Source organism: Bactrocera tryoni, unplaced genomic scaffold, assembly GCF_016617805.1.
Source record: "Bactrocera tryoni isolate S06 unplaced genomic scaffold, CSIRO_BtryS06_freeze2 scaffold_25, whole genome shotgun sequence".
Taxonomy (NCBI): domain Eukaryota; kingdom Metazoa; phylum Arthropoda; class Insecta; order Diptera; family Tephritidae; genus Bactrocera; species Bactrocera tryoni.
The window spans coordinates 25,292,931-25,365,019 of record NW_024395977.1 but is presented as its reverse complement, the minus strand read 5'-3'; the positions used below and the strand labels follow the sequence as shown (position 1 = coordinate 25,365,019).

General features: G+C 35.9%; 1 long non-coding RNA gene across 2 annotated transcripts; it reads right to left on the bottom strand.

The window, feature by feature from the left end:
• Positions 1-35,797: 35,797 nt before the first annotated feature.
• On the bottom strand, positions 35,798-70,705 carry LOC120780486. 2 transcript variants are annotated; one of them, XR_005705880.1, is made up of 3 exons: positions 70,501-70,705; positions 36,622-36,759; positions 35,798-36,566 (listed from the first exon to the last, which is right to left on the bottom strand). It is a non-coding gene; the product is annotated as an uncharacterized LOC120780486 (long non-coding RNA). The 2 variants fall into 2 exon arrangements; XR_005705879.1 differs by having other exon boundaries at positions 35,798-36,759.
• Positions 70,706-72,089: the final 1,384 nt, after the last annotated feature.

Genomic DNA, 72,089 nt, shown 5'->3' with positions numbered 1-72,089 from the left:
CTTATCTAAAATCTTTGAGAATGTACTCATTAATAGGCTCAAACCAATAATCGCTCATAAAAACCTAATACCAACACATCAATTTGGCTTCCGTGACCATCATTCAACAATTGACCAGGTACATCGAATCGTTAAATTCGTAGAAAATACAATCGATAAAAAGAACGTTTGTACGGCGGCCTTTTTGGACGTGTCTCAAGCTTTTGACAAAGTTTGGCATACGGGTCTACTGCTCAAATTAAAATACATGCTACCCAAACAATTTTGTGAAATAATGTCTTCGTACTTAAAAGATAGATACTTCCGTATTAAACAAGAGGATGCATATTCAAACTTGCAACTGATAGAAGCCGCTGTTCCCCAGGGAAGCGTGTTGGGGCCAATGCTTTATTTGCTCTTTACCAGTGACCTCCCATCTGATTCTAGTTATATGACAGCGACATTTGCGGATGACACAGCTTTGTTAGCAGCTGGAGAGTCAACTTCAGTATCTAGTCGACGAGTGCAGACAGCAGTCAACGCAATTACTAAGTGGGCATCTAAGTGGCGCATCAAATTAAACGACACCAAATCGATTCATGTCGACTTTACTTTGAAAAAGCTGGCATATTGTCCAATTTACATAAATAACATTCCTATACAACACCATAACAGTTCTAAGTACCTAGGTATCACCTTAGATGCTAAGCTACGCTGGAAAGAGCATGTAAAAAAAAGGAGCGAGCTTGATATGAAATTTGGCAAACTTTACCACCTAGTTGGCAGGAAATCCAAGCTATCAATACGAAACAAACTGTTATTATATAATACAATCCTAAAGCCAGTTTGGGCCTACGGAGCCCAACTATGGGGTTGCTCAAGTCAAAGCTGTATTGCCAGCATTCAGCGCTTTCAAAGTAAGGTACTAAGGACTTTAGTTAATGCTCCTTGGTACATTAGATCTGCTGACCTGCACCGTGATCTAGGCGTGAATTCAGTGGTAAATGAAATCTCCAAATTAGCAAAGTCTCACGAACTGAGGCTTAGACAGCACGTTAATGAGGAAGCCTCCAGACTCATCAAAACTGCTGGGCGAGAAATCCGGTTGAAACGCAAGAAGCCTTCCGACCTAGTAAGACAACAGTAACAGCAAATGTATTTCTTAACATTTAGCTTTTAAATATCTCTTCTAATTATCTAGACCAGAATTGTTGTTAGTATTTTAGTTTTATATACTATGTACAATGTAAAATAATAACAAGAAAGCAAGTGAGTGAATTTTATGTGATTTTTTTTAACTAATTTGCAAATAATTACTTCGTTTGTTTTTATAGCATTGGAAATCAGAATGAATTAGAAATAGCAGCAGCAGCTATATCATCAGAAGCAGCAAATATAAATTGTTAAGTAAGTATGTGAAAAAAGTGTGTGTAAGTTAGTTTTGATCACTTTCTATAACTCCTTCTGCGGTAGCGACGGTGTTGTCGACTACCCAAAGTTACTTTGAAATGTGTTAGTTGTTTTTGATACACTTTCTACAACTCCTTCTGCGGTAGCGACGGTGTTGTCGACTACCCAGAGTTACTTTGAAATGTATTAACACGTTGAGTTTCGTTCTAAAACTGGTTATTTAATAATTCGTAAGCTTACTGCTAGCTTACTATTCTTACCATCGCTGCTGCCGTTAGCGTCGGTCTCTAATTGCTTGAATAAGCATTTCCCACGCCCATGTGCCTTGCTCATGCAACGAGCTGAACATCGAATTACAACGGCTGACCAAACATTTAATTTGATAGCGCATGAAGTGAACGATGCAGACTGCATGAATTGCAATTTTTGGCAGCATGGGAACTTCAGTACGTTAACTATTGTTAACTTGTACTTTGAAATTGGACTGCGAAGTCCGTATTTTGGTATGTATTTTATGCGTTTAAGGCGGCCTGCACAAAACAATATAATATGTGAAAACAAATGATTGTTATATATTTTAAATGATCAAATAATATTAATCTTTTCTTTCAGATATTATTATCATTTTATACAATTAATATTTCTTTTTCTTTTCGATATTACAAATTCAATGTAATTATTATTTCTTTTCAGGTATTAATAACCTTCATTTTATTATTATCTTTTTTAGATATTTGTCTTTTATTTTTAGGTATCAATAATGTTTTTCTTTAATAAATCTTTTTTCAAATATTAATTACTTCTTTGAATTAAATGTATTTTTATTTATATAAATTATAATAAATTTTATGAAATAATGTCAAAAATAAAATAAAATAAAAATTTTAAAGATTAAAAAGTTTTGTTTGAAATTTTAAAAGTAGGAATCAAAAAATGCAAGCCTGCTTCAGCTGTTTAAAAAGAGAAAATGCAACCTTGCATCAGCCGTCGATTGGGGATATGAGAGCAGGACAGATATACTTTTTTATATGACACTGCTGAATGAGCGCAACAGAGATGTATGATCACATGTATACGTACGTGGGAGAGAAAAATGGGTAGAATCTTCACGCAGCCTATGGCGAAATACCCACATTTTTACTACCTACTGTTCCACTGGTTTTTTAACCGCTCATGGTTGGCAGGGTTATTTATGCTACATGATATGAGGTTGTTTTTGTGTGTGTGTTTAATGTTATCTGATCTGTAAATTTATAACTTTTATTTATTATTGGATGCGTATTGCATGTAAATGAATATGTTTGCTTAAATACATTTGTATGTATGTTCAATACATTTGAAAATAGATATTTATTTTTAATAGTATTTCGGCTTAGATCTACTAAATAAGTATGCACGTTCAATGATATTTGAACACAAATGTTATTTTTCTTAAAATTAAATGTATCAATTATTTAAGTAACCAACTTAAACGGGAGCGTATGTGGATAGCGCGCCAGATCGCTGTTGTCGAATTACTAACTGTAGAGCGCGAGTTAATTCATATACTTATGAATGGTTAAAAAAATATATGTTTTCTTTTGCAGAATATGATCTTCATTCTAGAAATTCACATACTTACTGAACATGATTTCGTATTATGCTATAGGTTATATATTATTCGTTAAGCTGATAACATATTCATGTTTTGTGGCTTAGGTCTAAAGTCTAATTTTATTATTTATTGGAAACAAGCTCATCATGCGGCCTATGCATGTCGTGCATTCGGGTGTGGTGAGGTATGAATTCAAAGTTTTGTGTTTGATACACTTGTTTATTTGATTAGGAAAGAGAAGGCTTTATCAGCGTTTCTCATATACTTGTGTATAAGTGTCGTTGATACCGTTATTGACTCTCCTCTCTCTTATAAAAAAATGCCCTCATTTTTATAATGTAAAGTTGGCTGTGAGTTGTTGAAGTTCGTGTAGTTTCTTTCTTTCTTGAGTAACTTGTCGTAGTTTGATTATTTTGAGTAGTGTCCAAATTATCAATTGTCATTGTCATTGAGATAGTTTCGTTATCAATTTCATATTTTCCATCTAATATTATATTACCATAATCTAATATTGTGATATTTGCAATTGTTTCTTCAATAGTTTTACAATTTGCTTTTTCTTTTAGCACTAATTTCGAAATACATTCATTAGCCTTGTTTGTTTTTCATATAAAATTATTTAGTGATTGTTTACATTCTTTTACTCTTGAATAAATGTTTATATTACATTGAGCTATATATTTGTCTAATAAATATTAGCCATGTAGATAGCTTAACGATGTTATTTTAAATAATTTACATTTTTGCTTTATTAAAGGATATTTATAAATGATTGCATATGTATCCTTAACTCTAATTACATTTATTGTAGAGTATTCCATTACATTTAAAACTGAAATATCTAACTTTTCGTTTTTTATTATTTTTTTATTATATCATTTAAATTTAAAGATTTAGACAAGTAATTTCCTGTCTTTACAGAGTTAAAAGTTTTAAATAGAGTTTCTAATTCCTTCAAAGTTTCTGATATGATCAGGCTTTGAGAAATTGATTGAGGACGAACCTTTGAGATGAATTGTTCAAAGTGTGAGTTAGTGACTCGTTGTTTATTATTTTCTATTATTTCATTTGAATGTATTTTTATTTCAATAAGATCGTCATGATCTGGAGTCCCAGTTATAAATTTAATTATAGTCCCTAAAATGTTTATTGATCTCTTTTGTATTGAGTGTGAAATAGTTTGTTCAATTAAATTTGAGATTCTACTCTCATTTAAGATATCCCGCTGTGTCCTGCCAAATGATCTATATTCTATCTGCTTATATTTTTCCATTATTGTTCTTAAATTAAATAATTGGTATAAATATTCGGTATCTTCATATAGGTATGCGTCGTCAGTTTCGGTGAATTTAAATTTTTTTTTAGATTGCTCACTGTGTATGCTTTTATGTTTATTATTAAATTCAATAGGAGTGTTACGAATGTTATCTTTATGTAAGACATGTTGTCTTCCTCCTCTCTCTAATAAAACTGTGTCCTCACGGTTTTCTATAACTATGTCTTTTAAGTATTTTTGTTCAGTTTTTGTACTTCGTTTTAACAGTGCCGAAATTATTATTTTTTGGTTCATAAACTTTTTATGTTCTTTTTTTATTATGATAATCTAAAATTTTGTCTTTGTTGTTTTCAGTCAATTGTTTTATATCCGGATAATTCTTCCTATTGAAAAATACTTCCACTGGTTTTTGTTTTGTTACCGAGTGTATTGTCCTATTATACTCGTATGATGCGTTAAATATTTCCGTTACTGGATCGGTGTTATTTTATTTAGCTAATGTTGCTGCGATTTCTATCAGTGTGCTATGCAAGCGTTCAACTGAACAGCTTGATGCAGGGATAATGGGATGCCCAACTTATTCCAGCGTGAGAGCGCCTCAAAATAAGCGTTTTTTATAACATTTTCCATTGTGGCCACATCGAACAAAATAAGAATTTTTGGGCATTTAAATTAAAACGCGCAACGTTTATTACGATTGCAAATTATTATATATTGGACTTTTAATATATGGCGAAACCACTTAAATCCTTTTTTATGATTTTATGATATATTAAAACAACTGACTTTCGATCTTTCAATACTTAATAAGGTGAATTAAGCCTGTTAGTTGTCAATTAATGAATGTTTTTAATCATTTGTAATAGAAAATGATTTCTATTATGCATCAAATTACAAAACGTTTCATGAAATATATTTAAATTTCGCATTTTCTTTGATTTTCATTGTTTTAAATTTTTAATAGCGATCTTGAACAGCGGCAACAAATTCCTCCGTTTACATATTTTTTTGGTAAGATTTCAATCTGGCCATCGCTCGTTTCCAATTGCTAAACGTCAAAACCTCCCCAATCCAGTCAACTGTCAAAGTTTAGGTGGTTTTGACGTTTAGCAATTGTTCTCTCACCTCCAGTGAGAGAGGAGTTGGGCATCCCATTATCCCTGGTTTGATGTCGAATGAGTTGTTGGCGTACGATTATGTGTTATATGTAGTCGTCAGTATAGTGCCAGAGATAAAGAGATGTTTAGCTCCTCTCTCACTGGAAGTGAGAGAACAATTGCTAAACGTCGAAACCACCTAAACTTTGACAGTTGATCGAGTTCAGGAGGTTTTGACGTTTAGCAATTGGAAACGAGCGATGGCCAGATTGAAATATTACCAAAAAATATGTAAACGGAGGGATTTGTTGCATCGTTCAAGACCACTTATAAAAAATGTGAAACAATGAAAATTAAATAAATTTGTGAAATTTAAAGGTATTTGATGCAACGTTTTGTAATTTGAAGCATCGTAGTTTTATTTTCAATGGAAAATGATTAAAAACATTTAATGATTGAGAGCTAACAATTTTAAATCCTATTATTGGGTATTGAAAGGACTAAAGTCAGTTGTTATAATATTCTTTAAAAAGATGTAAATAGTTTATCCATATAATAAATAACCACTATTTAGTCATTTTTATTCGTACTAAATGTTTCGTATTGGGTTGATAAATGCCCAAAAATTGTAATTTTGTTCAATCTGGCCATAATGGAAAATGTTATAAAAAACGCTAATTTTGAGGCGCTCTCACACTGGAATAAGTTTAACATCCCTTTATTCCTGATAGTGCAGTGGTCGGCATTTCTTAGCACAATTGTGCAAACTAACTTCACACGTACGTTTACGCTGTATCGTTCAGTCGTTGCCGAGCCAGCAACGAATTAACATCACGCGAAACTATTAGCACAACCAGTGAAAAACGTAAAATCGTGGCCCGAGTCAGCTGGCACGACCTATCTTATGGGCGTGCAATGTAACTGAACAGTGAAAAACGTTACTCCCTTCTCTCTTTGACGAGGAATGACGTGAGAATTCACGGCATTTGGATTTTTGCCGTATCAACTTTTATAATTCAATCTGTTCAATATGTTTGAAATTTTCATAAAATAACTCAAAATCAGAGTCGAATGCTATTATTTATAAATATGTAAACTATTTTTAATAGTTTGTTTTCAGGTTTGATATTTTATATTGTAAAAAATTGTAATTGAAAACAAAGATATGCTCAAAACTAAATATGCATATTGGGCAATGGCAGCATTGTTCAAATGAAAACAAACAAAGGTGGCTGATTTCTGTGTTTTTAACACGTTTTTCACTGTTCACACATTTTGCCGATGAGGAAGGAAAAGGAAGGAAGGCAGTAGCGTTTTTCACTGGTTCTGCTATATAGCGCAAAACCAAATATGCCCTGCGAGAAATATTTTATGATTCTAAATGCCTTTGGTGCCATGCAATGCCTTTTATGTTCCAAGTCTTTTAAAGATAATAGGGAATATATCCTTAAAAGACATTATACTATTAATTATTTATAAAATTTGCATAATTTTATTTCCAATTTCTCACTGGGCTACTTTTTTTTCGTGCTCACCAACACAGTGACAGATCCTCTCATGCCGACCACTGTTATAGTGACATACATACAAGTTATCGATGTGAATATACTCTCATTGTCGGTTTGTAGGTTTCTACAATATGGGTATGTAAGTATGAGAATTTCTTCTAGTTTGTCTACGGTGTTGAGTTTGTCTGCTATTTCTCTCATTAATAAATATTTTGAGTACCTACACATACTAGTTATATATGATCTATTTCCTATGTGGAATATATCCATACTTATAGATTCTCCTGGTAAATTTGTTGCTGGTGTTCTCCCTATCAGTTGTTTTGTTGGTCTGCGTTCGTATTTTTGTTCATAACAATTTGTACAGTTTCGTGCAAAGTTTTTGATTTGTTTCGCCATATCGGGCCAAAAATATTGTGGTCTAATTTCTATCGCGTTGTTTGTGTATTTGTTATAATTTCCAATTGCTTGTTTTTGTCTGTTATGTCTTCAACTAGATTTTGCGCTATAACGAGCTTGTAGTTTAGAAAATGTTTACTTAGTGGTGATTTTATTGTGAATAGCTCTTGTTCATCAATTTTAATCGCGTTATTGAAGTAAGGTGTAAAAATTTCTTTTAAGGTTTCTGTTAAATAGTCAGTGTTTTGATATTCAATATTGTGTCTGTGATACTTTGGAAAAGTGGTTTGTGTTTCTTTTTTATTTCGTTTAGTTTTGTTTAATATGATTTGATTCTTAAATTAATTTATCGTTTGTTTTGCGTATGTATAGTTTTCTTTTGGTGAACTATGTGTCGAGTGCATCGATTCTATTGTTGAAGTGTTAGTTTTTTGTCTTGATAGTGCATCTGCTACTACGTTTTGATTTCCTGCATTGTATACTATTTTTGCTCCAGATTCTTGTACACAATTTTCCATCTTTTTACGTTTTTATTTGGATTTTTGTCCGAGATAGGAAATATTAATGCTTGGTGATCAGTGTGTATAGTTAAATCTGCTAAACCGTAAATATAATTCCTAAGTTTTCCTATAGCCCATACTATTGCTAATAATTCTTTTTCCGTTATACAATAATTTTCTTCTGTTTTTGTTAATGTTCTTGATATAAAAAATATAGGCTTCTTTTTCTGAGCATCTGCAGTTAAATCAAAAGGTTTTGAGAAATCTGGTTGTAATAGTTCAACTGGTTCTTTTAATTTTGTTTTAATTATTTGTATAGCTTTTATAGCTTCTTTATCTAATTTAATTTCTTTCTTAGCTCACATTTTTTTACTTGTTATTTCATTTTCTTTTCGTAGATGTTAGTGGTTTTGTTATTTTGCTATATTCTTGTATAAATTTCCTATAATATCCCGCTATACCTAAAAATGACCTTAATTCTTTCAGGGTTTGAGGTATCGGATGCTTGTCTAATGTTTCCGCTTTCTTTGGATCTACCGTTATCCTATTATGTGTTATTATATGTCCTAAATATTCGACTTGATTTTTAAAGAAGAGTGATTTTTCATCAGAAATTTTCATATTTGCTTTATGTAATGCGTTTACTATTATTTGGATGTGTTTAATATGTTCTTCATATGTCGAGGGATATATTAACATGACGTCGATATATACAAACGCAAATTTATTTATGTATTCCCGGAGAATATCTTCAACACATCTTTGAAATATTGAGGGTGCATTTCTTAATCCGAAGGGCATTCGTATGTATTCATATTTTGCTCCATTTATGGAAAATACTGTTTTTTCCCTATCTTTTTTTTATCATAACTTGGTGAAATCCTTCTTCTAGATCTATCGGTGAAAAATATTTAGCTCTACCTAACGCTTGTAATGTCATATTTATATCCGGAATAGGATATCTATCTGTTATAGTTTTTGAATTTAATTATTGAAAATCTATCACTAATCTTTTCTTGGGTTTTCCATTTTCATCAATACCCTTTTTTGGTACTGTCCAAACTGGTGAATTATAATGACTTCTACTAAGTTGTATTACATAATTCTTTAATAATTTTTTTATTTCTGAATTGACGAAATCGTTACCTGCATACGGATATTGGTATTGTTTCGTCCAAACAGGTTCATTACTTTCTGTCCTAATGGTTGCTTCTATCGTTGTGGTAAATGGTAACTTTTCTGTTTTATTATGTCTCCTAACTATTTCTCTAATCTCCTCTTCATAATCTTTATTATCATTTGTGTAATTTATTTTTTGATTTCTGTTTTTATTTGTATATTTTAATTGTAGTGACGTGAATCCACAAAATCCTATTATCATATCAAAGTCTTTAATATCTTCTAGTTCAAAGAATGGTAAATCATGGCTTAACAGATGTATTATTTGTTTATTAGTCTATATGGAATATCCATGCATTGATTTTGTCCATACAGGATCTATTGATATACTCTTACCTATTCTGCATTTTTTTGATATGTAGTTGTTTGTAGCGCCTGAGTTGATCATGATATTTTCATCTTTTTGTGTTGGACCATCTTTGAGTATAAGGCAAGGTAGTCCATCCTTTAGCCTAAAAAAAGTACTCGATGTATCGTCAGCTTCTTCCATGTGTCTGAAGGTTTGTTCTGGCTGAGGTACAGGTTGTTGGTGTGTGTTGATCCTTTGTATCTTTGATTTCGTTTGTAGCCACTGAAGGATATAGGTCCTCTTTGAGGTTCGTCAAAATCCATGCGGTCTTGTGGAGGTTGGTATGAATTAAATATTCTTTGAGGTTGTGCATAATTGTAATTGTTCCTCATTTGTTGCCTTGGTTGAAATTAATTTTGCCTGAAGTTGTTATTATGAGGTTGATTATATTGATTTCTTGACCATTGGTTTAAATTATTATTTTGCCATTGTGGTGGATTAAAATTAAAAGGATTTGTCTTTTGTGATATTATTCTATATTGATTAGTTTGTCTTTGCCAAAAGTTATTTAAATTTTGTTTTTGGATTTCGATAGGTCGTCTTAAATTTTTATTTTCACTACTTTGTTGTAATCGTATTTCGATTTGTTTAGCGCTTGTATAAGTTTGCATTAAACTTTGATATTGATTAGATGCTAAGTTTTTGCTTTAATAAATTGTGTTATAGATTCTTGTTCAATATATTTGTTATTTATTTTTGTTTTTGGAAGGTCTACTGTATTTTTAAATAGCTCCCTGTGCAGTGTCAATGTGTATTGGAAATAAGGGTCCAAGTCTTCTGTTGGTTGTTGTGCCAAGTTCTTCATGTGTTCTTGTATTTCACACAGTATTCTGGTATTGCATCGTGGCTTCTTGGTATATTGTTGGAGTGGAAGTTTCGCCAGTATTAGGATTTGCAGTTTGGAACATCCGTAATATTAACTCTTCGTCCTTTCTCCTTTCTTCGGCCAATTTCGAGAACTGATTCTGAATGTAGGACATTATGTAGTTTTCAGGAGTGATATGGACTGTAGCTGAAGGATTTATGTCCTCATTTGGCATTGTCCGGTTTGCTCTTTGACTAATTTTCTGAGTGTCTGTCTTCGTTAAGGAAGATTTAAAGATTTTGGCTTTCTTTACTAAAGATTTCAGCTTAAGGACTTAGATGCCCTTCTTTATGCGCTTCGAAGATTCTTAAGGATGCCGATGTCCTGTTATGCGATCTCCTCCTTCCCAGCAAAGAGCGGTTGAGCCCCCAGTTAATTCATATACTTATGAATGGTTAAAAAAATATATGTTTTCTTTTGCAGAATATGATCTTTATTCTAGAAATTCACATACTTAAAGAACATGTTTTGTATTATGCTATGGGTTATATATTATTCGTTAAGCTGATAAAATATTCATGTTTTGTGGCTTAAGTCTAAAGTCTAATTTTATTATTCATTGTAAACAAGTGCTTATCATGCAGCCTATGCATGTCTTGCGTTCGGGTGTGGTGTGGTATGAGTTCAAAGTTTTGTGTTTGATACTCTTGTTTATTTGATTAGGACAGAACTGGCTTTATCAGCGTTTCTCATATACTTGTGTATAAGTGTCGTTGATATTGGTACTAACTCGTGGGACGGGTGATCAAGTTTAATGTGTCGTGAGTATCCTTTTTGTTGCTTAGTACACCTTGCTGAGTGTGGTGGTTGAACTGCGGTGCGCCAGATTTTCCCCATAAGAGTAGTATGGTAGGGGTACGATTAGCTCATTTAAACACAAAGTTTTAATAAATTACTTTTTTAAAAATTTTATTCATGGGTTTCTATGTTCGCCTTTGTTATTCTTATTATTTCGAAACCGTATCGAGCTCTCTCATGGTCATTAAATCTGAAGTACATACACACAAACGCATATAAAAATATAAATTAGTTAACAATGCGGTTCTTAATAATTGAATTAAGAAAATAATAAACTGAAATCACAATAAATATTAAAAATTAAACAAAAATGAAAGAATTTAGATTCGAAAGTAAAGCTCTTAAAGTGAGATATAAAAAATGAAAAAAATATTGGTTGACAAATAAGTAACCATAATAGTGAAAAATTTAAAAAGTGAAATGTGAAGAATTGATTAAGCTATATTCAATTAATTTCATTTTTTATTGGTTCTGTTGACACAAAATATCTCCAGAGACAGACGCATTCGCTGTCATTACGAAAGGAATGGCCAATGTGACAATAAATGAAAGATTATCTTACTACCCAATAAGCTTTTTTCAAAAATCAGTCGTTATATCTGCACCATATGAACAACGTCATACGTCCTATGTACAAGTGTACAAGAGGACGTAAGCTCATATCTTCAGAGAAGTTCAAAAAATTGAGTATTACATATAGAAATAATTTTGTATGAACAAGAATACTTTGCGCAAATTGCTTAGGTATATGCTTAAAGATTGAATAAAATAATTCAATTGATTCTATGCTTCATTACAACACATATCCCAGCTCACCCCAAAGCAGGCTTAACCTTCTAACAGGCAAGACCGCCCTAAGGCGACTTTTAATAAACTGTCACCAACATTTCTTAGTATCAACAAATGTATTGTGACGTTTCACTTTGTTGTTATCATCAGTTGAATTCAGAAATTCAGTGTTAAAGTTCAATTAATTCAATCGCCGATTTTAAAATTTTCGAAGTGAAAGTAAAAAGTGTTTTGTCTAAATATTCATGCCAAAGAATTTTTTTGAGAATAAATAAGTTAATTTATTTTAAGTTTATATTTTTTTTATTAAAAAATAGAAAGTATTTCTAGTTTTAAAAACACAAACACGAAGACCGCCTCAGGGCGGCTTTGCCAGTTAACGCGAAATTTTTATTACGTATTTCTTTGATCGCAAATATATATATTTTTTTCAAGAAATGGAGCACAGAAATGGTAGGAAATGTAATCTAAGTAAACTTAATGATAAAGAGTTTCTCCAGTTAATGGAATCAGTTGAAATAGACGAGGATGATAGTGATTTTAACAGTGACGATCAATTGGACGACCGCAATTATATGCCTGATGAAATCTCTCCGGAAAATGAACATGCTTTTTTACGTGCATTCGGAAAATGAATCAAGCAACTGATTTTTTATACAAATCACCGATATGTCTTTGAATATAAATTCAATGGATGATATACCTGTAAGATTATCAGGTATTACTGAAATACCTGAAGCATCTTTTTCCGCAACGGGCATCTAAAGGTAACGATGTATAGAAATTGTCGAAGTGGAGAAATTTATGAGTAAAATCAGATATTGTTTGTGATAGTCGTAAAATTGGTACATGTATTTTCCGCAACGGCCATCTACAGCTTGGGCACGATACGAGCGAATCGATATTAACACTGTTTTGTGGAAAGACAAAAAGACAGTCCGATTGGTATCAACTTACGTAGGCATTCAGGTATTTAAAAGAGAAAATGAAAACGAGCAATCGGCCAAAGTTGCACGCTCGAACGAAAATAAATGCAGCATAATGAAGTAGGATGCCCCCAAATTATACGGGAATATAATAGCCATATGAGGGAAGTAGCCTTTGTGGATAGACTTATGGGTAATTACCATATCCACGCAAACCCTCGAAAACCGATGGCACCGCTTTTTTAACATTTCGTAGATATGACTGCAATAATATATTTTTTGTATCGACGTCTGCATTTAGAAAATTGCAAATTATCAGCTCCATATGACAAGCTGTTAAAGTTGCCTGAGTTCCGTAAAGAAATTGGTCTTGTCGCTTACAAACACAACGGCCCTGCTGGTAGGCCAAATTTTACACCATCAAACCTCATAGGAAAGAAACTAAATGTGGAATAAGAGATTGTAAATTGTGCCTAAGTTCAGAAACGCAGTGGTTTTGTTACAAATGTAAATTAATTTATGCTGCTCAACTACGAAAAACTGTCATCACAAAAATTAATAAACTTTCTTATTTGAATTCCCCTAGTTATTGAAATTCTTCTTTTGTTTTTCTTCCTTTCTTTTCTTTTGAATTAAAATGAATTTTTAATTGAAACCACATCTATTTCTTTATTTTGACCTAACCCAGGAATGCTTCTCTGAGGCGGGCTTCAGATTATTTTTAACTGTGAGCACAAAAAAATTAACAAAAAATCATATGATGATATATTTGAGGATAATGGAGTCTAATTACCCTAAAAAAAATTCAAAATCTTTTCTGTTCATGATTTTAATTTTGCTTGTTAGAAGGTTAAGAAAAGAACCACGGGTTTAATTGCAAAAGCAGATCCCGAAAACCAAAATCCAGCAAATTCCCAAGAGACACCGCATTGCATAAGTACGGTACTTTCAACCAGTCGTCTCCATCGAGCACCGAGCAGAACAGTTAGAAACTAAGAGTCGTAATATACCAAGGAAAACAACGCTCATTCATATCATTTACTACAAATATCAAAAAAACAATCACATTTTGAAATTCCGAGATTGGATGGATATGTAGTCCAAAACTCAAAAAACAAATCTACCTCATTACCCTAATTTCAACCGAAGCGAATTAAGACTTACCGCAGAACATGCTTTCAAGATATCACGTAAATAGCAAGTGTTAAAAAAAGAATTCACAGCTAATGCTACCAGGTTCCATATGCAACACTCCATCTCAACTAGACATTTTATTAGGAAGCATCCTAATACCGGAAGTAACACTTAAAGGTGTTGAAAAAATATCGCTTCTGGCAGGAAATGCATACTAATAGAAAGGTGAATTTTGTCCATTTCATTTCCATCAAAGTAAACCCTGTAATACACTTATGCCAAAATTTTTCAGTCATCCCAGCACTTGGAAAAATCATCCGTCGTGATGGCCATCGCGCCTTCTTCGATTCAGCTTTTATATCCCGAATTGAGTCAAAACGATGTCCTCGGAGTGATCATATGAATTTGCTGAATAGCCAGATGTTACACGAAGGTAACGATATTAGTTGGAAATCTGGCGAAATGATCACGAATAACCAATGCAGAATGAGATGGTGCAATATCGCACTTCTTTGTTCAATGAATTCAGACATAGTAAACATCGAAGAACTCACTTTTAGAGCCTTACAAAACGACGCGTATCTCAAATACTAATGAATATTTTGACGTGAAATTTAGCATAGATGTTACTAACAGTACTATCACTTTACTAAAAAAATAATTTACCAATTTGAAAAACACGCGAAGTATAAATTAAAAATTCACAATTCAATTTGATCACAGTATTATGTCAGTTAGCTACAAAGTGGACAAGATACAAACGAAATCCACATTCAAAACTCAAGTTGAGGAAATTTAAAATTGTTAGTTAACAATTAAGGAGATGTTGGTCATTAAAATAACTGCCTCACATGAATTTTAACACAGGACGATTAGTATTGTGAAGAATTCTTCAAAACCACAACTACTGATAACGGTCGGCTCGTCGCACGACTATGTTACAATGATAACAAGAAAAAACGTTAACTTCGGCTGCACCGAAGCTAATATACCCTTCACAGATTACATTGGTGCTTTAGAAAATAATTTATACCAAATTGCGTAAATACATCTTGTCAAATGCAAAAGTTTTCCATACCACCATTTGAATCCGATCATTCAGTTTGTATGGCAGCTATATGCTATAGTAAGCGGATCTGAATTTCTTCAGATATTACATTATTTTTACAAACAATAACTCACACCAAATTTCGTGAAGATACGTTGTCAAATGTGAAAGTTTTCCATACAAGAATTTGATTCCGATCGTTCAGTTTGTATGGTAGCTATATGCTATAGTTAACCGATCTGACCAATTTTTTCGGACATTACATTGTTGCCTTAGAAAATAATCTATACCAAATTGGGTGAAGATACTTTGGCAAATGTGAAAGTTTTCCATTCAAGAACTTGATTCCGATCGTTCAGTTTATATGGCAGCTATATGTTATAGTGGTCCGATATCGGCCGTTCCGATAAATGAGCAGATTCTTGAAGAGAAAGTGACGTTTGCAAAATTTCAAAAGGATATCTTAAAAACTGAGAGACTAGTTCGTATATATACAGACAGACGGACGGACAGACGGACAGACAGACAAACGGACATGGCTAAATCGACTCAGCTCAAGATATATGTATATAATAATTTTCATTTTATACATCCTCTTCTTCTTTATTGGCGTAAGCACCGCTTACGCGGCTATAGACAAGTTAACAATAGTGAGCCAGTCGTTCTTCCTTTTTGCTGTTTGGCGCCACTTGCAGATTCCAAGTGTAGCCAAGTCTCTCTCCACTTGGTCTCTCCAACGGAGTAGATGTCTTCCTCTTCCTCTGGCAGTTACAGCATATCGTTCCATTGATTGCGGTGTTCGCCGCTGCCAATGCGCACAGAACCATAATTGTTCCGCAGTCGGAGAAGTCCTTCCTGATATTACCTTTGGGTTGCTCAGCGTTAGTATTAGCTTTGCTGGGATACCAAGTTCAGAAATGGCCGCATAAAGACAGCCCTATTTCGTGCTGTGAAGAGCAGATTTGAAATCAACAAATACGTGGTGTGTGTCGATCTGCTGTCATGGTTTTTTCCAAGATTTGGCACATGGTGAACATCTTTGCGCAGATTATGGGGTATCTCTTTTTGTGGATTGCGCAGAGCACACTTAAAGTCCAGTCGTCGGGTATGCATTCGTCTCACTATATTCTACAAAGAAGCTGGTGCATGCTCCTTATCAGATCTTCGCCTCCGTATTTATTTAGCTTTGCCGCCAATCCATCGGTCCCGCTGCTTTGTTGTTCTTCAGAAGAGTAATTCCTATTCGAACTTCTTCTTGGTCGAGCAATGGAACTCTATCATCATCGACTGGGAATCGGGTTCACCATCTCCTGGTGCTTTGCTACTCCGCAGGCTGGAGAATTGTTCCCTACGTAATTTTAGTATACTCTGGGCATCAAAAAAGAAGTAAAAGTAGAAAAGTATGCTCCGGACTTAAAAAATTCTGTTAGTGGCTTCAACTTTTCGTTGAATTTTCGAGCATTACTTTCTTTTGTTTGCATATACGTCTCGCTTCCCTCTTCAACTCTCGTCATCTATCCTATTTCACACGTGTTGTGGTCGATTGTAACGTTAGGAGCTAGCCAGTATGTTTACTCTTCGCTGCGGCACTCCTCCTTGTAACAGCTGTTCTTTTGTCTTTTCCGAAAACCAATGGTTTCGGATGGCAGCTGTACGTAAGGAGCTTTAAATGTCGTTCCACAGATCTTTTATATCAAATTGGTGAAGAGTACTCTCAGAGAGCAAGTGTGCAAAGCGGGCAGATAACCGTTCCGCTGTCTGTTGTGATTGCAGCTTTTCGACGTCTTAGTGTTTGCTAACGTACGTTTTCTGCTGCACAGAGGCGGGTGCGTATTTTCACTGCATTAAGATAGTGGTCGGAGTCAAAGCTAAGACCTCGAAGCGTACGCACCCGTCTAAATACTGGAGACGTGTCTTCCGACTATCACAACATAATCGATCTGGTTGGTGGCTTTTCTAACCGGAGACAGGCAGATGAATTTTTCTATGATGGAATCTAGTACTAAAATAACCATCGGGCCCCGGCGGAGTCGAGCCACCCTGGCGTTAAAGTCACCAAGCACGATATTGACATTGTGGGGAGGCAGCTTTCATAACTGCGGCCCAAATGCTCATAGAAGACATCTTTGGCCACATCTTCCATCTCTTCAGTCGGGGAGTGGACGCAAATCAGAGATATGTTGAAAAACTTCGATATGATGCGTATTGTGTTTAGACGTTCAATTACAGGGGTGAATGCCGGGACTAGAGACTCGGCGATGAAATCTATCTCCCGCTATGAATCCCACACCCAATATGCGCTCCTATATATGGCCACTGCAGAACTCAGTCCATGTCCCGTCCCGTTAATTGACCGGGCATTCAAGGTGCATACCCCGAAGTCGCAAATATTAACACGTTTGCAGTGATCGTCATCACGAGGGTGGCTCTCTTAATCGAGGCTGTTTTTATATTTTCTTGGTTTTTTACGTAGCGTGTTTGACACCCAGTGCTCAAGGGATGTTTCGCCTACCTAGAGGAAACTTGATACCCGAGGTCGTTAGTTGCTTAAGCCGTATGTAAAGTAATCGTTTCTGGCTACTCCATAGTGATTGGCGGTCCTCATTTGATTGAGCTACTTCACATGGTTCCATCCTCATTTTCTACATATGTATAGTATATAGTATATTTATTTTCAACCAGATACTTAGACTTCGTACTTTAAGTACTTATATAGGGGATAATGAAAGAATTAAGCTTGGAAATGCCTTTAGAACTTCCAAAAAATTAATTTTTTTTCGCTCTAATCAATTGAAAAACTATTTAAAAATATAGACCCGAAGTTTCATAGGCTTACTCCGAATATTTGCAAAGAAATAGGGCCCAGGACTACTGCACTTCCTGCATCCGCTGTATAGGTACCAAAACTTTGAAGCTCGTTTCCTCGAAACTAACTTTTTTTTATCCGACCTTCAAAATGGCGAGCGAATTATCTAACCAATTTACATGAACTAAAACGTATTTTATACACAATTCTATACTTAGGTGCGTGGAAGAGCGCTTTTCCGAGAAAAATCGCATTTTGACAGTTGTTAAACTATTTTTATGTCGAAAAACACAGATAAAAATGGCACTTTTTAAAAAATCCAGACCTGCATCCTCAATTTTTCGAAATTCTTAAAACCCTTCTACTATGCACTTGATAAAAGCTCCATTATTAAAAAAAATATTTACTTTTTTCGTTATAGGCAAGAAGCTTAGTCAGGAAGTTGACGGTTGCAAATTACGTCAATCAACGGGATCTTTGATATTTCCGCCGATTTGTTTTTTTTTTGTACACAAAATAATTTTTATTTTGTAGTTCAATAATACCTCCTAATATACATATATGCAAAAAATCGGATGTGATATCTTTCGTCCCATAATAAAAGTGGAAAAATGCCTTTTTTGACGGTACCAGAGGTATCCCCCATTAACTCGAATTTACCCTGTTTTAACAAAGGCACACATTAACAAAGAAGAATTTTTCGTGAGTTTCAGTAATATACACAGAGTTTTACTACTATTTGTGGTATAAAATACAGGAGTTGAGCTTCAGATGTTAGTCATCTCTGAACAGGAACAGTTATGGTCTGAATTCGACAATTTTTTTGCACGACTTACCTCAGAGGTACTATGCTAATCCCATCGATTGACTGGTGCTTCATTTATTTTCAATAAAATGGAAAATTCAAATCGAATTTAAAATTTATTTGGTAACTAGTTGCTCTTGAAGTCCTTGTTTTCCCATTTATTTTATTTGTAGGATATATTTTCCTAAGAAATATTTTTTTAAACCATAGGTTTTTTGAGGATTTGTTATAATTAGTATACTTTATTTAAGGGGGTATTGTAAAGTGTGGCAATTGATAAAAAAGCATTTGATATTAGTACCATCAATTTTCTTATTATTTCTTAAATAGTAGTTAAATAGTTAGTTTACAGAGTACAAAAAATTAATATCAAACAGGTAGGAAAGGGTAAACTTCAAGTGCAACCGAACATTTTATACTCTTGCAACTTGCAGGAATCAAAGTAAGGGAAATACCTTATGGTGTAAAATGTCAAACAGAGGATCGGATATACTTATGTATACGTTATTAGTGACCAACACATTACATGTAGTATAGGTTTGGTAGATGGGGTAGTATCGATGATCTGATTTTAGTTATTAACTATTATCATGCCACATGCTTAAAAACTGGTCCCTGCGTTTCATTAAGGTACCTCACATACAATCAGCAATCATATGCAGTAAAGTCAGCCAGATATTCGAATTTTATCTATTTAAGACACAAAGTTCGAAAATTTTTATACATATTAGGTATGTGGAGGCGGGAAGTATTGACTCGATTAAACTCATTTGTGATACAGAGACTTACCATTGCACATTAGGTCAAATGAGCGTTTTTTCTGTGCAAAAGTGATAAGAATCAAAGTGCCGTTTTACTTTTGTTGTTGTTGTTTTTTAATTGGCAATACTCCAAAACAAAGACGCGAGATTTTTGATTGTGCTAAATATAGAGTACCATTACACACGTGTGCGTCAAAGTCAATCGATGCAAGTCTTTCAACAAATGTGATTGCAAGTTCAGTAGTGGTTGGTCATCTTTAAGAGTCTATTTATCGAATTGTGTTGATAATAATTCATTAGTGGAAAATGGAAAATAAAGCTACATATAAGTAAGAATATATGTAATTAATTGACATTGGCTTATATGTACATATGTCGCTATATCTGATAATAATTCATTAGTCTACATAACCTTAAAACTGTAGAATTTATCTAAAACTTTCACTTCTGTAAGCCTTTGAAAATTTTGACCCCATTTGACCCCTTCCAAATTGATAATATAAATAAAGTAATAAATAATGAGTTATTTGCATTTTGTTTAAACTGCTATTCTTTGCGTTTAACGAGTATTATCTATTTTTGTTTAGGAAACCTCTGCATAAAAAAAGCTGATTTGTTTGATACATGGCGAAAAGAATGCACAAAAAAAGGAAATTTTGATGCTGTTTTAAAATATGTATGTAGTTGGCAAAATTGAAGTTAATATACTTTCGGATGAAATTGAGAAACATATATCGCAAATATTACATTTTTTTGCGTACCTTTAAAAAACAAAATGAAGCGTGGCTTAATACTGAAACAAATTTTGTGTTATATGACATTTCTAAAAAAGCACTACCTACCACTGTTGGACGTCCACGTCTGCCATTCAGCGCCAAATCAGATTTCGGAAAAAGAAAAGAAGCCGCAGACCTATCAGCTGAAAAAGCTGATACTAATCTTCTAGTTCGTGCAGCAGCAACATCAACGTCTGCCATTCAGCGCCAAATCAGATTTCGGAAAAAAAAAGAAGCCGCAGACCTATCAGCTGAAAAAGCTGATACTAATCTTCTAGTTCGTGCAGCAGCAACATCGGCTCGTACACAAGGTGATACTGATCTGGCTGCAGTCCTGAAAGAAAGCATGGAAAGTCCAAAAAGGCCATCAAAAATGCGGAAATTTTTTAACGAGGATCCCAAAAAGCCAATTCCTTATTCAGCGGATGAGGCTTTAGCTTTCCTTCTTGAGCATAATTTTTCAAAAGAGCAGTATAATGCAATACGCGATGGAAGCAAAAAAAGGAACAGCGACATATATCCTCATTATAGCAAAATTACAGCCGTAAAATTAAAATGTCGACCTGAGGGTATAGAAGCAAGTGAGACCCTAGCTAAAGTTCCGTTGCGAAATATTTTACAACATACGGCTGAAAAAATTGTTGATATGCAAAGAGAAGTGTTTCAAGCTGTAATGGAAGCGGAAAAGACAAATTTTGTAAGCTCTGAATTGATATTAAGCTACGGATTTGATAGTAGCACTGGTCAAGCTCAATTTAAGCAAACATTTAATGAGCCAGGTTCGTCAAATAGCAGCGATAGCTCTCTATTGGCTACAACAGTCATTCCCTTAAGGTTACTGCTCTCATCGGGTAAACCAATTTGGAACAACCGCATACCGCAGTCTGTAAGATTTTGCCGTCCCATTAAACTGGAGTACATAAAAGAGACAAAAGAAGTGGTTTTAAAGGAGCACCTGGAATTAAAAAATGAGATTAATGCCTTGAAAACCCTAACAATATCAATTGGTGATGGAAAATCTGTGGAAGTATCCTTTAAATTACTTTTAATACTAATTGATGGAGAAGTTTTAAACATTATAACTGGGACTAGATCAAACCAGGCTTGTTCCATTTGTGGTGCTACACCTAAGGACTTTATGAACACGTGTGATTACAAAAGTGAAGTATTTCATGCAAAAGAGGAAACCTTAAAATTTGGAATTAGCCCCCTAAATTGTTGGATTAGATTTTTTGAATTTCTATTACATTTAGGCTATAAATGCAAAATACAAAAGTGGCAGATACGAGGAGAAGATAAGTTACCTGTCTTAAAAAGAAAAGTAGACATTCAAAACGATTTTTGGAAAAAGCTTGGACTTCGCGTAGATATGCCCAGAGTAGGAGGCTTCGGTTCCACAAATGACGAGAACACGGCTCGTCGAGCTTTTACTGAACACACTATTTTTTCTATAATAACTGATGTTGACGAAGACCTTATATTTCGTTTCAAAATAATTTTGATTTGTCTATCCTGCGAGTTTGAAATCAATGCAAGCAAATTTGAAATATATTGCTTTCAAACAGCAAAACGCTTTCAGGAGCTATATCCCTGGCTGCCAATGACTTCTACAGTCCATAAAGTACTAATACATTCAAGAGAAATAATAGAAAATACTGCACTTCCCATGGGGTTTTTTGAAAACAAGCTGCTGAATCGCGACATCAAATATACAAAGCCGATAGATTACATCACGGTCATAGAAACAACCGCACCAATAGCCTATTAGACATATTTAATAGGGCTATCGATACATCAGATCCATTAATTTCCATATTATTTTTTAAGTAAACGCATTCAAAAGATGAAACGTATCACACTTCCTCCTGAAGTCATTGAAATATTATGTTGCAGCGAACCCATAGAAGATTTTCAACTTTTTAGGAACTTTTTAATTTAAATTTACATAATGAATTAGATTTAGTGGTTAATTAATTGTTTCAGTACAAATGAAAAATATAATAATAAATGAAACAATGTATTGTTTTCATTAATGGCTGCAAAAGGAGTAATTTTAAATTTTGGTCGTTAGAGGGTTTATTTCCACTTTTTATAATACAGTTACTCCAGCTTCTGAAATCCTTACAGGTTTTGGTTTGAATAGCATAATTTTGTAATCGTTATTAATTTTGCACAGAAAAAACGCTCATTTGACCTAATGTGCATTGTCAGGAAAAGATTATACCTGAATTTCAATTATACATATATCTCATACATTGACCGACTTTTCGGTCAAAAGTCAACCATAAGTACTGGGAGCGCATTTTCGGCACCTAGGGGCTTGAACAGTTTTGTTTGGATTTTGTCAATTTTTGGTAATAATGTGGCATAGTTTAAATGATTTATTAGTGCAAACTTTTATCCTGGTCTATTAATTACTTCTTTATTAGTATTCTGGAAAGTGAAAGAACCAAATGAATTCAAAATTATGCTATGTGGTAAACAGGCGTGGTTGTTGTTCGATTTCGCCCAATTTTGCATTGTGACATTGGATTATGAGAAGATACCATATAGTCGAAATTGGTCTACGTGTCCCTAGTTATGTGATTTTATCAAATAGTGGGCGGTGACACTCCCGTCGTCCAATTTTCACACCAGCTTCAATAAAGCCCTCCCATGCCATCTTGATGGTAAAATTTAATATCTCTACAGTATTTAGTTATTGATTTATTGCGCTTTTAGTAGTTTTTAACAGTACCGTTAAATAGTTAGTGAGCGGGGTTATCTTCCGAAATCCTCTATTTTCACACTGTCGGTAGGAATTTTTATAATATTTGCGCTAGGCTGTTATAACTTTAATGGTTTAGTAGATATGTAAAATTAACTTTTTAGAGACGGGTCCAGGCCCAGTTTTTCAAACTTGTTTGCCCACAGGTGCACCTTTCTACTGCGATCCTCTGTTAGAAAATTTTAACTTATTTAACTATGGAACTTGAATGAGTTTAATGATCTGGGCAATTTAGGGGAATTGTGTATCCAGACCCCGAGCGGACCAGTTCGTCTGCTTTTAAATTTCTTTTTATTCTTATATGACTGGGTACCCAAATGCTGTTAACCGAGTTATACTACACCGGGAGTCTTGCTATTGACTGCTTGCTTAACCTAACACATTTCTTGATATTAAATAGCTTAGCCTGTTTAAAGGACTTGGGAGAGACATCCATCCTGCGGAGTAGGCAAGCAGTTCTAAATGTACCAGTAATTCATTATTTGAGTGCTGACTACTGCTAGAGTTTGGTATTATATGAGTTCCACCTTATTTTGAATTTATTCCTATACATTGGCTAGGCTCACCTGTTTTCTTTGGAACGCACGTATTGCGTAAAAATTATGCAGAATTCACTGCATAAATGCAGAATACTGTGACCTGTGTAAACATCCAAATATAATGATTATTTTGTGAAGATGAAATATAAATTGAAAAATAATTACTGAACTTGCCCATTTCCTAATAACTGTTGCCGTGCCTTTATGAAACTGATAAAGTACAATTATCGAACAGCTGAACTTAGCGAACATTTTTGATCGATTTGATTAGTTTTTTAAAATTGTAATTGCATATGATCAAAAAACCAAGAACGATATTTAGTTGAAATAGTACATGAAAACTAACTGTTCGTATTGAAATTTCAGATCGTAAGGGAATTAAAGTTCGAAGATGGATATGCCGTGAAATATGTGACAGTATTTTCATCTGGTATCATTCGGAACGAAAAAAGATCCAATGGGAGCTACCTCTTATTACTTCAATCGAAAACAAGGATTTAGTCTTCCAAGGCAGTAATGAGTTCTACGTTGATTGTCATATTCAAGGTAAGAGCAAAAGTATATGTCATTGTTGACTTTTACACAGATGTTAAACATATTTACAAACAAGTAAGGAATGGCAAAGATCGGGTGCAACCGTTTTATACTCTTGAAAATTGCAACAATCAAAGCCTCAAATTTATCTATTTTAGGTACATCAATACACTGTTTTAAATAAAACACGCTATTTTATTTTCATTGGGATAGCTCACATATTGGCCGATATATGGGGTACAAAGTCACCCCGCAGTTTGAAAATTTTTATATTAAGTATATGGGCGATAAGGGAAGTATTGGTCCGACTCAACCCATTTTTGAAATACAGATACTATAGCGTTTTAACAGAAGGATTAACCCTTTATTTCAGTTATATATATCACACATTGACAGACATTTTCGATCAAAAGTCAACTATAGGCAACGGGGTCTAAATGTTCGGTACCTAGGGGCTTAAACAGTTTTTATATAATTTAAACCATTTTAGGTCATAAGGTGGCACACACTAATGACATTATTCGTGTAAAGCTGTATTCCGTTATATTAATTGTTTCTTGATTTGTGTACTGGCAACTGGACGACTCAAGTGGAATTTAAGATTGTGCTATATGGGAAATAGGCGTGGTTGTGTTCCGATGTGAGAAGAATGTCGCGTACCAAATTGTGAAACGAAATCGGTTGGTCGGGTCTCGAGATATGTGATTTCGTCAAACAGTGGGTGGTGACACGCATGTTGTCCAACTTTCATACCAGCTCCCGTAAGGCTTTTTCATATCATATTATTGGTAAAATTTAATGTGTCTGGCGTGTTTAGTTATTGATTTATCGCGCTTATAGTAGTTTCTAACAGTACCGTTATATGGAGAGTGAGTGGGGTTATCTTCCAATTTCATTCAATTTCACACTGTCAATATAAGTCACGGGGCCACTCCCACTTTTTCCAAAAATTTTTCCCACTGTCCCTTGCTACTGCGCTCCTCCGTACCAACAGTTTTACAGTCTTATATCTTAATTTGGTGCTTAATTATGGCACTTTATACGTTTTCGGTTATTTGTGGACGAAACCCATATACCAAGTTTCATTGAAATATCTCACTTTTTACTCAAGTTACAGCTTGCACGGACAGACGGGCGGAGGGACAGACAGACAGTCAACCGAATTTCAATTTTTCTCGTCATCCTGATAATTTATATGTATATATACCAGCGGACCCAACGTTGTCCGTCTTTAATCCGAAAATTTCAAACTTTTTTCAATAAACTGTAACAATCTGGACCGTTTGATGAAAGTTATTATTAAAAATTTATTACAACGTCTAACCTCATTACAGGTACATACATCACAATTCAATCAATCTATAGCGTGTGAGTATGTGTACAAGTTAATAATAGAACCCACGACTTAATTGTTCACAAGTCAAATTTATTCTGCTCTTTCCTTCCAATCTCACGATCAACGAACCAAGCATTTTACAAATATACCGATTGACGCATTGCGGGTTGAATTGGATTAGTGAGCTAGGCATCAATTATTTCCTTACTTCTTAAGCGCCGCATTGCGGTTAGAGCGCGATGTATTGATACTCCATCGGATCAAGGCATCGTTGTTGTTGTGAGAGCGCATGCGCTGTGTGGTGATGATTCTTATTATCCGGTGAAATATCGAGCCGCTCACTGCAGTCAAGGAAATTGCAGATGGGGCTATACTTGCTATCTTAACTACCCTCCTTCTCAAGTCCGAAACGTCCCTGTTGCGGTAATCCATCAAGCTTTGGCAGGGGTATTCAAATGGTGTCGTATGGTGCATGGCGCACTTCATAATGTTGTTAAAAAATTGTGATTGGTATTGTAAAGTATTGGTAGTTGGTAGTTGGCTTGGTTGATCGTAATATAATATTTTAAATTACAGTGTAACAAATTCAATTAATTATTACTCTATGAATAGTTGATAATATGGTTTAACATTTTACTTGATAATTTAGATAAATGACACAACTTTTTCCTTAATTACAAACTCTTTTCGGAAATATTAATGTAAAAATTTAAAATTGATATGTGTTGATTATGATTTGGATTTATTTGTAAGGGTTTAGGAGGATGGAGTCATGTGTAGAAGTTCACGCAAGTGAGGAAAGTTCTCTGATCGCCATTCACTTGGGAGTGGCCAGAAACGATTCTTTTACACATGGCTCAAGCAGCTCACTACTTCCGGTCTTTGACCAAGTATCCTCTGGGTAGCCTAAGAACATCCGCTTGAAGGCGAGCTAAAGTGAGAAGGCGAAATATCCCCTACATAGGGTTGTGCGCAGGGTGTAGGACCCGCCACGTAAAAAAAACACCCCCAATGTATAGTAACAACCAGCCTCGGATGAGAGACCCCCCTTTTGATGACGACCACGGCAAACGAAATAAGGACTACGATTTGAAGGCATGCACCCGGAATGTCCGGACCCTTAATTGGGAAGGTGCCGCTGCCCAGCTGGTTGATGTCCTCGCAAAAATAAAGGCTGACGTCACCGCCGTCCAAGAAATGCGATGGACGGGACAAGGACAAAGACGGGTAGGTCCTTGTGACATTTACTACAGTGGCCATATAAAGGAGCGAAAGTTTGGTGTGGTATTCGTGGTGGGAGAGAGAATTCGTAGCCGAGTAGTATCATTCACTCCGGTGAATGAACGTCTAGCCACAATCCGCATCAAAGCGAGGTTCTTCAACATATCGCTGATTTGCGCCAACGTCACGACGGAAGAGAAGGACGATGTGACCAAAGATGCCTTTTATGAGTGCTTGGAGCGCACTTATGAGAGTTGCCCCCGCCACGATGTCAAAATCGTGCTTGGCGATTTTAACGCCAGGGTGGGCAAAGAAGGTATATTTGGCACTACGGTCGGTAAATTCAGCCTCCACGATGAAACTTCCCCAAATGGGTTGAGGCTGATTGACTTCGCCGGGGCCCGAAATATGGTTATCTGTAGTACTAGATTCCAGCATAAAAGGATTCATCAAGCTACCTTGCTGTCTCCGGATCGAAAAACTAACAACCAGATCGATCATGTTGTGATAGACGAAAGACACGTCTCCAGTGTTTTAGATGTGCGTACGCTCCGAGGTCCTAACATCGACTCGGACCACTATCTTGTTGCAGCTAAGATTCGCACCCGCCTCTGTGCAGCAAAAAACGCATGCCAACAAACACAAGGAAGGTTCGACGTCGAGAAGCTGCAATCACAACAGACAGCCGAACGATTTTTACTCGGCTTGCATTCCTGCTCTCTGAGAGCACTCGTCAACAACTCGGTATAAGGGAACTGTGGGACGGCATTTCAAACTCCTTACGTACAGCTGCAACCGAAACCATTGGTTTTCGGAAAGTGGTACGACGAGGAGTGCCGTGTCGCAGCGGAGAGAAAACAGGTTGCCTACCTCGCAACGTTACGAACGACCACAACACGTGCGGGATGGGATAGATACCGAGAGTTGAAGGGGGAAGCGAGACACATCTGTAGACAGAAAAAGAAGGAGGCCGAAATGCGTGAGTACGAAGAGCTTCATAAGCTGGACGACAGGGGTAATGCTCGAAAATTCTAGGAAAAAATGCGGCGGCTTACAGAAGGTTTCAACACCGGAGCATACTCTTGTAGAACCCCCAAAGGTGATCTAATCCCCGATGCCCAGAGCATACTTAGATTATGGAGGGAACACTTCTCTAGCCTGCTGAATGGCAGTGAATGCACAACACCAGGAGAAGGCGAACCCGATTCCCCAATCGATGACGATGGAGCAGACGTTCCATTACCCGACCATGAAGAAGTTCGAATAGCAATTGCCCGCCTGAAAAACAACAAAGCGGTAGGGGCCGATGGATTGCCGGCCGAGCTATTCAAACACGGCGGCGAAGAACTGATAAGGAGCATGCATCAGCTTCTTTGTAAAATATGGTCGGACGAAAGCATGCACAACGATTGGAATTTAAGTGTGCTATGCCCAATCCATAAAAATGGAGACCCCACAATCTGCGCCAACTACCGTGGGATTGGCCTCCTCAACATCGCATATAAGGTTCTATCGAGCGTATTGTTTGAAAGATTAAAGCCCACTGTCAACAAACTGATTGGACCTTATCAGTGTGGCTTTAGACCTGGAAAATCAACAACCGACCAGATATTCACCATGCGCCAAATCTTGGAAAAGACTCGTGAAAGAAGAATCGTCACACACCACCTCTTCGTCGATTTCAAAGCTGCTTTCGACAGCACAAAAAGGAGCTGCCTTTATGCCGCGATGTCTGAATTTGGTATCCCCGCAAAACTAATACAGCTGAATAAACTGACGTTAAGCAATACCTAAAGCTCCGTCAGGATCGGGAAGGACCTCTCCGAGCCGTTCGATACCAAACGAGGTTTCAGACAAGGTGATTCCCTATCGTGCGATTTCTTCCACCTCCTTCTGGAGAAAATAGTTCGAGCTGCAGAACTAAATAGAGAAGGTACCATCTTCTATAAGAGTGTACAGCTGCTGGCGTATGCCGATGATATTGATATCATCGGCCTCAACACCCGCGCCGTTACTTCTGCTTTCTCCAGACTGGACAAGAAAGCAAAAGAAATGGGTCTGGCAGTGAACGAGGGCAAGACGAAATATCTCCTGTCATCAAACAAACAGTCGTCGCACTCGCGACTTGGCACTCACGTCACTGTGGACAGTCATAACTTTGAAGTTGTAGATAATTTCGTCTATCTTGGAACCAGCGTAAACACCACCAACAATGTCAGCCTAGAAATCCAACGCAGTTGAGAAGCAAAGTCCTCTCTCGACAAACAAAAACCAAACTCTATAAGTCACTCATAATTCCCGTCCTGCTATATGGTGCAGAGGCTTGGACGATGTCAACAACTGATGAGTCGACGTTGCGAGTTTTCGAGAGAAAAGTTCTGCGAAAGATTTATGGTCCTTTGCGCGTTGGCCACGGCGACTATCGCATTCGATGGAACGATGAGCTGTACGAGATGTACGATGACATTGACATAGTTCAGCGAATTAAAAGACAGCGGCTACGCTGGCTAGGTCATGTTGTCCGAATGGACGAAAACACTCCAGCTCTGAAAGTATTCGACGCAGTACCCGCCGGGGGAAGCAGAGGAAGAGGAAGACCTCCACTCCGTTGGAAGGACCAGGTGGAGAAGGACCTGGCTGCGCTTGGAATATCCAATTGGCGCCACGTAGCGAAAAGAAGAAACGACTGGCGCGCTGTTGTTAACTCGGCTACAATCGCGTAAGCGGTGTCTGCGCCAATTAAGAAGAAGAAGTTTTTATTTTTTTTTTTGCGAACGTGTGCGTGAACGGAAAATATCATCTGAGATTACTTTTATGGATTTTTTTCCCGTCTATCAGAACCGTGGTATCCAAATCTCTTTCCACTACTCTTTCTACATAGATTTTATCAAATTTATTCCCAAACCGTTTGTTCCTTTTCAAAAACACCCTCTCCCCTGATTCGTATGTTTTCATCGTTTTATTTTCGTTTCGTTTATTTAATCTTGCACTTTAAGCATTTTTTTCGCGTATTACTTTCAGTTCTTCGTTTGAACAGTTTTGAAAAACATCAATTGGCTTGGCATTGGTTGTGGAGTGAATGCTGTTGTTGTACTTATGTGTTGCTAATAATATGAGGTCTATAGTCTCGCACAACTGCTGTTGCTGTTTGATGCAACGGGCTATTTCCATTAACGTTGAATGGAATCTTTCAACCTGCCCATTACTTTCACTGTGTAACGCCGGGATGAAAAATTGTTCAATTGAAAGATTGAACTTTGTATTGTCATGGAATGAAAAGCTTTTTCGTTATCTGAAATAATTGTTTTAGTGTTTTTAAATATCAGTAATATTTCGAGCAGTACTTCTTTAATGTCTATCGTGGATCGTGAGGAGATAGGTTTAACAACCGCGTATTTGGAAAATTTGTCGATACATATTAAGAAGTGCTGATATTTATTTTTTAAACAAATTTTGCAATTCGAAATTATGGATTTTAACAAATTTTTTATATTCGGGAAAAAATAATCGCTTATTATTTGTTTGAAATTTTCTTGTAGGCAGCGATGTGCTCGGTTATGTTCTGTTGTTGATCAGTTTTGTTGATTAAGTCAATTACGAATATTTCGGTATGTCGACATTTTATACCAGGAAAGGCAGAAACTAGACGGTTTTGTATTTCCCCTAGGATTGTCAGATCACAGTGAATTGCGTTGATGGTATTTGGATTTATTACACTTTTTAGACATTGTATTAGATTTTCGGACTTATCATAACAAATTTTATGACGAACGTATTTTTGGAATACAATTGTTGTACTTTTGTTTAACGACGGACCCTTTGTTAATATTACATAGTTGGTTCTTAAATTGGTTTACGGATACTTTATTGTTTCTATGAAGTTGGTATAAGACTCTTCGCTATGCGCTGTTTCTATTGAATCGCTTAAGTTATTAATAAACTGTCTGGACAGAGCATCAGCTACCTTATTCTCCTTCCCTGGCTTATAATGAAATATAGGCGCGAATTCCTCGATGAATGCACTCCATCTCTTCATTTTTGAATTCGGATTTTTTTCTGAAATAGCGAATATAAGGGGCTGGTGATCTGTGAAAATGTGAATATTCTTAACACCATAAAGATAATGCCGAGGGGGCTTCAGCGCCCATACTATAGCAAGCAATTCGCGTTCATTTGTTGCGTAGTTTCGCTCAATTTTGGAAAGCGTACGCGAGATCATCGTAATAGGCCTATTATTCTGTGACAATACAGCTCCTAACGCATTCGATGAAGCATCAGTAGTCAACTCAAAAGGCCTATTAAAATCTGGGTACAGTAAAAGAACGTCTTCAGATGCCAGAATAGTTTTAATTTTTTTTAAAGCGTGCTTTGAATCCGAATCGAGTATTATCCGAACGTTTTTTGACTTACTAGCTGCGACGTGCCCATTTTCGCCTTGCAAATATTTAGTTAATGGCCTAACTATAGCAGCGTAGTCCCTAACAAATCTACGATAGTATCCTGCAAGGCCTAATATCATTAATTTTCTTAGGGCATGTTCTAATACCATTTCGAGAAACCAAAAATTCCGAAAACTCAACCTCTGTCTGAAAAAATTTGGATTTCTCTGGTGAAACTCGCATACCTGCTGTCTCTAGTTTCATTAAAATGTGGTTTATATGATTTAAATGCGATTCATCGGCAGGCGAAAAGATGACGATGTCATCGATGTAGACGTGACATGTTTTTCCTATCTCGTCACGGAGAATCTCATCGATAGCGCGCTGAAAAATACTTGGCGCATTTCTTGAGCCGAACGGCAAGCGGCAGAACTCATATTTGCCGTTGTTGATATTAAAAGCCGTTTTTGGTCTATCTTTATTTCGCAAATTAATTTTGTGAAAACCCGCTTTTAGATCTAAAGTGGTAAAGTATAATGAGTTATCTAGGTTTGCCAGAATGACAGATACGTCGGGAATGGGGTACCGATCGGGGATAGTACGCAGCTTTTGCCTTCCGTTTTCGTCCAGACCCTTTTTAGTCACGACATGGACCGGTGAGTTATGAGGAGAACACGACTTTCGAATTATGCCATCTTTCAAAAGAGATTCGATTTCTGTGTTGATAAACTCCGCTGCTGAAATTGGATAGGGGTAGCTTTTCGAAAATATTGCGTCATCGGTGATGGTGCAAATTGTTGCTTCTACGTTCGTATTATATGGTAGGTCTCTATCTGGGTGTGCAAATGCATTTGAATTTTTATCAATCATTTCATAAAACTTTGCTTTAATAGTGACCGGGACAGAATCTGCTTCTATTGTGATTGAATTAATTTGATTGCAACGGAGATGCTGAAGTTTGGTTTCCCCACTGCGATGACGTAAGTATCCAGCATCGATATCGATTTTCGCATTAATCTCTTTAAGGAAATCGTAACCGATTATACCATCGACTGTGGTTATATTAATTAAGATTAAAGATATTGATCAAACATTTTTTTTATAAGATTGACCCCATTTATTGATTTTAATGTAAATAGGTTTCCCATTACCTTAATTCCGTTAAGGAATGGGTGATTTTTGATAAAATTTTTCGAAGTCCCTGTATCGATTAGTAATTTCAGCTCCCGACCACTCGTTGTTTTTGTTATGACGAATGGTAGGAGCGATTCTAGTTTAAATGATTAAATTCACTTTCTAAACGATCGATGGAGGCGCGTATTTTACTTGAGTTGTCGCGGTGGCAACTATCAATATGCGAATGAAGACTGTAATGGTCATCGCAATATCGGGTTCGTCAAAATCTGAACTTACTTCTTCTGGCATATAGTTTACCTTTTGAACCTTGGGATGTGATTTTTGAAAAGAACCAGACTGGTCCCGACAGCGTTTAAATACTACTTGGTGAGGTTGTATATGTGGCTGCTGTGGCAACATAACGTTAGGCTGAGATTGGTAGTTGTTTGGGTTATGGAATGACAGGTTGTTCTGACGCGCTGGTTGATTTCGGTAAACGGAAGAACCGGGATCGACGTCCATCGCAGTTGGTCTATTATTTATATTCGGTGGGAGAGCCTTACGATAGGGCTGGGAAAATGTGTACCGGGGCATTGCTGGTCTTACTAAGTTGCCCATAGCAAATGTTTGCACAAAATCGTAACGCTTATGATTCGTCTCGAGCTCCTGAGCAGCAGCTAATGCAGAAGGCAAGTCTTTCGGACCTGAAGAAAACAAAATATCGCAAAGGGGGCGGCGTTCCCGCTGTGTGTCATCATTTGCTTATTTATGATAAGTGTTAAGTGCCTATCTACCATATCGTAGTGTTCTGAGATCGGTAAATTCCCTTGCCTTAGAATACTTAATTCGTTTTCCAAGACATGAATTGGTCTTTTATCTGCGTAAGTTTGATCGAGCCTAGCAATTATTGCCTTGAAATTTAAGACAGTGTTAAATGACGATAAAGTCGTGTTAGCTGACCCAGTAATTTTGTTTCTAAAAAAAAATTCTTGAAATAATTAATCGAGAACGGTGAGCGAAGTTCTCCTGGAAATTCTAGTAAAAAGGCAAAACTATGACCTTCACTAATTTTGTGATTTGAAAAATAGTTTTAGTTAAGATAACTTTAAACTTCTCACCATGAAAATGCTATTTAGTTTTAATTAATATAACTTCACAGTAAACAAGGTTTTTTTCGTGTTCGGACCCCTGGGATAATTTGATACCTGAAACTTGAACTTTAGTTTTTTCTTAATTATAAAGCAGTTTCAGATGCGAAAACGTTATCCTGATCACCAGTATTCTAGTTAATTTAGTTAAATTAGTAAAAACCGATTAACTTATAAAAACGAGAGCGTGTAATTTTCCGAACGCAAGTTCACACAGTTCAATATAAGCTTTCAATCTAATATACATATAAAATTCTCGTGTCACGGTGTACGTTATTGAACTCCTCTGAAACCGCTCGACCGATTTTCGTGAATCTTAGCGTGCATATCGGCTAGGGTGGAGAATCGGACAACATCTATTTTTCATCCTCCTAAATATTAAGGGAAATTGGAAATTGGAAAATTCCCAAAAAGTAACATTTTTCCATACAATTTTTTTTTTAAATTTTTGTTTGTTTTTTTTTCAATATTTTTATTTGTCAAATATTTGAATCATTCAATTTCGGTCGCATGCTTTTTTTATTCCGGCTATTCAAAAGAAAAATTATTGAAAATTATTCAGTGAAAACGTTATTTTTCACCTAAAGTGATCAATTACAGATTGAAATTTCTTACGAAGCCACGAAGAGGTCGCGCTAATATCGGTCGGCGTTCCGTTTACCATCAACGTATGGCAGCCCAAGACACATGAACGACTACTCCCAGGAATTATGGAACGCGGTCAATCAGCAAGCGATCGTCATGATGTCACAGCACGACTTTTCAAACAACAGCAGCGATGTTTAATGGACTTTATCTTGAAGCAACATATGGTACATATGTACATATATATGGTGCAGTTAGATGCTGGATGTATTCTGTTGAGTAGCAAAGAAAAGTTACCCGCACGCACACATTCTTCTTTGGATGGTGGTTACACCAGATCAAACTGATGAACTCATTTCTGCGGAAATTCCTGATGCAGAGAAAGATAAAGTATTATACCAAATGATGAAAACCAATATGGTTCATGGACCTTGCGGACACCACAATCCCACTTCGGGTTGTATGTCTGACAATAAATGCACGAAACACTATCCAAGTGCTTTTCTTTCGGAAACTCAAACTTGAAATGATTGATATCCACTGTATAGGCGTGGCTCACCAGACGACAATGGCAGAAAATTCAGCATTCAATCTAGAAGAATGAATATTGAAGCTGACAACACATGGATCGTATCATATTCGCCATTATTGTGTAATTCACATTTAAAACTCATATCAATGTTGAGTATTGCAGTTTGGTGTAATCGATAAAATACCTTTGTAATTACGTCACCAAAGGAAGCAACATGGCGGTTATTGGTCTTGAACGATACGGTCGATACGTGAACTGCAATAAAGCGCTTTGTAGGATATTTACTTTTACAATTCATGAACGTTTTCCGATTGTTGTGCGTCTCGCAGTTAATTTGGAGAGTGTATTTCAACCCAGAGAATACAGTACAGCCAGTGGAAACACCGCCAGCAACAAAATTACCATTGACGAGTTTTTTCTCAACTTTCGTCAGTGACCCGTGTGCGAGAACCTTGCTCTATTCGGAAATACCTTGATATTATACCTGGAATGCATCGTGAAAGAAATAGTTGCGCAGAAAGCAACTCTAACCAGTAGATTAACATCCAGGTGTGTTATCAACTAATGCATTAGGACAATTTTTACACAATCCACTCGATAAACGACGATTGTTTCTACCTTAGGTTGCTATTGATTAATGTACGCTGTTCAACTTTATTTGAGTCATTGCGTACTGTGAATGGTACGGTGTGTGCAAATTTTGGAGAAGTAAGCCAGCAATTACAATTTCTGGAACATGTTAATCACTGGAATGAAAATGAAGTACGCACACTTTTCGCTGTAAACATTTAGACAAATCAGCCTTCAAATCCGCGTCTAAAAATTGGAAATGGATCAATTCCGGTGGTTCGATATCAATTCCATCTGTCGTTTATCAATTCACGAAAGATGAACTCATCACGAATGTTCGGACATTGGCCAAATTATCGTAAGTACGATTCCTTAAGTGCACGCGCAATGTTAGCTGCCAAAAATACCGATGTTGTTGACTTAAACTGGAATATTTAAAGTCAAATTCCGGGAGACTTGCGCTCATACAAATCGGTCGATCGTCTTGACAATGAGACGAAGCCGCGAATTATCAAGTGGGATTTCTAAGTGCTTTAGAAAGGCTTGGTATGACACCGCATTATTTGCGTCTCAAAGTTGAATCTGTCGTTATTATGTTTCGCAATCTTCAAGCACCGAAACTGTGTAATGCAACCCGACTGGTTGTAACGTACCATCTTATAGAATGGGGCAGAATGCTTGACTCTACGAATTCCTCTGAGCTCCAACGATTTGCCATTTCAATTCAAACCCTTTCAGTTTTCAAAGAATTCTACAATTTTCCATATCAGTTCCGACGCATTCCGTTTCAAGTGAAAATTGCTTTTGAGATGAGAATCAATAGGACACAAGGATAGTCGCTAGAAGTGTGTGGTATAAATTTGGAAATGCTATGTTTTTAACAAGGACGGATATACGTGGCGTGCTCACGAGTTGGAAAACCATCTGCTCTGTAGATTTACGCACCGAAACAGAAACCAAAAAATATTGTTTATCAAGCTTCGTTAAAATTGAAAATATTTGGAATAATTGAAAATAAAACATTTTCAACACAATATAAATTTAACTTTCTTTTCATTTCAAAACACATAATTTCAGGCAGGACAACGGCTGCCGGGTCAGCTAGTATTAATATAAACTTTTTATTTTCAAAATTTAATTTTAAGCACCGCTTGTAAGTCACACATTATCAATTTTAATTTTTTACTTACAAATTTACTCTGATGTAACCTAAATTTATCCTGGAATAGATGCTGCGAATGTTCCCTCGATGTCACGGATGCTGATGTCCTGTAATTTTTTGGAGTCCCGTCCACTTCTGCCTTTATGGCAATTCTGCTTGCCGAATTAAGGTGATTGCTAAGCGTCGGGCCCCACGTTGGGCGCCAGTTAATAATAGAACCCACGACTTAATTGTTCCCAAGTCAAATTTATTCTGCTCTTTCCTTCCAATCTCACGATCAACCAACCAAGCATTTTACAAATATACCGATTGACGCCTTGCGGGTTGAATTGGATTAGTGAGCGAGGCAACAATTATTTCCCTACTTCTTAAGCGCCGCATTGCGGTTAGAGCGCGATGTATTGATACTCCATCGGATCAAGGCATCGTTGTTGTTGTGAGAGCGCATGCGCTGTGTGGTGATGATTCTTATTATCCGGTGAAATATCGAGCCGCTCACTGCAGCCAAGGAAACAGATGGGGCTACACTTGCTATCTTAACTTACATATACTGTATGAATGAAATGAAATGTAGAAGCTGTGTTTAGTAAGAATTTTAATATATGTAATATCGATGTTGTTGATGTCAATTGTTGCATCTACGTTACCGATTATTGCATCGCGCAAATTAATGTACACCTAAGTACGAAGTTTTACTTGATTAAATTTTATATTATATATCGTAATCTCTCACTTTCGTTTTTTACATACATATCCACAATGTATTGATGATGTTGTCTGCATCGGAGAATGTTGTTGTCTTCATTAGCACGAATCATCAACCTATATGCGTAAAGGTTCAAAGCACTAACTGTCTTCATCAGTTCTTCACCTGCAAATGAATATATTTAAGAGGTAAACAGAAATTATTGACTTAAAAAAATTTAAGATAATCTATAAGTTGCAATTGAAGTTGTGTTTCTTTGTTTAATATTTAAATGATATCCATCTTCTCCTTCCCAAAATTACAATGGATACTGCAAATGTTTGTCGTGAATTATGTACTTGCATCGTGTTATCTTTGCGTTGTATGCGTATGTATTTTACCAGCCATAACAACTGCAACTTCATCTACGTGCTCTCCATAGGATACTTTGCCTGCTTTAATGACAAAGACGTTGTCGTTTTGCAGACTCTTAGAAAAGGTATTGAACAATTGTACCAATTGGTAATGGTTTTTCTAAAACGTTTCCAAAATGTCCCAAATTTCTCCTTGTAATGGTTGTAAGCGCAGCGTGTATGTGATTGTTGCTCCTCATTTCCCATAAAATAAATTTATAAAAATTTTGGATTGGCATCAGGCATTGGAAGCATTGTACTGATTCGATGGCACACGTGACCTTAAATCCTGAAAGAAAATTCAAAATTCCGACCATCTTCATAATGAAAATTTTTGTTGCTCCAAATGACGTCATTTGGACGCATGAATTGAACTTAGGAATTTTCCGCAAAAACAATTTCAATTGAGATATAGTTCCAGCTAAAAGGGTTTTTAAAGGCTCCGGCGGTATATTAAGCGGTGGCAACGAAATTCTCCCAGATGCGCAACATAAACCAGCTGATTCACCCAGAGAACATAAAACATAGAGAAGGTGCAAATTGAATTCTGTATGATGTTCGATTGGACGGCTAACAGAGCTTATAAGATTGTGACACGGAATTTCACCATTCTCGCTGCTATTTAGCAGAATTGAGCACGTGCAATGGCAGAAATATATGTATGTAAAACGACTGAATTCATGCGAGAATGAATGAAGAGAAATGCTTTGAAGAAAAATATACATAGTCACACAAAGAATGTAAAGAAGAAGAAGAAGCATTCTCTGAGTCACATATGTGTGATTATCTTATGTCATATGAACTATTTTTTCAGAAAAATGATAAAAATTTTAATTTTTTTACAAAATTGTCATAAATTAGGTAAAAAATAATTTATTTATATTTTTTTAATTTTTTAATTATTTCAAAAAAGTTATATTTATTTCGTCTATTACAAAGTGAAGATCTGTCAAATGAACTTCATTTCTTCAAAGAAAATTGATGACCTTCATGAAATAGTATGCTTATTCGCATTATTTCGTTATCATTTCCATATTTGCACCTATAGAATTGCTATGGCATATACAGTATGTATATTATTTCCTTGGCACATTTGTATATATGTTTACGAAAGCAAATGCGAGCCACATACATATGTACATACATTCATAATAACAAGTGTCGCACGCATCTTTCGCATCCCCATTGTCACGGTCAACCAATAGCCGAAACTGACGTTTTGTCAAAGAATCAAGTGCTGAACACATTGAGCGCGACTACACACGTTCTTATGGACACAGTTATGTAGTTGTGCAGCTGGCTCAATAACTGTGTCCCTAAGAACGTGTGTATTCTAATATTTGACAGATGTAGTTTGCGCTCATTGTGTTCAGCACTTGTGTGATGATAGAAAATCCAAGCTGTGCCGAAAAAAATAAACGAATGGCCGCCAATTGTCACCGCTTCCCTTGCCGCTGTACAGCTCCGCCAACAAACCAGCGTAAATATGTATAAAGATGTATGAGCGTGCATACATATCGACGCTGATTTTTGCGAGACACGGAAAAATACTCTAGAATAGACAAATATTGTAAATCGACAACGGCTATGTTGCCACTTTTGTCACTTCTTTCTGTGAAGAATCATCAGAAAGTTGTTCAATTTATGATTTTTAGCTCTTGCGGCGCCTGTTTTTATGAATGAAGCGAGGTCGCTTGTGGATTTTGCGCCTGCCTTTATGAATGAAATTGTTCTTGCTGTACAATTTACTACATTTGGGCTTCGCCAACTCGGCTGCCATATTGACTTGCTATGCTTATGCTATTTAGGCAGTTGTTGTTTTTGTAGAACAGTGTTTCAATTTTTTGTTGGTGACATATTCACATGTGTACGCATATGTATGTTTGTATGCTTGTGCATTATTTGTTCGGAAGTGTAAACAAATATAATATATGTACATATACTATAAGTATACATGAATGTATGAACATGCAGGTCAATGCGCGCGCTTGTAATATATTGATCAGTGATAAAATCATGATTTGAATTTCTGAATGCGCACATGCATATATGTACATACATACTTGTAATCATATGGGCAGATAATAACATTAATATGATAGACGATACATTTATATATTGTTGAGATAAATTCAATTTCTATTACCAACAAACATAATACAAAAATATTTATTAGTATAGTATATTATGTAAAAATCAAATTAAATTATGAAATATACAAGTCCAAATTGACTGTAAATAGTACTATGCATGCATTCATACAAAATTATACTCTAATCATAATTATTTTTACATGCCAATATGCCAACGGCAAAACGCAAAAGCATACATATTTGCATACATTATGAAAGCAAAATCGAAGCATGGAAATATCACTATACTGTGTTGGGAGTATCATAAGGAGCATGCATTCATATATTTATGTGTCTTCATATTTTTCTTCAATATTCCTTGATTGCGCATACATGCTATGGCATCATATGCCGTACATATAATATTTCTCTTCATATTCTCTGTTTGAGTATGTTGGAACTGTTAAAAATGTTAACATTTCACAGCGTGAATTCTGTTGTTGTGTGGTGAGATTCAGTGTCGCAATTTTATCAAATGCTCGCTGTCGAACCTGCACCTTCTCTATGTTTTATGTTCTCTGATTCACCTTTGTACTTGAAATCATGACAATGTTGGCACTCTTTTTCCATACTACCGATCGTGATTAATGGATTTGACGAATAGTTTATTTCAGAATCATATTCAAACGCTAGACGATTAAGTGGTGCTCGATCCTGCATTCGTCGTTGGTTATTCTATCTGTGTGCGTTGGTCGCTTGTTGACGTGCCCCTCGTTGTCTTAAGGTATTAGCACGAAGACGTTGAGTGCGTTGCCTTGAATTTTCATTTGCAAGTGTACACGACTTAAAATCACATAATATTAACACAAAACTACGAAATATTTTTCTCAATTTGATCGCAACTCTCGGGATAAATTAAAAATAAAATAGAATAATATTCAATATTCGATACTGCGATAGTAGCGCGGTCTGCCGGATTACTCTTTCCAACGGTACCTTTAGATCGTGGCGCCAAAGAAATCGCAATTGTGCCATTTCGGCATATAATTTATGCACCGTTTTTACAATAATGCGGAGCAACAATAACCAAAAAAATTTCTGCTCTCCGATATTTCAACACTTATCTTTCCTATATTTTTTAAATATGTACGGATATTTAGTATAAAAGTATACTTGTCACAAGACGACTATTTAAAGAGTACAGACCGTATTCGCATTGTTGCGATCGTCATGCTGTTGCTCTCTTGAGTCATTTTGGCTCCCTTCATGTGCTGAACACATATAGACCGACAGACTTCAAGCGACATTTCTCAAATATTAAAACACACGTTGTTATGGACATAGTTATTTAGACAGCTGCACGACTACACGACAGCGGGCTCTCAGTTGTCGCTCTTGCTAATATAAAAATATTTTTAAATTTGATGACTACAGTAGAGAGGAGAGAAGAGAGGATAGGATGCCACTAATATGTAAAATATAAAATTGTTCAAACCTGACGTTATTTTACAAAGAGAAGGACGAAATAACCCTGTTATATCATTTGTAATAACAATTGATAATTTAAAACAAATAAATCTGCCTATTACTAATTTTTTGCTTAAAAAATTTCATTTTGAACAAAATATTAAAATGTCAATGAAGTGAAAGGTATTACTTGTAGTATGGTAACAACGAAATTGTGTAAATTCAAAATGGGCACCTGTGTTGTCGCTACCCTCTTACAAATGTTCATGTATCAGGCTTCACGACGCTATTTACAGTTCACTGTCGTGCAGTCATGTCGTGTTGAACCAAATTGTGAATCTAAACCAGTAGTCGGCATATCTTAGCACAATTGCGAACTTCACACGTACGCTAACGCTCTATCGTTCAGTCCAGAGATAAAGAGATGTTTAACTCCTCTCTCACTGGAAGTGAGACAACAATTGCTAAACGTCAAAACCTCCTAAACTTTGACAGTTGATCGAGTTCAGGAGGTTTTGACGTTTAGCAATTGGAAACGAGCGATGGCCAGATTGAAATCTTACCAAAGAAATATGTAAACGGAGGGATTTGTTGCATCGTTCAAGACCACTTATAAAAAATGTAAAACAATGAAATTTAAAGGTATTTGATGAAACGTTTTGTAATTTGAAGTATCATAGTTTTATTTTCAATGGAAAATGATTAAAAACATTTAATGATTGAGAGCTAACAAGCTTAAGTCCTATTATTGGGTATTGAAAGGACAAAAGTCAGTTGTTATAATATTCTTTAAAAAGATGTAAATAGTTTCTCCATATAATAAATAATCACTATTTAGTAATTTTTATTCGTACTAAATGTTGGGTATTGGGTTGATAAATGCCCAAAAATTGTAATTTTGTTCAATCTGGCCATAATGGAAAATGTTATAAAAAACGATAATTTTGAGGCGCTCTCACACGGGAATAAGTTTAACATCCCTTTATTCCTGGTTCAGTCGTTTTCGGGCCAGCAACCAGAGATAAAGAGTTGCCCAACTCTCCTGTCACTGGAAATGTGAGAGCCGCTCACCTACCGAACTTTGACAGTTCACTGGATTGAGTAGGTTTTTGACGATTTGCAATTGGAATGACTGGAACGGCCAGATTGAAATTATACCAAAACATATGTGAACAAAGGAATTTGTTTCCGCCGTTCAAGATCACTAATAAAAAATGTGAAACAATGAAAATCATAAAAATGCGAAATTTAAATATATTTCATGAAATGTTTTGCAATTTGATGCATAGTAGCATTAGCTTTCACTTACCAATGATTAAAAACATCTAATAATTGAGAACTAACAGGCTTAATTCACCTTATTAAGATTGAAAGATCAAAAGTCAGTTGTTTTAATATTCTATAAAAGCATAAAACAGGACTTAAGTAGTTTCGCCATATATTAAAAGTCCGATATATAATAATTTACAATCGTAATAAATGTTAGGTATTTTAATTTAAATGCCCAAAAATTCTTACTTTCTTCGATCTGGCTATAATGGAAAATGTTATAAAAAACGCTTATTTTGTGGCGCTCTCACACTGGAATAAGTTGGGCATCCCATTATCCCTGCCAGCAACGAATTAACATCACGCAAGACTATAGCGCAAAACCAAATATGCCCTGCGAGAAATATTTTATGATTCTAAATGCCTTTGGTGCCATGCAATGCCTTTTATGTTCCAAGTCTTTTAAAGATAATAGGGAATATATCCTTAAAAGACATTTTGTTAATTTTCGTTATACTATTAATTATTTATAAAATTTGCTTAATTTTAATTCCAATTTCTCACTGGGCTACTTTTTTTTCGTGCTCACCAACACAGTGACAGATCCTCTCATGCCGACCACTGATCTAAACCACTGATCTATAATCTTGGCGTGATGTTTCCTGGCTCGACAACGACTGAACGATAGAGCGTAAGCGTACGTGTGAAGTTAGTTTGCACAATTGTGCTAAGAAATGCCGACCACTGATCTGAAACGTCCTCGTATCTGCCTGAACACATACAAAAAATTCATCAAAATCAGTTCAGTCTTAAGAGGAGTTTACACACGCACACAATAAATTTATGTATTAAGATAACTCTCGTTTAGTTTTAGGTGATACGTACAACCGTTACGTGAACAAAACTACTTGTATAATAATCTGTAACAACTGGTTGCAAGAGTATAACTAGACAAGCTCAAACAAGTGATTGTGCTGTTTTGGTGATACCTTGCTCTTTAGTACGCAGGTATATCTCTTCTTTAAAGGCGTGTTTGCTCGTAGAAATGTATTAAAGAATTTACAATTGGGTTTGGGTAATCTTGGAGTTTAGACATATTTCTTTCTTATTTTCATTACGCATATACCATGGCGAACAAGTGATTGTTTTCAGCATTTTCGATTGGAACCTTTGTATTATAGTATATCAATATTAGTTGCACACGTCGTACCCCACAGTTGAATGCCATACATCTAAATAGTGGGTAAATTTTAGACTACCATCCTCTGATTTCGGAGTTAAAATGGTGTGTACGGATAGAGGAGGTCCTCCAGATTGAGAATATACATAAATATAGTTGCCGCCGACTTATGGTTTTTGAGATATTTGCATTTAAAGTTCAAAAATTGAATTATATAAAATGCGTGTTTTTCCCATTTGTAATGAATTTTATAGCTATATTTTTAACTTTTATATCCACTACACTTATTCGTTCCTAACCATTTATTTTATATTAAATTGTGCAAAAATTACTTTTATTCAACATTTAACTTTTGTTCATTTATTTTTGTTCACACAATAACGAAGGTTGCATTCTAACTAATAATCAGTGCTACCTTACGTTCATTTTTTTAGAAGAACCAAAATAAATAAAGAAAATAAATGATAACCCAATGATTAGAAATGAATTAGTGAGAAAGTGTAAAATGCATAATAAATTGGAGAAACACACATTTAAAATAGTTGATTTTTTGATCTTTAAATGCAAATATATATAGTGACATATTCACCCTCACATCCATCTACTAATATCCAATTACTGCAGCATCAGTATTTTGGTGACACATTCGTTCTCACACCCATCCATTAAAGTCAAGTAAACAAATAACAAGAGCTGCGCATCATTTTTGCTGTGCAGAGAATTTAATGTAAACAAATGACCGATATTCAGTGACGATCGCGCCTTAAGCGTCTTCGCTTATACAAACCAAATAATCTATAAGTTCTCATCCAATGAATCAAGCGACCAACTGCACACTCATTTTAATGTAAACAATAGCCAATAGCCAAAACCAAGATTTTCATTCTCTTTGTAAATTAGTCTTAAGTTGAAATCCAATTGACACACACGAAATATGTCTTTCGTCGCGTACAATTTTAATAAATAATAAATAATAAAACATTTTAAACATTTGTATTTAATTTATTAAAAAACGGATCTTAGCGTTGTCCTTAGTCTTTCGACGGGACATTTATTCGACTCAAGTATTTCAGTATATATGTATATATTCTCGATCTGGTGGACCTCCTCTATCCGTACATACACATTCTAACCCCGAAATCGGGAGATACTATTCTAAATCCCAGCCCAAATAGTTCTTATGAGCACATTGTATAAAAGCACTTTGTTGTCTAGACTAAGCTTAGAGTTTTTATTTAAAACCCTATTTAAATTTGCAGCTGTTATCTTCATGTTAGTTACTTTACTAGAAATATGTTTTCTCCACGTGAGCCTTCTATCTAGGTGAATAACAGGATAAGTTACTTCGTTTGCTTGGGGTACTAAAATTTTGTTCATTTTAACTACCGGGTACATTTGTGGTCTTACACTTTTGTTCATTTAATTTTATACGCCAATTGGCTAGCCATTCTTCGACAGAATTTAAGTGCTCCGCTATTATTCTTTATACTATAATGTGGCATTTGTATGGCTCACTAAAGCTGTGTCATCCGCAAAAGTTGATGTCAATACATTATTAGCATTTGAAAGATCTGCTGTATATATGATGTATAGAGATGGGCCTAAAACACTAGCCTATGGTACACCAGCCCATATCTGTCGTTCATCAGATATGAAATCTCCTACTTTAACCATAAATTGCGTATTTTTCAAATTATACTCCAATGTTTTATACAATTGAAAATGTAGAATTTTTTTTACTTACATATATAAAATTCCTTCTTGCTACACCTTATCAAACGTCTGAGCTACGTCTAGAATTATAGATGAACAGTACTCTCTGTGCTCAAATGCTCTTCTTATTTCGTTAGTAATTCTATTTGGTTGCTTTTTCGAGATACAGGTATGTTTTTCGCGAAACCCGAATTGGTGCGTTGCTATTCTATTATTTTCGCGGAAGAAAGGAGACATCTTTTATATTAACACTTTTTCAAATATTTGAATATTCTAATAATTTCAGAAGGTGAAATCTTAAAAGACTCGAGTGACTCGTTAGCTGTGTTGAGTAAGCTGGACAGCTTAAAGTTGTTCCTTGGGCCATTAGGTTGAAATATCTCTTCAAGGTGATTTGCAAAACAATAAGCCTTTTCCTCGCCACGTCGAGCCCAATTTCCACCCAAGTCTCGTATAGTCTTGTTGGAGTCAATTCGTCTCCCCGAGCATGCCTTGGCCAACAAGCGTCTTTTCGCGACGATGGCAAAAGCTAAAAATCATAAATTGAAAAACTTTCTGGTGTTTGTTCTAAGAAAGAAGTGAGAAAAGTGGCAACATAGTAGTTGTCGATTTATAATATTTGTCAATTCTAAAATATTTTTCCGTGACTCGCAAAAATCTGCGTCGATATGTATTCACGCATATACGTATACATACATATACATTTTCGCTAGTTTGTTGGCGAAACTGTTACAGCGGCAAGGGTAGCGGTGACAATCGGAGTTCCCTTATTTGAGTTTTTCGGCACAAGTCCGATTTTCTACCAACAACTCAATGTTGTGACGCTTTTTCGTCGCGTCAGTGCTTCGACACATTGACTCTTTGACAAAACGTAAGCTTCTGCCATTGGTTGCCCATGGCAACGGATATGCGAAAAGATGCGTGCAGCACTTGTTATTCCGCTATGAATGTTTGTACATATGTGGCTCGTATTTGCTTTCGTAAACATACAGCCAAATGTGCCAAAGAAATAATATATGTATATGCCATAGAAATTCTATTAGTACAAATGTAGAGATGATAAGGGAATAATAGAAATATGCATATGTGAAGGTCATTAAATTTTTTCATTTTGTAATAGTTGAAATATATATAAATATATAAAAAAATTATTATTTTCACCATTTTTCCAAAAAAATGGCTTATGTGATACAAAATAATCACTCATATGTGACATTGTATATTTTTTCTTCAAAGCATTTCTCTTTATTCATTCTCGCTTGAGGTCAGTCATTTTACAAATATTTCTGCCAGAGACGTGCTCATTTCTGCTAAATAGCAGTGAGAATGGTGAGTTCCTTACTTCAATTCTATCAGCTCTGTTAGTCGTCCAATCGAACCATCATACAGAATTCAATTTGCACTTTCTCTAGGTTTTTACATTTTCTGACCTAGCGTTCCAAAAAAGTCTTTAAATTTGATGTCTGTAATTTTAAATCGAGTTGGGCAGTATATAGCCATCAGGTTTAAGTCCCCACTGCGATTTTATAGCTTGTAACTGCGCTGTAGCATGAGATTCAAATGCGTCGTGATTTAATCGTTTTCTAACCAACACTGCTGTTCCACCATGTGCCTTTCCATCTGGGTGGTTTGTAATATAGAGTATAAATCCCAGTATAAAGAAATTGCTTTCATTCGTAAGATGAGTTTCTGATAATAGCATTACAGCCATATTATTTTCATCCAGAAATCTAATAAGTTCCAGTTTATGTGTTAACACCTTAGCCTTACATATAGTTTTGGTGCAATAAAGAACTCAAGCTTCTTCGCTTGGCTCTTTATTTCCACTTCAGAGTTAAAAATAAAAGAAACAAGCTTCCTTGCTTAGTTCTATACTTCAACTGAATTAATCTTTATTTCAATCTGAGCAGCTTACGTACTAATTTGATGTGCGCGTAGGCACTTATACATGTGTTTATACTTACATACATACATACATATATTTGCATGCATGCCAGAGGAATTTGTTTGGTCAGCAGAAATGTGTAGGCAAACTTGATACGTTTCAAGATAGAGTTCATGTATGAAGTCTTTCTTGAAATGAATATTGTTTATTTATTATTTTTTCTAGGGAGTGTATGTCAATATGTGACTCCTCCACCCCTAGATTCAATGGACTCCATTGAATATCTAACATTGAATGCTACAAAGTTTTCTTATTATTACTAGTAATGATTATAAAAGTATAGTTACATTGTTGTTTCTATTTTATTTTGTTCATGTTTTGAAATTGACATTGGACCAATTACGGTATTTGTTTTTTTTTGTGTTTTCCCCATTTGAAAGAGGTTGAATTTGCAACTCTACATTTAGATTTGTATTTTTATTTCTCTAATATATTATACATTTTACCAGTATTCCTATTGCTATTAATAATATTATTAGTATGCTTATGCCATAATTTATATTTTTGTGTATTTTTAATTCGTCCAACTTGTTTACATTTTTTTCTTGATTTATTATTATCTCAGAGAAATGTATTACTTTTTCGAACTGTAATGCATCAGTTTCTTTTTCAGGGAAAATATATCTTTTTCTACAATAACTTTTTGGTTTTGGAATGATTTATTTTTTATCTCAATTTTACAATTATAAAAATTTATTACTGCTTTCCTTCGAGTACAATTTTTCTATTGTCACAGTTTTGTTTCATTTATATTTTATATGCATTTTTAATCAGGATAGTATCGTCTTCGATATCTTCGATCATTGTATCATTATTATATTCGTATTTACATTGGTTAAACGGACAGACGTTAATTTCTTTTAAATTTTTGAAATGTGCTTCTTCTGTATATTTATATATTTTGTTTCCTATTGTAATTGCATATTTCTGTTCTCCTATCATTATCAACATGTTTAATTTAAAAATGTCAATATTGAATCTTTCAATTTCTTCTGTTGATAATATACTAGGGTGTAATATATTATGCTCTTATTCATTGGGGGTGTTTTTTTTACGTGGCGGGTCCCAAACCCAGCGCACAACCCTATGCAGGGCGCCTTCTCACTTTAGCTCGCCTTCAAACGGATGTTCTTAGGCTACCCAAGTAGTGAGCTGCTTGAGCCATGTGTAAAAGAATCGTTTCTGGCCACTCCCAAGTGAATGGCGATCAGAGAACTTTCCTCACTTGCGTGAACTTCTACACATGACTCCATCCTTCCTTCAGTTCAGCGAATTAAAAGACAGCGGCTACGCTGGCTAGGTCATGTTGTCCGGATGGACGAAAACACTCCAGCTCTGAAAGTATTCGATGCAGTACCCGCCGGGGGAAGCAGAGGAAAAGGAAGACCTCCACTCCGCTGGAAGGACCAAGTGGAGAAGGACCTGGCTTCGCTTGGAATATCCAATTGGCGCCACGTAGCGAAAAGAAGAAACGACTAGCGCGCTGAAGTTAACTCGGCTATAATCGCGTAAGCGGTGTCTACGCCAATTAAGAAGAAGAGAATATATTATGCTCTGCTGAAGCTATGTTTTCTTGAATTTGTTCAATTTTACTTTCTAAGTGTTTAAGTTTAAGCATCTGATCGGAATAAAGCATGTGTTTTATAATTTTTTCGTTTGATTTATTTATTATACCCTAAACAGGGTATATTAAGTTTGTCACGAAGTTTGTAACACCCAGAAGGAATCGTCGGAGACCCTATAAAGTATATATATAACTGATCAGTATGTTGAACTGAGTCGATTTAGCCATGTCCGTCTGTCTGTCCGTCTGTCTGTCTGTATATATACGAACTAGTCCCTCAGTTTTTAAGATATCGTTTTGAAATTTTGCAAACGTCATTTTCTCTTCAAGAAGCTGCTCATTTGTCGGAACGGCCGTATCGGACCACTATAACATATAGCTGCCATACAAACTGAACGATCGGAATCAAATGCTTGTATGGAAAACTTTCACATTTGACAAGATGTATTCACGAAATTTGGAATATATTATTTTCTAAGGCAACAATGTAATCTCCGAAGAAATTGCTCAGATCGGTTAACTATAGCATATAGCTGCCATACAAACTGAACGATCGGAATCAAGTTCTTGTATGGACAACTTTCACATTTGGCAAGATTTATTAACGAAATTTGGTATATGTTATTTTCTAAGGCAACAATGTAATCTCCGAAGAAACTGTCGAAGATCGGTTAAATATAGCCTATAGCTGTCATACAAACTGAACGATCGGAATCAAGTTCTTGTATGGAAAACTTTCACATTTGACAAGATCTATTAACAAAATTTGGTATATGTTATTTTCTAAGGCAACAACGTAATCGATGTAATCTCCGAAGAAATTGTTGAAACTGAACGATCGGAATCAAGTTCTTGTATGGAAAACTTTCACATTTGACAAGATCTATTAACAAAATTTGGTGTATGTTATTTTCTAAGGCAACAATGTAATCATGTAATCTCCGAAGAAATTGTTCAAATCGGTTAACTATAGCATATAGCTGCCATACAAACTGAACGATCGGAATCAAGTTCTTGTATGCGAAACTTTCACATTTGAAAAGATATATTAACGAAATTTGGTATATGTTATTTTCTAAGGCAACAATATAATCTCCGAAGAAATTGTTCAGATCGGTTTACTATAGCATATAGCTGCCATACAAACTGAATGATCGGAATAAAGTTCTTGTATGGACCACTTTCACATTTGACAAAATATATTGACGAAATTGGAAATATATGTTATTTTTTGTAATCTCTAAAAAACTACTTGTTTAGAACGGATTACTATAGCACATAGCTTCCATACAAACTGAACACATAGTTACTAACAGAAATGCACCTGTGAAGGGTATTTAGCTTCGGTGCAACCGAAGTTAACGTTCTTTCTTGTTTTTTATTGATATTATTTATTATATTTTCTTTTTGATTTTGTAATTTTTCCGCGAGTTTGTTTAGTTCTTGTTCGGAAAGTAAGTTATTTATGAAATCAATTGGCCTCTTTCCTATCGTAGAATGTATGGTATTATTATAAGCGGTTATTGCTTTGAATAATTTCTCTTTCAAATTGTCGTTGTTATTTGTATCAGAATTAAAAAGTCTTAAGTGTTCATTCAAAGTTAAGTGTAATCTTTCAACATCTGTGTTTCCTGTTTTATTATAAGTGGTCGTTAGGTGAAGGTTTATTTTATTATCTTTCAAGAATTGTTTTATTGGTACCGTATCTAATTCATTGTCTGTTACTAAAGTTTCCGGTTTGCATAAATATTGAATTATTTCTTTTATGACATTTAGAATTGATATCCAAGTTCTGCACTTTAATGATTTGGCTGTTGCCTATTTTGTTAATTTATCGATGCTTGTGAGGTACATTATGCTTCTTTGTGGGTACCAAATATCAAAATGAACAATTTCATTATGTTTTTTATTACTTTCGATAATATTTAAACTATGTTTGATGGGGTCTGTCGAACTTCGCCTTATTGCATATTTCACAATTATTGATGTACTATTTCTGTATTCCTATTTGTAATTTGGGGTAGTAGTGTGTTTTTTTTTATTTCCTCAAATATTTTATTTATAACTCTTGAATTTGTAATAATAATGGTCATCTGCGCAGTAAATTACGATTAATCCTTTTTCAGGTAGGTTCTCTTGCATTATTTTTAAAATGTCGCTTTCTAGTGCTACGTTTATTATGTTTCTTATTTTCCTTTGATGTATTATTTTCTTTGTTATAGATTGCCTTTGCGTTTTTTGAATTATAAGTTGATTTTTATATATCTTGATTGCATTTTCTGTTATTTTTATGAAGTATATACTATCCGTTTCTGCAATATGTACTGTATCTATGTCATCATCATTGAATATTTCATTTAAATTCAATTCTACCATATTATTATTTTCATAATTTAGTCTGCTTAGACCATCTGCAATTACATTTTCTTTTCCTTTTATGTATAAAATGTAGAAATCAAATTCATTGAGTTTAATTTTCCACCTTTGGAGCATTTGGTTCTTTTAAGTTGTTCAGCCAAACTAATGGTCTATGATCAGTTTAAATAACAAAGCGTCGGGCAAATAAGTACGGACGGAAATATTTCGTTGCCCAAACTATTGCGAGTAACTCTTCTTCTATCGTACTATAATTTTTTTTCATGCCCATTCAAGGTACGACTGGCAAATGAAATAACAAATAATAACAATAACAAAACATATCTTGCATAAGGGCTGCTCCTAGAGCAAAATTACTAGCATCTGTGACAAGAGTAAAAGTTTTTGTGAATTCTGGGTGGATTAAAATGGGGTAATTTTTTATCAACATTTTTAATTTAAAGAAAGAATCTTTGTAATCTTGGTCATCTATGTTAATTTTTAAGTCCTTTTTTAAATGTTTTATTAAATGGTATGCTGTTTTAAAGTAATCTCTAATAAACCTCCCTCGTAATACCTAAAAATGCTTTTATTTCCTTAACGCTTCTTGGATGTAGAATCTTTTCTATTGTTTCCACTTTTTGAGGGTTTGGTTTACGCGTAATACCATCTTTTGTAATCAAGTGACCTAGGAATTTTGTTTCTTGTCTTAGGAAATCGCATTTATTTAATTGGATCTTTAGATTTTTTAGAAATTCATAATGTCCACTTGCTTGTTCGTCCATTTCAATTTGACGAAAACCTTTGACTAAGTCGAGAGTTGAAAAATATTGGCATCATATATCGACTATATTTGGAATTGGAAATCTGTCTTCCGTAGTTACGCTGTTCAACTTCCTGTAGTCGATCACAAGACGCCATGTTTGTTCATTGGCTGTGTCCAGCTTCTTTGGTACCAGCCAAATAGGGCTGTTGTAAGGACTAGAGGATGCTCTAATTATACCTTGAGTTAACATTTGGTCTATTTGTTTTTCTATTTCCGGTTTGTGTATTTCTGGGTATCGGTGGATTTTAGAGTAAGCCGGAATATCATTTTTGGTTATTATTCTATGTTTTGTTGAACTTGTACATGTTAAATTATCATTTTTGTTGTAAAATGCGCTTTTATATCTTCTTAGTATATTTATAAGTCTGTTTTTGTCTATATGGTTAAGGTGATTAGTGTCAACGAATTCTGTGACACGTTTATCTTTTATGTCATTACAGAAGTTTTCCACCTCATTGTCTTTACAGCTCATTTCGTTATATATTTATTCTTCTTTTGTTAGATAAAAAAATCAGTATTGTTTTATTTGTTTTTATTTACATATGATTACCTTTTTATTAAATTCTTTAAATATTTGGAATATGCAAAGTTTCTTAACTTCCGTTTTTCTTCCCATTGCTGTGACTTGCACATCTACTTCCCTCTTCCATTTCGGGTACAAACATTTTCGTTGATCAAACTGAACTCTGCTCCAGTGTCAATGATGAATTATAACTCTCTTATGTGTGTATCTATTATTATATAGGGGAATTGTTTTGTGGATCCCACTGAAAATTTGTATTTGCATTGCTAATATCCATAGGTTCTGGTTTATTGCGATTTGATATTGCGGACCGATTATAATTTCCTGATTGGTTGTAATTCCTGATTGGTTTGATTCCCGTCTCATTGTTGATTAAAGTTTCTCAGTGGGTTGAAATTTCCCTGTTGGTTATAATTTGTGTTTGTTGTCAGGTTTGACATTCTAGTTTGGCTTGATCCGTTGCCACTGTTATAGTTATTACCTACATTCCTTGGGACATAGCCACCGTTATACCTGTTTCGTGGCATGTAATTGTTGTTATTGTTATTTTCGTTTCTTGGGACATAGTCACCGTTATATCTATTTTGTGGCATATAATTGTTATATCTATTTAAATTACTGTTATAAGTGGAGATATTATTTATATTTTGGATGGGTCTGGAAAATGTTCTATTGTTAGCATTATCGCTAAAATTAGTCTTACGATAGCTATTTCGGTTAGGATCTTTCCTTTGTTCCCCTAGCGCTGTGAAGCATTGATGTCTAGCTTTTAATATTATTTTGTATGCCTTTTCTAGACTATCCGGGTTTTTTGCTATAAACATAGTTTTAGTGGGTTTTGGGAGATGTTCCCTAAATGATTTCAGTGCTATCCTATTAACTTCATTCGTTGAGAAATTTACTATACAAGTATAAGTATATAAATATACCTACTATACAGTATACTATTACAGAATACAAAAATGAGACTCCTGACTAATAGAGTCACTAAATTACGATTGTGACAATTAGAGACATGAGACAATCGTGACAAGCAGAATACCGATATTAAATCATTATGCGCTAATATTCTATTATCTAGTTTATTCCTAATTTTATTTATTTTAAAATAATAATTTTCTATTGTTGAGTCGAGACTGATGGTTTTCAACTCATCCATAAGTTCCGCTGAACTTCTCTTTTCCCCGCAATTGCTCAGAAGTATTTGTTTCAATGTTTCCCAATCATTCACTTGCCCATTAGAGTTTCCGTTATTTCCCAAATTTATTTTTCAGTCTGCAGCGCCCTCAAAATTTTTAGTAAATGCCCTAAAAAAAATTATGAAACCCATATGAGTTCTTAATATTGATAATAACCCGTGCCGCAACGACGATTTATTTCCCATTTAACTAACATGGGGTTTTCGTACTTTTTGCAATTAATTTTTTCTCTGCGAAGCCAATTGATACATTGCTGCAGCACCGAATTATTTTTGTAGGAAATTGAACGTTCTACAAAAAGTTTCTCTGAAATTTTTAAAAAAAATCACTTCAAAGTTATTCAAGGTCAAAGTTGAAAGTTTTTGATGTGAAATTTGACACAGATATCACTGACTGACCAAAAAAAGATATTTCGATTTTTTTTTTTTGAAAAATTTCAGAAGTATTTGTTTCAATGTTTCCCAATCACTAACTTGTCCATATCTGTGAATTATTTCCCTAGTTTTTCCTACGCATCTTCCTTTCAGATAATGGAATAAAATTTTTTGATTACTTACATCAAAAGTTAATATAGTGGGTAATATGTCTTCTTCTTCTTCTTAATTGGCGTAGAAACCGCTTAAGCGATTATAGCCGAGTTAACAACAGCGCGCCAGTCGTTTCTTCTTTTCGCTACGTGGCGCCAATTGGATATTCCAAGCGAAGCCAGGTCCTTCTCCACTTGGTCCTTCCAACGGAGTGGAGGTCTTCTTCTTCCTCTGCTTCCCCCGGCGGGTACTGCGTCGAATATTTTCAGAGCTGGAGTGTTTTCGTCCATCCGGACAATATGACCTAGCCAGCGTAGCCGTTGTCTTTTAATTCGCTGAACTATGTCGATGTCGTCGTATATCTCGTACAGCTCATCGTTCCATCGAATGCGGTATTCGCCGTGGCTAACGCGCAAAGGACCATAAATCTTTCGCAGAACTTTTCTCTCGAAAACTCGCAACGTCGACTCATCCGTTGTTGACATCGTCCAAGACTCTGCACCATACAGCAGTACGGGAATTATGAGTGACTTATAGGGTTTGGTTTTTGTTTGTCGAGAGAGGACTTTGCTTCTTAATTGGCTACTCAGTCCGAAGTAGCACCTGTTGGCAAGAGTTATCCTGCGTTGGATTTCTAGGCTGACATTGTTGGTGGTGTTTACGCTGGTTCCAATATAGACGAAATTATCTACGACTTCAAAGTTATGACTGTCAACAGTGACGTGAGAGCCAAGTCGCGAATGCGACGACTGCTTGTTTGATGACAGGAGATATTTCGTCTTGCCCTCGTTCACTGCCAGACCCATTTTCTGTGCTTCCTTGTCCAGCCTAGAGAAAGCAGAACTAACGGCGCGGGTGTTGAGGCCGATGATATCAATATCATCGGCATACGCCAACAGCTGTACACTCTTATAGAAGATGGTACCTTCTCTATTTAGTTCTGCGGCTCGAACTATTTTCTCCAAAAGCAGGTTGAAAAAGTCGCACGATAGGGAATCGCCTTGTCTGAAACCTCGTTTGGTATCGAACGGCTCGGAGAGATCCTTCCCGATCCTGACGGAGCTTTTGGTGTTACTCAACGTCAGTTTACACAGCCGTATTAGTTTTGCGGGGATCCCAAATTCAGACATCGCGGCATAAAGGCAGCTCCTTTTCATGCTGTCGAAAGCAGCTTTGAAATCGACGAAGAGGTGGTGTGTGTCGCTTCTTCTTTCACGGGTCTTTTCCAAGATTTGGCGCATGGTGAATATCTGGTCGGTTGTTGATTTTCCAGGTCTAAAGCCACACTGATAAGGTCCAATCAGTTTGTTGACGGTGGGCTTTAATCTTTCACACAATACGCACGATAGAACCATATATGCGATGTTGAGGAGGCTAATCCCACGGTAGTTGGCGCAGATTGTGGGGTCTCCTTTTTTATGGATTGGGCATAGCACACTTAAATTCCAATCGTTGGGCATGCTTTCGTCCGACCATATTTTGCAAAGAAGCTGATGCATGCTCCCTATTAGTTCCTCGCCGCCGTGTTTGATTAGCTCGGCCGGCAGTCCGTCGGCCCCTGCCGCTTTGTTGTTCTTCAGGCGGGCAATTGCTATTCGAACTTCTTCATGGTCGGGCAATGGAACGTCTGCTCCATCGTCATCGATTGGGGAATCGCGTTCTCCTTCTCCTGGTGTTGTGCGTTCACTGCCATTCAGCAGGCTGGAGAAGTGTTTCCTCCATAATTTAAGTATGCTCTGGGCATCAGTGACTAGATCACCTTTGAGGGTTCTACAGGAATACGCTCCGGTCTTGAAACCTTCCGTAAGCCGCCGCATTTTTTCGTAGAATTTTCGAGCATTACCCATGTCGGCCAGCTTATCAAGCTCTTCGTACTCACGCATTTCAGCCTCTTTCTTCTTCTGTCTACAAATGCGTCTCGCTTCCCTTTTCAACGCTCGGTATCTATCCCATCCCGCACGTGTAGTGGTTGATCGTAATGTTTCGAGGTAGGCAGCCTGTTTTCTCTCCGCTGCGACACGGCACTCCTCGTCGTACCAGCTGTTCTTTTGCACTTTCCGAAAACCAATGGCTTCGGTTGCAGCTGTACGTAAGGAGTTTGAAATGCCGTCCCACAGTTCCCTTATACCGAGTTATTGACGAGTGCTCTCAGAGAGCAGGAGTGCAAGCCGAGTAGAAAATCGTTCGGCTGTCTGTTGTGATTGCAGCTTCTCGACGTCGAACCTTCCTTGTGTTTGTTGGCGCGCGTTTTTTGCTGCACAGAGGCGGGTGCGAATCTTAGCTGCAACAAGATAGTGGTCCGAGTCGATGTTAGGACCTCGGAGCGCACGCACATCTAAAATACTGGAGACGTGTCCTCCGTCTATCACAACATGATCGATCTGGTTGGTGGTTTTTCGATCCGGAGACAGCCAGGTAGCTTGATGAATCTTCTTATGCTGGAATCTAGTACTACAGATAACCATATTTCGGGCCCCGGCGAGGTCAATCAGCCTCAACCCATTTGGGGATGTTTCGTCGTGGAGGCTGAATTTACAGACCGTAGTGCCAAAGATACCTTCTTTGCCCACCCTGGCGTTAAAGTCACCAAGCACGATTTTGACATCGTGGCGGGGGCAGCTCTCATAAGCGCGCTCCAAGCGCTCATAGAAGGCATCTTTGGTCACATCGTCCTTCTCTTCCGTCGGGGCGTGGGCGCAAATCAGCGTTATGTTGAAGAACCTCGCTTTGATGCGGATTGTGGCTAGACGTTCATTCACCGCAGTGAATGATAGTACTCGGCGACGGAATCTCTCTCCCACCACGAATCCTACACCAAACTTGCGCTCCTTTATATGGCCACTGTAGTAAATGTCACAAGGACCTACTCGTCTCTGTCCTTGTCCCGTCCATCGCATTTCTTGGACGGCGGTGATGTCAGCCTTTGTCTTTACGAGGACATCAACCAGCTGGGCAGCGGCGCCTTCCCAATTAAGGGACCGGACATTCCAGGTGCATGCCCTCAATTCGTAGTCCTTATTTCGTTTGCCATGGTCGTCATCAAAAGGGGGGTCTCTCATCCGAGGCTGGTTGTAGCTCTTCACTGGGGGTGTTTTTTACGTGGCGGGTCCCAAACCCAGCGCACAACCCTTGTAGGCAATGTTTCGCCTTCTCACTTTAGCTCGCCTTCGAACGGATGTTCTTAGGCTACCCAGAGGATACTTGGTCAAAGACCGGAAGTAGTGAGCTGCTTGAGCCATGTGTAAAAGAATCGTTTCTGGCCACTCCCAAGTGAATGGCGATCAGAGAACTTTCCTCACTTGCGTGAACTTCTACACATGACTCCATCCTCCCCTCTTCAATTTGCTTAATAAAGTCTGTTAGTTGGTTCGGATCTCGTCCATCAAATTCTGCAATTCCATTAATACAGTTCAAAGTGAGTTGAAAAAATGGTATGGTGGATGCTTCCATTTTGAGGCAATTTTATTTCAAGTGAAAATAATAAAAAAAATGTTCGTATTTATTTTGATTCAATTTAGTTTCATAAAAGAAGTTCCTACTGTGTATTTTAATTGATCTTGTACAGTTTGAGAGGTGCTGTCTACTCTTGTAGTCAAAACACCTATCTAACAGTTTGAAAAGAAATCTGGTCCAGCCACATTAGCAATTTTACCATTACAGTTTTGGAGTCACTGTTTTAGTGAAACATTATTATTTGTTTTCGATTTTGCAACACTCTGTGTACTCACGATAGAATTTTTATTTTACACTATTGTGCGATAATTTTTAAATTTTTTGTATTTTCCTACTTACTCTAACAAATTTATTATATTTATATATATTTTTCTTACTCTTATTTGTTCTGCTGTTTGGTACTGCTGCTGCTGTTGCTTTTGTTGCTGCTGTTGCTTTTGCTGCTGTTGATGTTGTTATAATTGCTGTTATTGCTGCTGCTGTTGTTACCGCTGTTGATGATGTTGTTTTTATTAATGTTGCCGCTGCTGCTGTTGTTGCCTTTATTTAGGTTTACTAATTCCCATTCTGTTTTTATTTCGTTTTATTACATGTTTTTAACGCTGTTGATGGTGTTGTTTTTATTATTGTTGCTGTTCCTATTATAATTATAATTAATTTTAATTGCCATTTTATTTTGTTACGCGTTTTGCACTTTGTTAATTAATAACTTGGTTTACTTATTTGTGAATTCTTGACTTGTGAATCCTCGTCGCCAGTTTTGGTGCAATAAAGAACTCAAGCTTCTTCGCTTAGCTCTTTTTTTCCACTTCAGAGTTTAAAATAAAAGACACGAGCTTACTTGCTTAGTTTTATAGTTTATACTTCAACTGAATTAATCTTTATACATATTATATACAAATGTTCAATACGTTCATTATATACTTTAAAAAGTTTACAACAAAGTTTGGTTTTGTGCTTTGATTATCTCTTGAATCATATTTTGCATTTAAGACATAAATTGAAATCATAGTTTCAACGTTACCTTTCACTATGTTTGCATAGTGTGGCAATCTCTTTAATATTTAACATTTGTTTACGACGTGATTGAATTCCGACAAACAAATTCGTTGTTAAATCTTTATACACTCAGTCCTTTTTTTACGCGACCTCTTTTTACGCTATTTCACTTTAACGCGGTTATTTTTGCAGCGCAAATTCCTTTTTTTACGCGAATTTCTCACTTTAACGCGATTGCTTTTTTTGGTTTTTTGCTTGGTCTTAAACTTGCAGCAGAATGTGCACGAATTTTTCAAAAAGAATTGAGTGTATGCATGTTAAGATATAAAGAACTACATCGGAATTTATTGGGTCTAAAAAGAAGCATTCAAACAAAATTAACTGAGTTTATGGTGCAAACTCAGTCGGAGACGCTAAGTCAATCAGAACATCATTCCATAGTTCTTACTATTGATTCTGTTACAAATTCTAGTGATATCAGTGCCGGCCATCAAAATAAGCGGCTAAAAATAATTTAAACTACGGATAATGACAGTGATTAAACAGCATTCAATGGTTTTTTTCAATAAATCTACCTATTTTCTACTTTCTTCTCTTTTATATATGGTTTTTGTTTTGTATTTTTTATTTTGTTATGAATGAATAAATCATAAGTCTGAAATTTGAAACTTATTGTATTGCTTTTGAATATTTTTTTGCGCGTATATTTTGTTATACGCGATATTTTTTATATTCGGATCCAATTCGTCAGTTAATATTGGAAAACTAACCATTTTTACGCGATTTTTTTTTACGCGATTAGTGGCAGAACCGAAAATCGCGTAAAAAAAGGACTGAGTGTATATGTATGTATAATGCAACACCTATAGTTTGCAGTGTGATTTACCCCACAATTACAACATTTTTTTTAAAGGCTCTTTTTTAAAAGTACATTTTGAAGTAGGGTGCAGATCATCAAGCGTCCATACGATTTTTCTTATGTGGTTTCTCTTCGGTGATTCTGCGATCAAGCAGATATTATAAATTGTAAATCGGGTGTGTTTCAGTTTTCATTAGTTAGTTAGAATTTGGCAACAATTCTATTTTGAACATTGGTTGTGTGACTTTGTTTCTATTAAAAATATTTACAACTAATTTCGAACTAAAACCACCTTCTTTCAGTACTTCTTTAACATCGTTAGAGTCTACCGAAGACTCTATACCTTTTATAACAACTACCACGCCTTACCTCTTCAGTTGGTAAGGGTAGTAACTCTTGTTATTATTTGACAAGACTTTTACAACATCCATGAAACTTTTTTCAGTGTATGCTTCAATTTTTGTTTTATCTATGTTACTTTTTTTCTAGGGCACATTGTGAAAATTGTTTGTGCCTATTAAATTGCTTATTGTGGAGACAATCGCGTTTGAGCTACGCTAACGCAAATATATTGGAGGGGGTTTGGCATTCACGACTATGGTACCCTTTGCATCATCGTTAGGTTTTTTGCTCAGTAAGTCAAATCTGTTGCCATTAAGAAGTGCTGGTTTTTTACCATTTGGCGCGCCTGGTTCAAATTTGTTGGTATTGACCGCTGATTTGATTAGAGCTTTTTACATTTATAAAGCTATCCTTTTTTTCTTGGTACATTCTCATCTTGCATTTTGTTTTCCTTCACTGTCCTAGTGCTTGCTGGTAGTATACAGGTACCAGCTTGCCGTCAGAACGGGAAAATAACAGCGATATGCACATGTTCTCACCAAAATTACAACTCTCCTTATTGTTACTTTTTTTAGTTGTGTGAGGTTTACCTTATGCTGACGTAAATTCAAATGCTCACAATTTCCTCAATTAAAAGTCGATACATCGAAAGTAATAAAAAATGGATTTAATAAAAATAAAACCGCAAATTAAGTTACATTTGTTCATTTCAATATGTTTATGAAATATACTTATGAAAGTTTTAAAATATATCATTAATGAAAAATTAGCTAAATAAATTTGAAGTTTAAAAGTTTAAAGGAAATTGTGTTTGTAAATCGCTCCATATTTCCAACGGATTTTCTTCTAGCCTTCCAACTGGAGTGGACAAATATATGGATAGCTCATCTAACATAACAAGCAAACTCTTTCTGTCTTCACTCAGATCAGCAAGACCTTTCGAAATATTTTTAAAAAGATTTATTGTCGAAGATGTCCTTTTCCTACATGGAAATAAAACAATTCCATAGCACCAATTTGGGTTTAGTGCAAAACATGATACCTTAGAGCATGTTAATACAATTACTAACGAAATTAGAAAGTTATTCAGATATTGTTCAGCGATATTCTTTGCTTTATACCGGAGGAGCATTTAACTTTAGTCGAAGAATGACTAGCCAATTGGAGAATAAATGTAAAGTATAAGCATGTAACATTTTAATAAGACCAATTATGTGTCAGCCGATTAAAACTGAATAAGTTCCACAAACAAATCCTGAAATTTACCTGAGCTTTCATTTGTACAGAATGCTCATGTAGAGAAAATATATGTATATCCAGCAAACAATTTCTTTGGAAATAAGAGCAGCACCATCACCTATCTTGAGACCTGCATTCATTATTGGATAATATTCGACCAAATAGACCACGTCTAGCATGCAGAGAAGAAACTATAGCAGCCGTAGCTGAGAGTGTATACGAAGATCGTAGAGAGTCGATTCGGCGCTGTTCGCAGCTACTCGAACTGACGCATGTTACGACTTGGCACATTTTACGTCGAGATCTGAAACTGAAAGCGTACAGAAACAGTTTGTGTAAGAATTGAAGTCGCTCGACTTTCCCAAGCGACATCACTTCGCTCTATGGGCTCTTGAAAAGTTTCAAGAAGATCCAACGTTTTCGAGCCAAAGTGTTGAGGCTCATTTCTGTCTCATTGGGTATGTAAAGAAACAAAATTGACGCATTCGGGACAAAGAGCAACCTGAAAAGATTCAAGAGCTGCCATTTTATCCAAAAAAAACAACGGGCGGGTGGAATCATCGGCCTGTGAGGACATAACCATCAATAGCGACCGTTATCGCGCCAATAAACCGACTGTTCGATGCCTAAAATTTAAGCTCGTGACAATGACACACATTTGACAATGTATCTACACAAAAGTAGGCACAGGTTATTTTCTAAGACAATAATGTAATATACGAAGAAATTGTGTAGATCGGCTTACTATAGCCTATAGCTGCCATACAAACGGAATGTACGGAATCTAGTGCTGGTAAGGAAAACTTTTGTATTTGACGAGATATTTCCACGAAATTTGGTATAGATTATTTTCTAAGTTATTGTTTATAGAAATAATGTAGTTCCGAAGAAATTGTTCATATCGGATTAGTATAGCATATAGCTTCCTTAGATTTATTCTGTGAAGGGTATATTAGCTTCGGTGCAGCCGAAGTTAACGTTTTTTCTTGGTTCATATTATTAACAGAAAATAGAAAAAGAAGCTCTGTAAGTTTCATTAAACTAAATCAACCAAATGTTGAAAATCCTGATATTATTAATATATCTCAAATATTTACCAATATATGCGATATTAAGTCTGCCAGAAGTTTCATAATCTCTATGATAGCTATACGGGTATCTGGCCTGAAGGAAAATGAACCCGATTACGAATGGTGCTGATTCGTCTTCATCCATCGCAGCACGCTTTCGCTATTTAGCAGTTTATAGACGTGTTCCCTTCACAGCGCAAGTGTACTCTGTGCTTCTGTTATCAGGTTCCATTCCTATCTTCCCAAAAGCCGACCCAGGACTTGAAACCATTTGTTTGCTGCTTTAATTTTTGATACAAATTTCGGGCCGAACTTCTGCTAACCAGCAAATCGTACTCATCTCTTTGTGTTTCCCCTTGTTTAAATGAGCATTCACCCCCTTTACCCGTAAAAATGGCGCACCCTAATAAGGTAACTTAATTCACCACAGCTGATGACACTACATCACACCACAATTGAGAACGTCCCCACACCTAGCAAACGGTCACCATACGACAACTCTCCATGCCTATACACCAAAAAACGCATCAAAAAGGATGGAAAACGGAAAAGCAGACACATTTCGTCACTTTTTTCGTTACACTCGCCCGTGCTGATACTTTTCGATTCGTCTGCGGGCCTAAACGCATAATTTATACCCTTTTTTCGAGGCAGAGCTCAAACGCTTCTGCGTAACTTTGGATCGGCTGTGATCCGGAACTATTTCGACATCGCTGCGTTCCACATCGATTCTGCATTTGTTGTTCAATAAAATTCCATTTGTTGTAACCGGAATTTATATTAAAAATAAATTATCACTTATTTCGTATCCGCTAAAATAATGATTTTTAATTAGTAAAATTAATCGCGAGTGTTAGTGACGCATAAACTTAAATACAGTGGTATGATTCTCACTTAGTTGGGCACCCAAATAAACACCCCTTTTTATTGAAGAAACGCATCTCTTCTCGTCTCGCGTTATTGTTGTTTTACAGCCTTAGTCAAAATCGGCTGCAGGGTGACTTTGTACGCAGCTTTTTTCTCTACATTGACGGAGCGTCATTCATTACCATATTAAGTATTTCTGCTGTCTGTTGTGCGTCCTTCGCTTCACTCTATGTACTTTGCAAGCGTGCCTTTAACTACGCACGTTTTCATTAGGACAGAGCCATGTAGCTTTATAAAAGCTTAGAAGCTAACCTTTGGTCCAAGATGCTTTCTTTTTTTACATTGACGTTATAATCGCCAAGCACACGCTTCCTCAAAGCGTTCTTAGAATTGCTCTTTGGCATCGTCATTCTTATCTTCTGTCGGAGTTTGTACAAAAATTGGCTATGCCTTCAGTCAGTGGGATGAATCTGGATAGAAGAAGGCGAAGTACCAACCAACCATAAGTCTTACGCCACCATTATCTCATGGCAGCTTCCTGGCAGCTACACCTTTCCTATAGAGGGTATTCTCTTTGGAATTACAATTTAACGTGGCGGATCTTAGCGGTACAACCCCAGTTGTGATAAAAGTTTCACCTACCACGTTAGTATAAGAATAAACCTTTTAGAGGCGGGATCACGAATACTTTTTAAAAATTTTCCAATCAGTTGTGCACCTTATTAATTCGATTTTATATCAAATAACAATTTTATATTTTAATTTGCGGGTTTGCGCAAAGCTTGTTTTTATATTCTTGCAACATGGCTTCCGTGAAAATTGAGATATCTTATTAAAAAAAATGAGGACCTGTTCATAGATATGGATCATCGAACCACTTACGCGCAATGTAAACGCCATTAATCGAAAACCGGAGAGAACCCTTTTTATAATAATAGTATGCCTGTATATCAAACCTGGGTTGAATCGGTTGAATTACTTCTTTAGCCCCCATATATGGATCTCACATAACTTGATAACCTTTGTAACCGCAAAGTTGTAAAAATATGAATTGTTTGGTTTCCCTTACGCTTCTTTAATCTTTAATACTCTATTTCTTTCTGCTCCAGGCAAAATGTGGTCCATGTCAGAAGCAACAAAAATACATAAAACTTTGTTTACTCTTTCTTAGAGATAATAAGTCGTGTATTAACAGTAAAAATAATGACTAATCACATTTTCAGAAGCAAAATAATTTAAATTTGATCATCGAAAAGATCAATTAACAAAGTTTGATGACTGACAGAACGGGAGAGTTGATTACGCTTATGCAATTGTTTTTTGTCTGGGTTTGTATAGAGCTGGAAACCATTTTACTACAGCACATTCCGGTAAACAACGTTGTGGGACTTATTGTTTTCTGCGTAAATAAAAAAAAATTTGCCCTCCGCACACTCAAACTACGTTGTCTGTGGGACGAGCAAAAGGTGACGAGGTGAATGCCGACTACTTTTAGAGTTTGTCCTTGACGTTTAATTCTTGTGATAGTGAAAGCTACTTTTTAAAGAAATTGTAGGCGATTGAACTGGAAGGGTGAGTTTGTGGGAGTTATAGGTATTTTGGGTCTCTTTTGATCTCCAAGCGCAGTTGTAGAGTCTAGGCGGGTCCAGGTGACGCAATAGTGTGAAAAGTACACCAACTTTGAGATTCAATTTGTTGGAGGGTACCCTTGAAAAGTCGAGGGAATTTAAGAACTCTACAGGGTATAGTTGCGTGGTCAGTTGTCATCACCGTATCTATTGAGATGTAGGTGCTCTCCTCACCTGGAACTTTCTATAATATTATTCTATTCATTATTCATCTTGATAGCGTAACCACTTCTCGTTAGCCAACTTTTCTTGTAAACTTGGAAACACCTCATTAAAACGGTTATCTTCCGAACTAACAACATTCCTTAATAGGAATTTGAGTGATAGTATCCGTCCTCGACCTCGAGAAGCGTTTGTGCGAAGAGTCCAGATTGCTGATCCTTGAAGAGCTGAACCCCATGTGAGTATTCAGCTGTAACTGCTTACATATGCCCACAACGCCAAAGCATTGAGGTATGCGTTTCTCTCGTCTTCCGCGGTACCTCGCTCGATAATCGGCTACGTCTGTCAGAAAGACGACCACTCCACCTGTCAAAATTTTATTGCTTGCTTGTGCGTTCATGCCAAGCTACTACTTTTGCTGATATTGCAAAAATTCGTTTCATTACTTGTACTATTCAGCTCGAGATTTAGCCAGCGCAACCACCTTATTTTTGCGCAACTGTGCCAGCAAGAAATTTTCTGGTGCCCTCCTACTCCAAAAAAACAAGACCTTTATCAGTTTATTATTAAATTGAAAATTTATTTGGTTGACTCGAATTTCAAAAGACACAGTATCATAACCAAGGACTCTGACCAAATGAGTGGTGAGCTCCTCAGTTTCTTTGTGGGGCAGGCATACCAAAGTCGAGCAGTAATTTTCCACCATTGTAAACATTTTATCTTCAGTAAGTGTCAGCGCTTCAGCGTTGCAGAGGACGTAGGTACTTATCATAATCGCAAAGAGCTCTTTCATCGAGCACACTCAATGTGTGTTATGTGTACGGTATAAATTTTACCCAGGGTATCTGAGGCTTTCACACCAGGCCAACAATCGACGGGTGGGTAGTCTGTTTATATTTGATAGTATGGACCGAATAGAATTTAGTAAATGTGGAGGGTTAAACATTTTGCAAAGCTGCGGTGAATATAGGACCACTCAGCTATTACCCACGGACACGCTTTCCGCGGTGCATCTCAACTTAATATTAGCAGTACGTCCCCTTATTGGGACGTCTATGCAACAGTTACCCATTTTAATTCGTTTTCAAATCCTTTAAAAGCACGCGTGGATATTTTTGAAGTTATACTTCTTATGCGAGTTCAGAAAAGGTTGCGTTAAATGTTTAACGCTTACATATTTACGCTAGCTTATTGGCGAAGATGTTTGAGCAGCAAGGGAAGCGGTGACAATCGGCGATCGCTTGTTAGTTTCTTTCGGCACAGCTCGGATTTTCTACCAGCAACACAATGTTGTGACGCTTTGTCGTCGTGTCAGTGCTTCGACACATTGACTTTGAGAAAGCGTGAGTTTCGGCCATGCGAAAGATGCGTGCGACACTTGTTATTATGAATGTATGTATGTACATATGTATGTATGTGGCTTGCATTTGCTTTCGTAAGCATACAGAAATGTGCCAAAGAAATAATATACTACTGTATGCATATGCCATACAAATTCTTTTGGTATACTATATGGAAATGATAACGAATATGCATATTTCATGAAGGTCATCAATTTTCTTTGAAGAAATGAAGTTCATTTGGCACATCTTTACTTTGTAATAGTCGAAATAAATATAAATAATATTTGAAATATTAATTTATTTAAAAATTAAAAAATAAAATTAAAGAGAAATAAAATTAAAATTATTGAAGTGAAACTTCTCAGGCGACTTCGGAAAAGATTGCGTTAAAAGTTTAACGATTCAGTGGAGGGGCGAGGGCGAGAGAGAGAGAGAGAGAGAGAGAGATATAGATATAGATAATGAGAGTAAAGTAGAGAACTTAAAGCATAAGGTGCAGGTTCGACAGCGAATATTTGTAATAGCACAGCCAGTGAAAAACGTTGAATCGGGGCTCTTGTCAGCTGCCACGACCTATCTTATGGGCGCGCAATGTAACTGAACAGTGAAAAACGGAGTAGCTCTTTGACGTGGGATGACGTGAGAATTCACGGCATTTGGATTTTTGCCGTGGAAACGTGTCAGCTGATTGCTCTCTCACAACGCAGGATTGCCAATATCGATACACTGTAGTAATTATCAACTTTTATAATTCAATCTTTTCAATATGTTTCAATATGTTTGAAATTTTCTTAAAATAACTCAAAATCAAAGTCGAATGCTATTATTTATAAATATGTAAACTATTTTTAATAGTTTGTTTTCAGTTTTGATATTTTGTATTGTAAAAAATTGTAATTGAAAACAAAGATGTGCTCAAAACTATATATGCGTATTGGGCAATGGCAACATTGTTCAAATGTAAACAAACAAAGATGGCTGATTTCTGCGTTTTTACCACGTTTTTCACTGTGCTCACACTTTGGCCATGAGGAAGGAAAAGGAAGGAAGGCAGTAGCGTTTTTCACTGGATGTGCTATTAGATTTGTAGTAAGGAATTCACCTCACTACCACAGAATTCGCGCTGTGAAGAGAAATAAATATATGTATGTATTTTCGGCATATGATGATGTGGGATGTATGCCCAAGCAGAGAATATGAAGAGACATAGATATATGTATGTAAGCATGCCCATGATTACACTCCCAACGAATGTAAAGAATTCCGTTGTGCTTGTTTAAATTTTTGCTTTCAACAAGGTAATCGCTTGTATGTGCAATGTATACATATATGTTCATATGTATGTATGTATGTATATATGTATGCTTTTGCGTTTTGCCCTCAGCAATTCAATATTGACATTTAAACATAATTATGATATGAGTATAATTTTGTGTGAATGCATGCATAATAATATTTATAGTCAATTTGGATATTTAATCAAATATAGTAAATTTTACAACAAAAACGATTTCATTCATAAACGCAGGCGCGATTTCCACAAGCGACCTCGCTTCATTCATAAAAACAGACGCCGTACCATCTCCCCAAGCATGCCTTTGTCAACAAGCGTCTTTTCGCGACGATGGCAAAAGCTAAAAATCATAAATTGAACAACTTCTAAAATATTACTTTAAGTTCTCTGCTTAAAGCATAGAGAAGGTGCAAATTGAACTCTGTATGATGTTGTATGTGATTTTAAGAAAGTGTTGGTCACTGCACCATATTTTTATCTTTTCCCTCTCGCTAGTTTTCTTTCATACAAAATGATATGCATTTGTTTAACTGGATGCCCAATTCGTGGGAACATCCACTACTATTTAGATTGTTAATAAAGCACTTACACTCGAGTACCACTTATAAGTTAAAATGCGAATTATTTCGAATACATAGATTAAAGTTTATTTTAGTTTTATTAAGTTGTGATCGTTACAATTAAGATGATTGTATAAAAAATGGTTCCGAGGGTAACGAAATGATTTGTCGATTCCTTCGTTCAGTTTATAAGATGAACACAGCGCCCCCAGTGTCCTGGCCCCCTAGGCGAATATTTGGCCTAGTATTACGTATATGATGTCGCAGAACACATGTTATAAATGTTGAAAACGGCTCTGGTTTTAAACATACTTATGCTTTTACGTGCGTACAAATAAGAAACTATATTTTACGGAGTTTCATAGTTATTATATTTGCGGTTGTTTCTTTGACCGGTTTATTATTTGTGCTTTTATTTAAAATTTCTTTACCATCGGCTTGGTAAACTAGCTATTTATTAGTTGCCTTTTCTGTGTTATAATGTGCTTATAAAGGATAGTAACTCCACGCCTGGCTCAGATGTGGCCAGAATGGGTACTCCTTAGCCCCGGAGTTGGGACTATGAAATTAGAGGGATCTTGCGAGAGAGTGGCCGTGAATGGAGAACGGCTTCGATTTGTACAGTAGAGATTTCTTCATAATTAATTTGATGCTTTCTATAGCTGATTCCTATAACCCACTTATATGATCATATGAGGAGCACTTGCGTAGCTGCCATAAGAGCGATCTTTAGCTATTTGTAAGAGAAGGTACGTCACTGTACCACATTAGGAGTATGGTGATCTCTTAACTTGCTTTTGAGATTTTATTTATTTGAAAATTTAAGCCTCTGTGGGGCAATATTGTATGAAGAGCCGATTTTTTTTTTTTGTGTGTTTTTTTTTTTTACTTTTTGAGACACTTTTGTTATAATTTCTGTTTAAGAACGTATGCACTAATTTAACGACCGCACCCACATAGTTTGAAAATTTTTAAGCAGGATTTTTGTGTCATTATTGGCGAAAGCCATCCTGCGGGGTCGAAAGGTTACGAACCTTGCTTTTTCTACCTTTATGTGGGGCATTGGAAAATTGTGATATATAAATATTTGATCGAGTTGTGGCTTTAGAGAAGTCTTCACAATACTGATCTTCTGGAGTTTTGTTGGTTATAGGGGGAAGTTTCCTTAACATTCGAAATTTCCTGAATTGTGAATTAAGGTATCTGTTTGTATTATACTCAACTTTAGTTGGCATGGTGGTAACTAGTTCTGTAACTAGTCCACTTTGTGTTTCGCTGTGCAGCGTTTAAACTTTTTGTGCCTTTGAGCAACGTGGTGTCTCTTGGCAATTTTTAAAATTTTGAACTTCAGGATTTGCTTTTGCAACTAAGCCTATGGTTCTTTTTGTAAAAGCGCTTCTTTGGAGTGAGATTGGATATCTGCTGTAATGAAGCATTGAATTGTGTCATTTCTGACAATAAAAGCAGTTAAATTTGCTTTTGCAATTTTTAAGATTATGTGTATTGGACAAGCAGTTTGTACAGAGTCTCTTTGATCTGACAAAGTTGTTCCTTTCGTTAGTGTTTAATTTTTTAAACTTCTCGCAAGTTTTAAGTTTATGCCCCCTTTTACATAATTCGCATGACGTTTGTATTCTTTGTTCGGATGTGAACGTTTGTGTTTGGTACAAGCTTTTGTTTAAATGTTTGTTGCTTTAGCTTGGGGTCTATTTAAGCTTCTATTTTGGTCGTGTTTAATGTTCTTAATTTTGATTCTTTTTTCTTCTAACCTTTCCGCAATTTCATATTGGGTGGTGAGAAAATCTTCCATTTGTTGCCACGTTGGGCACTTTTTCCGTGATGAGAGCGATTGCTCCCATAGAAGTAACGACTTTTCTGGTATTGCGGCGGTGCAAATGTTTACCAGAATAGGATCCCAGCTGTCTGTGGGGATATTAAGTGTCGATAGAACCGAGAAACAATTAGAAACAGTGGATTCTAGTTTAATGAATTCTACACTTGTTTCTTTCTTAATTTTAGGCAAGTTTAATAGTGTCGTAATAAGCAAGTATCGACCAGTATTCTTTCGTTTTCAAATCTAGCTTCTAGAGCTTCCCAAGCCAAATTGAAATTTTCGTCATTTAATGCGAACTGTTTAACTATTTCGCCTGCTTGACCTTTTGTTTTGTATCTGAGGTGATACAATTTTTGCGCTTGTGATAATTGAGGATGGTTTATGTACACGGCTGTGAACATGTCCCGGAAGGACGGCCATTCTTCATAACCTCCGTGAAAGATTTCTGTGTCACATGCGGGCAACTCGAGGTGGATGCCTGAACTTGCCTTTTGACTGTCTATTCGTGGCTGCTGTACTCTACTGTGGGGAGTAGGTCCAATTGCTTTAATGAGCTTTAGTTGATCGGAGATCATAGCTTTTGTTTCTTCATACTGGTATAAGCAGTTTTCATATATCACGTAAGCCGATTGTTTCAAAGTTTTTGATAGGTCTGAATCGTCAGAACCTACTATGGCGTCATGAGCCGCTTGGAGACGAGTCCAAAAATTATCGAGATTTTCGTTTTTTATTTGTAATGCGGATTCAGAATTTGCCAGAATAGGCGAAGATGAAAACCGAGTGCAGTATCTTATTAAACTTTCACTTTGTGAAACAAATTTAGCAACCTGTTTTGAGCTTGTAGCTCCTGCAAGTGTAATTTGACTTATATCGTCATTCATCTTAATTAAAATTGTCTCAGTGTAGACTGATTATAATAGGAATATGGTATGATTTGAAACCGAATACTCTTTTATGTAAATAAGAGTTTATTATTTCGGATTATCTTTCTGAAAATATTTGTTTTATTAATAACGTTTTTTATTACTTGCGACAGAATAATTTGTTGCTTTTTCTTGATTTGTATGTTTTTATTATCTTATCCCTATGGTATCTTGTATTTTCATAACTTAATTATTAAGAAACGCACTTTTATTTAATTTATATTTATTATGTCCGAATGTTTTGTATTGAGGTACACCCTAATACGTGGACTTCTATATATATGCGTATGTAGGTACTTACATATGTTTTGTGCAATTGAGAGATGGTTGGAGAGATCAATGTGCTTTGTACAAGTTAAATGTCTTTAAGTTTTTTATTTAAATTTTTATTTCATTACGTTTTATAAAAACTGTACAAAAAATACTTTCTTAAAGTTAAAGTTTGTTGGAGCGATGTCCAACCTGCTTGAAGGATAGCCGAATTAAAAGTGAAATTTAAATCTAAGCTTAAGCTATCACCAACTTAATATTCTAAGCGCCGGCAGAACGAGACGTCGGCAGCGACGCATATTGTAAGTGGCGTGCTAGTAGCGTCATTAAAATCCCTATTTTTAGTTTGGCGTTCCTTTAGTGGGTAGCGGTAAAGTGGCGTGCTAGTAGCGTCATTAAAATCCCTATTTTTAGTTTGGCGTTCTTTTAGTGGGTAGCGGTAAAGTGGCGTGATGTGTTTGCCAAATTATGTACCTGCATTCCAGAGCATTCTTAGGCTTACATGGTACAGCACACTGTATAACAAAATATTTATTTTGTTAACTTACATAAGTATGCACGAATTGTTTGTTATGCTTTGTTTGTAAGCAATTGAGAGCTCGTTATAGAGATCAATTAGCTTTTTGTCCACAATCCTGCTTGTTTTTGTTTGCCAAAGAACAAGAGGTATTGCTGAATATTTGCCAATGTGGACTTTGGATAAATATATACTTAGTTACGTACAGTTTTATATGTACCAATATCTATTTTGTTATTTATTTTGTTCAAATGGTCTTTATTTGTTTTCTAGATAGAGAGATGAGGTAAAGTGGTGATGCCACTAATATGTAAAATGTTGAATTATTCACAGCTCTAACAAACTTGAAGTTATTTTACAAATAAAAGCATAAAATTGCTCTATTATAGCTTTTTTATATCATTTGTAATAACAATTGATAATTTAAAGCAAAAGTATTATTTATTTATTTTTTGCATACAAAATTTCACTTTGAACAAAATATTAAAATTTCATTGAAGTAAAAGGAATTAGTATGGCCACAACGAAATTGTGTACATACAAAATGGACAACTGCGTTGTTTTGTGTACATGCCGGCTATTGTGTTGTTGGTGCTTGTCACAAATGTACATACATGTAGTAAGATGCACAACGACGTTTTCAGTTCACTGTCGTGCTGCTGCTGCCTGTCGCGCTCTATGTGTTCAGCACTTCAAACTCAATGTAGTTTTGATACATGTTTGTTTAGGATTGTTTGTTGTAGTTATAGTGCATTTCAAATGTTTCAGTTCAAGGTTGCTTGCATTCTGAAACAAAAGGTTGTTTTGATGTTTGTTACTATTATAAGGAATTGTTCCTTAATTCGTGCACATGTAATACATATATTGATAAGTGATAAAATCATGATTTGAACTTCTGAACGCGCACATGCAAGTTAATACCACCAGTTCACATTACATGAACATATTCTTTATCTGTCATAAATATGTAGCATGACACTTACGACCCATATGGTCCGTATTGAAACATTATGTGTACTTTGCTAATACTGTCCGCCTTAGGTGGTCTAAAAATGTAACTCATAGATTGTAAGATGAATCTTCCCACTTGTAACATATGTCCT